This window comes from Acomys minous, assembly GCF_964271855.1.
Source record: "Acomys minous genome assembly, chromosome: 12".
Lineage (NCBI taxonomy): Eukaryota > Metazoa > Chordata > Mammalia > Rodentia > Muridae > Acomys > Acomys minous.
In genome coordinates this window covers 65,019,322-65,072,114 of record NC_140493.1, presented here as the reverse complement: position 1 = coordinate 65,072,114, position 52,793 = coordinate 65,019,322, and the positions used below count along the sequence as shown (strand labels likewise).

The window sequence follows — 52,793 nt, the reverse complement described above, 5'->3', positions numbered from 1 at the left end:
GCGGACGTGGGAGGAGGGAGGAGGCGGTGGTGCCTCATCCAGCCTCGGTGCGCGCCCAGCCCCGCTTCCCGCCCCTGCCCGAGCGACCCAGCCCTTAGAGCCAATCCTTATCCCGAAGTTCCGGATCCGGCTTGCCGACTTCCCTTACTTACATTGTTCCAACATGCCAGAGGCTGTTCACCTTGGAGACCTGCTGCGGATATGGGTACGGCCCGGCGCGAGATTTACACCCTCTCCCCCGGATTTTCAAGGGTCAGCGAGAGCTCACCAGAGGCCACCAGAACCGCGACGCTTTCCAAGGCGCGGGCCCCTCTCTCGGGGCAAACCCATTCCAGGGTGCCCTGCCCTTCACAAAGAAAAGAGAACTCTCCCCGGGGCTCCCACCAGCTTCTCCGGGATCGGTCACGTTACCGTACTGGATGCCTCGCGGCGCCCATCTCCGCCACTCCAGATTTGGGGATCTGAACCCGACTCCCTTTCGATCGGCCGAGGGCAACGGAGGCCATCGCCCGTCCCTTCAGAACGGCGCTAGCCCATCTCTCAGGACCGACTGACCCATGTTCAACTGCTGTTCACATGGAACCCTGTGGAGAGCCATAGATAGCATCGCCCCCTGCTGCTTCACTGGCGCAATGTGCCCCCTTCTGCGCATGCCCAGTGAGAAAATCCACTGCGCATGCGCAGTGAGAAAAGTCTTTGTGCATGGGCAGTGAGAAAATCCTTTGCGCATGCGCAGTGAGAAAATTCTGTGCGCATGCGCAGTGAGAAAATCCTTTGGGCACTATTCCTTTATTTAGTGTATTGTCCGTACTATACTAATACATAAATACATAGATGTTAGATACATACATACATACATACATACATACATACATACACACACACATAGATAGATAGATAGATAGATAGATAGATAGATAATAGACACACAGACAGACAAATGGACACCAATCCTCATAGTTCCCTCATTTGATCACAGCAGAGTCAGGCAGCCTGGTCTAGGTAGTGCCAGCTACCTTCTAATGTATATTAGTCATCAGTCAGTACTGAATCTATTTATTAGCAATGCAGCAGTGACTCTATAGCCAGCCCAGAAAATCAATGTGATTCTATACCCAGCACAAAGGGGGGGGGGGAGAGGGAGAGGGAGAGGGAGAGAGAGAGAGAGAGAGAGAGAGGAGAGAGAGAGAGAGAGATCTTGACTAAAAGAAATAACTGGCCGGGCGTGGTTGCGCACGCCTTTAATCCTAGCACTCATGAGGCAGAGGCAGGCGGATCGCTGTGAGTTCGAGGCCAGCCTGGTCTACAAAGTGAGTCCAGGATGGCCAAGACTACACAGAGAGACCCTGTCTCAAAAAACCAAAAAAATAAATAAATAAAAAATAACTGAAAGCCAGGCTGTGGCGGCACATGGTTTTCTTTAATCCCAGCACTCGAGAGGCAGAGGCAGGCATATCACTGTGAGTTGGAGGCCAGCCTGGTCTACAAAGTGAGTCCAGGACAGCCAACTCTACACATAAACCCTGTCTAAAAAAACACTAACAAAAGAAAACAAAAAAAGAAATAATTGAAGAGATGAATACAAAATAAATGAATGAATGAATGAATGAATGAACGAACAAACAAACAAATAAATAAATAAATAAATGCATGAGCATAACTCATGTGTGATAAAACAGGGGCTACACAAGCACGAAAGAAAGAAAGAAAGAAAGAAAGAAAGAAAGAAAGAAAGAATTAAGTATCTCAGCAACAGATATCAATAGGGCTTTATAGATGTCAGATGGGAGACAGAGAGAGAGGCAGATATGCTGTGAATAGTGAACTCTGGGGCTGGAGAGATGGCTCAGAGGTTAAGGACACTGACTGCTCCTCCTGAGTTCAATGCCCAGCAACAATATGAATGGTGGCTCACAACCATTTCTAATATCTATAATGTGATCTGATGCCTTCTTCTGGCCTGCCGGTGTATGTACATGCAGGCAGAGCACTGTATACATAATAGTCAAGAAATCTTCAAAAAGAAAAAAATAACCAAAAAACAAAACAGACACAATACAGGCTATATAAAGAGAATAACACCATCTGTTAGAATAAAACACAGCAAAACCCAGCTGGACATGGTGGTGGCAGACACCTTTAATTCCAGCACTCACTGCTGGGGCAGGGGCAGGCAGATCACTGTGAGTTTGAGGCCAAACTGATCAACAAAGTGATTCCAGTACTACTACTACTCAGAGAAATCCTGTCTGAGGAGGGGAAGGGGGAGGGGGAACCAAAATCCAAATGAGCATTTCCCTGTGACACCTGAAAACGGCTGACTTTCCACACCAGCCACGGAGGCCTCTTCACCTCCAAGGAGAAACTAAGGTTTCACTGGAAAGTAGTTAAGAGATAAGGAGTTCAGTCAAAGGCTGAGGGAGGGGTGATGACCTTGATCTAACTTCAGGTTCTTTTTCACTCAACCCAGCCAGACAGCAAGATAAAACATTGAATTCAAGCAACCTGTCTGTGGCGGCCCATGGCTCTCATCTCAGCAGTTGGGGGCCAGAGGCTGGTGGGTCGCTCCGAATCGGAGGCGAGCCTGGCATACACAGAGAGGGTTCTGAGAAAGCCACGGCATATTAGGTATGGCCCTGCCTGCACCAAATCTGACTCTAAATGTGAAGCCCTTCACTTCACAGAAAAGACAAACCAAAGCAAAATGGCAGACTGGTCTGCAGAGCAAGCTGCACGACAGCCAGGGCTGTTGCATCGAAACGTTACCACTGAAAACAAGCAAACACCTAAACACAAACACAAAATTGCAGCCCTTGGGAGGTGAGGGCAAGTGAACCTCTGAGTCTGTGTCCAGTTTGGTCTCCCGAGTGACTTCCAGGACAGCCACGACTACACAGAGGGACCCTTGACTTTACAGAAAACAGAAAACAAAACAGAAATCCAACACTTAGCCGGGCTTGGTGGCGCCCGCCTGCCATTCATCCCAGTGCTCGGGAGGCAGAGGTGGGCAGATCAGTGTGAGTTCGAGGCTAGCCTGGCCTACAAAGTAAGTCCAGGACAGCCAAGGCTACACAGAGAAACCCTGTCTTAACTTCCGTTGGAAGAAGAAGAGGAGGAGGAGGAGGAGGAGGAGAAGAAGAAGAAGAAGAAGAAGAAGAAGAAGAAGAAGCATCTTGTTGGGGAGCTTGGTTGTTACCAGCCAGCTGAAAAACCTCCTTGAAAAAATTCCAAGAGGAGATATAAATGTGAGCCAAAATCAGGAGGGTAGTGTGTGCAGGGGCATCTTTGGAGACGTGGGGTCCTTTGGCTGTTCATTGCTCCTCTTGGAAACGTTCCTACAGAGAACCGCTCAAGGGCTCCAGGTGCCAGCAGAAGAAATCCTGCTGACAGCACTGGGATAATCGTTCCTGGGAACTAATAAACAGAAGGTTTCATTCATTCATTCAATCTCTGTTTCATCTCGTCTGGGTTAGTCTGGTGGTTCATAATAAAAATATAATTGTTAATAAAATTTAGCTCAGCCAGGCATGGTGGCTCACACCGGTTTCAAAAAACCAAAAAAGAAAAAGAAAAAAGAAATAAAAATGAAAATTGAGCCTACTCTCTCTCTCTCTCTCTCTCTCTCTCTCTCTCTCTCTCTCTGTCTCTCTCTCTCTCTCTTTCTCTCTCCCCCCCTTCCCCCCACTCTGTACACACACACACACACACACACACACACACACACACACACACACACTTGGATGAAACATGAAAAGCTCCAATGAATGCAGTTACAAAGACAAAATGAATTGTTTTGTATTAATTATTTTTAAAGGAGTGTGTGTGTAATCCTAAAAGAATCATGCATTTAACCAACCATTTCTAGTTTAAATCCCCAAAGTGCCTATCTACTCATTAACAATTTTTATCAAATCATGTCAAGGAAGCTGAGGGAAAAAAATAGCAGTAAGAAATCAATCCCCAGCTGGGTGTGGTGGCGCACACCTTTCATCCCAGCGCTTGGGAGGCAGAGGCAGGCGGATCGCTGTGAGTTCGAGGACAGCCTAGTCTACAAAGTGAGTCCAGGGTGGCCAAGGCTACACAGAGAAACCCTGTCTCTAAAAAGCCAAAAAAAAAAAAAAAAAAGAAATCAATCCCCTAGAAGTCCAGCTTCCATGACGGAGTCATGTCAGCTAGTGGTAGTCAAGGCACTGTTTTTGCTTGTAAGCCTCAAAAAGTCTGTAGCTCGGCTGTTAAGAGTGTACCTCTTCCTAAACCTCAAACTTGCTAAGCCAAATTCTTTGTAAGGGCAGTCGTCATTGCTAACAATCTACATCTCTAAGTTCTTTTGTTTGTTTGGTTGGTTTGGTTTTTCGAGACAGGTTTTCTCTTTGTATCCTTGGCTGTCCCGGGCTTGCTTTGTAGGCGATCCGCCTGCCTCTGCCTCCAGAGTCCTGGGGTTAAAGGCATGTGCCACCATACCCGGCTACATCTCTGAGTTTTATCCTGTGTTTATTTGGTTGTTCCTTTTTTTTTTCTTTTTGGTTTTTTGGTTTTTTATCTTGGTTTTCCGACACAAGGTTTCTCTGTGTATCCTTTGCTCTCCTGGACCTGCTTTAGAGACAAGTGTGTGCCACCATGCCGGAATCTCTAAATTCTTTCCAAGGGTGGTGGTCAAATCATGAATGTGCTCTAGCAGCAACACCTGAAAAAGATCAAGCACTCACTATTTCTTGTTGTTCGTGCCAATGATACTGCCCCCTTCGAGTTTTCGTACAAGTCATAGATCAAGAGGGGGTGTGAAGACCACAAGGGCAACAAGCAGAGCAAGGAATGCTGCAAAACAGCAGAAATAAACTCCTCAGGACAGGCATCCCTCCAGGCTCTGCAGATCAGAGACACACCCTTTGTTGCTGTGCTAGCTAGTGGGGTGGGGCTGCAGGGGCCTCAACCAAGAGACAATTCTCCTCTCCTCCCCCTCCCCCTCCCCTGCCCCACACAGGGTTTCTCTGTGTAAAATCCTTGGCAGACCTCAAATTCACAGAGAGCCCACCCCCAACCCCTGCCAATAAAAATCTAATCACCCACCTGCCTCTGTGTCCCAGAGTCCTGGGATTATATGCACAGCTGTAAGGGACAATTTTTTTTGAGACAGGGTTTCTCTGTGTAGTCTTGGCTGATTTTTTTTTCTTTGTTTGTTTGTTTGTTTTTATCATAAGCCGAGTGATCTCACAGATAAGATGAAAGTTTTCCAAAGTAGGGAAATTTACGGCAGTATTGGCAGAGTCAAGCAGAACTGTGAGGCCAACCAGGTCTACAAAGTGGGGTTGGGGTGGGCGATTCAATTACAGTTTGAAAGGACGATATTGCAATAAAGAAATGGCCGGGCAGTGGTGGCGCACGTCTTTACTCCCAGCACTTGGGAGGCAGAGGCAGGCGGATCGTTGTGAGTTCATGGCCAGCCTGGTCTACAAAGCGAGTCCAGGGCAGCCAAGGCTAACATAGAGAAACCTTGTCTCGAAAAATATATATATATATTAGAATGAGGAGAAGGAAGAGGAGGAGGAGGAGGAAAGGAAGGAAGGAAGGAAGGAAAGAGCCAGGCCTGGTAGCAGCAATGCACTGATCATTTAAATTTTTCATTGCATTAGTCATAAGAAAAAAAAATAAAGCAGATATAATTAATTGTCCTGGCATGCACCACCAGGCCCTGCTTCCTTTAATTTCATTTGTTTATTTACTTATTTATATTGGTTTTTGGAGACAGGGTTTCTCTGGGTAGCCTTGGGTGTCCTGGAACTCAGTTTTTAGACCAGGCTGGTCTCAAACTCACAGAGATCCACCTACCTCTGCCTCCCAAGTGCTGGGATGAATGGCGTGTGCAACCATGCTGGTCCTTTCAGCTCTTTATCTCCAAGAAAGTTTCTAGGTAGTCCTGGGAGTTCCAACCTAAGTCGATCTACACATCAGTTTCAAAGACAGCCAGAGGGGAGAGAGACAGAGAGAGAGAGAGAGAGAGAGAGAGAGAGAGAGAGAGAGAGAGAGAGAGAGAGAGAGACTATCTCCAAAAACCTTAGATAAGTAAGTACATAAGTAGATAGATAGATGATACACAGACAGAAAGACAAATGGAGGCCAAGCATCATAGTTTCCTCATGTAATCACAGCAGAGAGAGGTGGACTTCTGTGTTTGGTTTTTCCAAGTACATATTTAAGTCTTTATTCAGCTATCTATCAAGGATAAACTGGTCCTTTATTTAGTGTAGTCTCCATACCCCATGTGTAACCATGGAAATCCCTAACTAGATGAGGCCTGCCTCCAGCTCACAGAGTTTCACCTGCCTCTGCCTTCAGAGCTATGGGATTCAAGGCCTACAGGACCACACAGAGCTGGCTTCTTTAAGTTCTGGTTTCAGAACTTAACCCCAATGTGCATGTACAGAATTATAGGGAAGCCTCTTCTGATCTACACAGTTCCCTCACTCCATGAAAAGACAAACCACATAAAGGCTTAACTCGCTCTCTGAAAACAAAAAACAAAAATTAAGAGCTGGATGGAGAGGTGGCTCAGAGGTTAAGAGCACTGACTGCCCCTCCAGAGGTCCTGAGATGCGTTCCCAGCGAGCACACGGCGGCTCACAGCCATCTATAATTTGATCTAATGTCCTCCTCTGGCGTGCAGGCATACACGCAGGCAGATGAAGCACTGTACACATAATAATGAATAAATATTTTTAATTGAAAATAAACTTTTAAATTAACTGTCCGGAGCCAGCCCAGGGTCATTCAAGGCTAAAAGAATCTACTGGCTGAGGCAAAATTCTGATGCCCCATTCCAAAGCTAAACTTCCTCATTTCAGCCTCTGCATAACTTCCTTATTTCAGCCTCTGCATAACTTCCTTATTTCAGCCTCTGCATAACTTCCTTATTTCAGCCTCTGCATAACTTCCTTATTTCAGCCTCTGCATAACCTCCTCCTTTCGACCTCTGGATAACCTCCTCCTTTCGACCTCTGCAGATGTTGTTTAGCCGGGTTGGCTCGGGACTTTCCAAGAGATAGTTAGCTAAAGTAAGATAGGAATTGTTTCAAGATGAACCACAGGATGTTCCCCTGCTGAGATCACCTGGAGGCATTCTCAGACCCCCTACTGCTTGGCTCCTGCTTCCACCCCATATAAGCTTTTGCTTTTGATTCAATAAACAGACCTTGATAGGAGTTCTACTTGGTCTCGTCTCCTTCTTTCTCGTCCCATCTTTTCAGGTATGGCTCCCCTCGCGACCCCGTAATTACTGGTCCTGCTGGACGGGACAAGTGGCGCCCAACGTGGCCACGAGGTACGAGCCCTCTACCACGACAGAGACCCTTCATGGGAAATAATTCAGAAACGCCGCGGTCAAGTCTCTCGCCGAGGTCAAAAGTACCTCCGATCGTCTCGGGTGCGGGCCTGCTGCTCACAGGACCTCTCCGCACTTAGGTAAGAGTTCATCTCTGTCAATAAGATGGGTTAAAGTCTCTCAAAGGAGGCGTAATTTATTCGCCACCTTAAAATTTTTCTCAGGGAAAGAGGAGTTAGAGTTAAAAAAGCCCTTGTAAGCATTAGCTTTTCTTACAGAGATTCAAACAGTCCTTCAGGACACAGGGAACTCGGGTATTGCTTTATAATCGTCATGTCAAATTTTATGTCTATGTCTGTAAATTTGTTTAACTTTTTAAAATACTGTTTCATTTTTCTATGTCTTGAAAGAGGGCTAAGCTTTACTCGCTGGCCAATTTTCTAAAACAGTGCAGCACAACATGGCACACACAGCCTATGAGACAGTAAGAGTATTGCCTCTGAGGCAGGAGCAGGCCTGCCCTTTCCAGGGCCTGGACCCAGACACAGTGGCTGCCTGTGGGGCTTGCCTCTTACAGAACAGGCATGGCTGCAAACATGTGACAAGTTGAAAAAGCACGGTCTAAGAAATAGAGTTTATTGCCTAAAACTTAGAATTTTCTTGCTTAATTTTTTTGCTTGTAAGTGACTAACAGTTTTTCAAATTGGTCTAGCAAATAGAGTTAATTCCAAATTCCTTAGCTACAAGGTGTTTATAATTTTCTTGTTTATTTGCTTAATGTTTACTTGAAATATTTCTAAAAAATTTTAGGTGCTCAAATAAGAGATATAAACTAGTTTTGTCCTTGGAAACAAACATTTACAGCTGAGAGTTTCCAGCTTAGATCCAACTAACTAAACAAGTCCAGGGCTAATATTTCCTTGGGCCAGATAATTTTACAGAAACTGCTCCTAGTTATCTGTGGGCTTGACTCCTACAGAACAGAGATGGCTACAGACACGTGGCTAGTTGGAGAGGCGGAACTAGGAGGCTGATAGATTTCTAAACTAGGCTAGGGAATGTAGTTAACTACCTAGGACTTAGAATTTTCTTGTTTTCCTGATTAATTTTTGTTTGAGATGTTTAAAATTTTTTTTACTAAAATTAGAATAAAACAATTAAACAAGTCACGGTGGCACATGCCTTTAATCCCAGCACTCGGGAGACAGAGACAAGCAGATCTCTGTGACAGGGCATGGTGGTGCATACCTTTAATCCTAACACTTGGAGATTAACAGAGACAGAACTCTTAAATTTCAACCTGATCTCCACAGAGCGTGATCTGCTGATAAGCTAATTTTCTTACAAAGATGTAGCCTCCATACTACACTAATACATAAATACAAAGATGATAGATAGATAGATAGATAGATAGATAGATAGATAGATAGATAGGGGAGGCACAGACAGACAAATGGAGACCAATGTTTATTAGTCATCAGTACTGATTCTATTTATTAGTAATGCAGCAGTGACTCTAACCAGTCCACAAAAGCAGTATGATTCTACTATACTCAGCACTATGGGCATACAGTGGGGTGGGAGTGCGGGGAGTAGAGAGAGAGAGAGGGGGGCGTGGGGGAGAGGGAGAGGGAGAGGGAAAGGGAGAGGGAGAGACCTTGACTCAAAGAAATAACTGAAAGCCAGGGGGTGGCGGCGCAGGGCTTTCTTTTATCCCAGGAGAGTCAGGCAGATTGCTGTGAGTTTAAGGCCAGCCTAGTCTACAAAGTGAGTCCAGGACAGCCAAGCCTACACAGAATCCCTGTCTCAAAAAACAGAAACAACAACAACAAAAAATAAATAAATAAATAACCGTAGAGATGAGTACAAAATAAATGAAAGAATGAATGAATGAATAAAAGTATGAACAGAATTCATGTGTGATAAAACAGGGGCCACACAAGATGAAAGAAAGAAGGAAAGAAAGAATTAAGTATCTCAGCAAGAGCTATCAGTAGGACTTTATGGATGTCAGATGGGAGACAGGGAGAGGCAGATATGCTGTGAATAGTGAACGCTGGGGCTGGAGAGATGGCTCAGAGGTTAAGGACACTGTTCTGCCTAGCAACAACATGCATGGTGGCTCACAACCATCTATAATGTGATCTGATGCCTTCTTCTGGCCTGCTGGTGTATGTACATGCAGGCAGAGCACTGTATACGTAATAGTCAAGAAATCTTCAAAAAGGAAAAAACAAAACAAAACAAAAAACCCAGTGAATTCTGAGACAATAAAGGCTACATAAAGAGACTGGCACCATCTCTTAAAACGAAACGAAACAAAACAAAAACCATCTGGGCGTGGTGGTGGCACACACCTTTAATCCCAGCACTCACTGCTGAGGCAGGGAGGGGGAGGCAGATCACTGTGAGTTTGAGGCCAGACTGGTCTACAACGTGGTTCCAGGACAGCCAAGGCTACTACTCAGAGAAACCCTGTCGGGGAAGGGGAAAGGGAAGGGGGAGGGGGGACCAAAAACCAAATGAGCGTTTCCCTGTGACACTTGAAAACGGAAGACTTTCCACATCGGCCACGGAGGCCTCTCCACCTCCAAGGAGAAACTAAGGTGTCACTGGAAGGTAATGAAGAGATAAGAAGTTCAGTCACCCACCCTTTCTGGCATAAGGTCAAAGGCTGAGGGAGGAGTGATGATGACCTTGAACTGACTTCAGATCCTTTTTCACTCAACCCAAGCAGATATTGATAGAATTCCACAGCTCTTGGGGGCCAGAGGCTGGTGGGTCACTCCGAATCGGAGGCAAGCCTGGCAATACAGAGAGGGTTCTGAGAAAGCCACGGCATATTAGGTATGCCTCTGCGTGCCTGCACCAAATCTGACTCTAAACATGAAGCCCTTCACTGCACAGAAAAGACAAACCAAAGCAAAATGGCAGACTGGTCTGCAGAGCAAGCTGCGCGACAGCCAGGGCTGTTGCATCGAAACGCTACCCCTGAAAACAAGCAAACACCTACACACAAAATTGCAGCCCTTTGGAGGGGAGGGCAAGTGAACCTCTGAGTCTGTGTCCAGTTTGGTCTACCGAGTGACTTCCAGGACAGCCACGACTACACAGAGGGACCCTTGACTTCACAGAAAACAGAAAACAAAACAGAAATCCAACACGTAGCCGGGCTTGGTGGCGCCCACCCGTGCCTGCCCTCCATTCATCCCAGCGCTCGGGAGGCAGAGGCGGGCAGGCAGGCTGGCCAAGTGCTGTGACTTCCAGGCAGGCCAGCCTGGTCTACAGAGCGAGTCTGGGGCAGCCAAGGCCACACAGAGAGACCCTGTCTCGAACCCCTCCCACCCAAAAAGCAAAACAATTCCAACATTTGGCAGGCAGAAGACAGTGAATCGCTCGCTCAGTGTGAGTTCGGCCTGCTCTACAGAGGGAGTTCCAAGATGGCCAGGACTACTAGACAGAGAAACCCTTGACTGCTGCACAGAAACAAAACAAAACAAAACGAAATTCCAACACTGCAAATCCAGATACAGGACAATCTCTGTTTCCAGCCCATACTGGTCTACAGAGAAAGTTGCATGACAGTCATGGCTATTACAAGCAAACCCTGACTGAAAAACAAAATTAACTAACTAGCTAACTAACTAGCTAGCTAGGTAGATAAATGAAGAAATAACAACCTATGTGGAACCAAAACCCAAAGCTTGTTTGCTTTGCTTTCTGTGAGACAGGGTTTCTCTGTGTAGCCATATATATATATATGTATATATATATATATATATATATAATTTTTTTTTTGGTTTCTCCAGACAGGGTTTCTCTGTGTAGCCTTGGCCATCCTGGACTCACTTTGTAGACCAGGCTGGCCTCAAACTCACAGCGATCTGCCTGCCTCTGCCTCCCAAGTGCTGGGATTAAAGGCATGCGCCACCACGCCCGGCTCATTTATTTATCTTATAAGGTAAATATTTAATTCTTTTGAACAAGTATTTAACTCTTTACTCAACTACTTAGAAATGATAAACTATTCTCCATACCCTATGTAACCTTGGAAATCCCTAACTAGATGAGGCCTGCCTCCAGCTCACAGAGTTTCACCTGCCTCTACCTTCAGAGCTATGGGATTAAAGACATACAGGACCACACAGCTGGCTTCTTTAAGTTCTGCTTTCAGAACTTTAACCCAATTTGCATGTGCCAAATGATAGGGTAGCCTCTGCTGATCTGCACAGTCCACCTTGCTCCATGAACAGACAAACCACATAAAGGTTGTAACTCACCGTCTTAAAACAAAACAAACAACAGCAACAACATAAATAAATAAATAAATAAATAAATAAATAAATAAGAGCTGGAGAGGTGGCTCAGAGGTTAAGAGCACTGACTGCTCCTCCAGACGTCCTGAGTTGCATTCCCAGAGAGCACACAGTGGCTCACAACCATCTATAATGTGATCTAATATCCTCCTCTGACAGGCAGGCGTACAAGCAGGTAGAGAGAGCACTGTATACGAAATAATAAATAAAGACATATTTTTTTAAACTGAAAATAAACTTTTAGAATAATTATAATGACAGGAAAAAAAAAACCTAGTTCAAACTAGTTCAGAATCTTTCAGTAGCCAGGCTTTGGTGGCACATACTTTTCTTTAATCCCAGCAACCGGGAGGCAGTGACAGATGTATCTTTGTGAGTTTGAGGCCAGCTTGGTCTACACAGTGAGTCCAGGACAGCCAAGGCTACATAGAGAAACCCTGTCTCCAAAAACCAAAACCAAACAAAATTAGACTAAGGAACAACAGCAGACCTCTGAGATGGTTCCTTTTGTTTGAATTCTAAGGCCCAGCCACACAGAAAAGAAATTCTTCAAAAGTGATCTCTGTGTTTACCATCCCTCTAGATGGCAGGGACATAAATCCAATTCACCTGTGTGTGTGTGTATGTGTGTGTGTGTGTGTTGTGTGTGTGTATGTGTGTGTGTGTGTGTGTGTGTGTTGTGTGTGTGTGTGTGAGATAGAGAGAGAGAGTGAGACAGAGAGAGAGAGAGAGAGAGAGAGAGAGACAGAGAAAGAGAGAGAGAGAGACAGAGAGACAGAGAGAGAGAGAGGATTGTGTGAGGAGGCTCTCTCTCCTGATCTAGAAAGTATACCCTTTCAATAAAAAGGAGAAGAAAAAAATAAAATAAATAACCAACCAAGCAATAAACAAACGAATAAATAACAACAACTATAAAAACAAAAACAAAAGCAAAAACCACTACAAGCAGTCATTTGTTTTGGAACATAATTTACAGGGGAAAGAAATGTGTGGGTTCACATACAGGCTAAAACATGAACAGGAAAACAACTAGACCAAAAGACAGAGCAGCCAAGGCCTGTTCTTATCGTTCAGGGTACTATTTATGTCAAATGGTTTGGGGTCCTTCCTAGTCCCCTCTAGCATGACCTAGAAGTGACTGACTTAAGGTGACATCAGGAAGCAGTCCATTTCTGGAAGAGGAAAGAAATGGGTGCTGGGAGTGAGATAGGTAGGAAGGAAAGAAGGAAGAATGGGATCAAAAACCAATCTCAGCACGTCAGTGGCGGTGATCATAGCTAGAGATTGTGACTGATCACTCAGCTGAGGATTCTTTTTTTTGGTTTTTTGAGACAGGGATTCTCTGTGTAGCTTGGCTGTCCTGCACTCACTTTGTAGACCAGGCTGGCCTCGAATTCACAGCGATCTACCTACCTCTGCCTCCCAGGTGCTGGGATTAAAGGCGTGTGCCACCACCGCCCGCTGAGGATTAATTTTTAACACCCGTGGGCAAGCACTTTCACGGGCACAAACACACACACACACACACACACACACAAACACACACACACTCGATGAAACAAGAAAATCTCCAATGAGTGCAGTTACAAAGACAGAATCAGTTGTTTTGTTATTTATGTTTTAAGATGTGTGTGTGTTCGCATGCACGCTGGGGTATATATAAGTCTTAGAAGAATCACATATGTACACTTTAACAAACCATTTCTAGTTTAGATCCTTGAGGTCCCCATCTACCCATGGAACACGCCAGATTTTTATTGAGCCCTATCTCGCTCTCTTAAAAATGAGACCACAGGAGCCACACCAGACCTCCCTCTCAGCTGGGGCCTTTCATTTTGTTTTTCTCTCTTTCTGTTGCAGATTGATTTCTGGATTAAGTGTGGAATGTTCTCCTTGCCTCTCAGGACCTTTGGAAGAGCAGCCAGTGCTTTTAACCCCTCCTGAGGCATTTGTTACTTTTATTTCGTTTTATTTTATTTCTTTTTGTGGTTTTTCGAGACAGGGTTTCTCTGTGTAACAGCTCTGACTGCCCTGGAGCTCACGCCTGCCTCTGCCTCCCAAGTTCTGAGACAACAGGCATGCATGCTCCAACACTGCCCGGCTCCATTTCATTTTGCGTAATGCTCTCTTTGGTTTAAATGCTGAGGCGCTGTCACACAGAAAAGAGTGTAATTTATGAGAACAACACACCATCATCCGGCGCTGTGGTGCTTGCTGGATGATACCATCACAAGGGCAATATTGGCCCCACCCCTCCAGTACTGGCACCTGCCATGGAGGAGTTGGGCGGTGCTCTCCCTCTCCACCTGGCGGGTGTGACAGCCAAGTTTTGGTGTTTTGTTTTGTTTTGTTTCTGTCTCCCACTACCACCTCCCCCACACCCTTCACATCGAGACAGGGTTTCTCGGTGTAGCGTTGGCTGTCCAGTCCTGGGCTCCCTGTGTAGACCAGGCTGGCTTTAAACTCACAGCGATCTGCCTGCCTCTGCCTCCCGAGGGCTGGGATTAAAGACGTGCACCACTATGCCATGCCTGGCTTTGTTTTTGGTTTTGTTTTCCTTTGCCTTTAATCCCAGCACTTGGGAGACAGAGGCGAGAGAATCACTTGCACTTGCAAGTCCAGGACAGGCAAGGCTACATGAGAAACCTTGTCTGGAAACAAACAAACAAACAAGCAAGCAAGCAAGCAAACAAACAAAAAAACTACAATTTCTTTAACCCAAGAAAAGTTCTAGTTCCAAACTAGGTCAGTATACACAGCGATTTTCAAGACAGACAGGAATACATAGAGAGACTCTATCTCCAAAATAATTTAAACACTGTGTAAGTACATAAGTAAGTAAGTAAATACATCGACGATAGATAGATAGATAGATAGATAGATAGATAGATAGATAGATAGGATTAAAGGCGTGTGCCACCATGCCTGGCTAAATATTTAATTCTTTACTCAACTATTTAAAAAGGATAAACTAGTCCTTTATTTAGTGTATTCTCTGTACTATACTAATACATAAATACATAGATGTTAGATACATACATACATACACACATAGATAGATAGATAGATAGATAGATAGATAGATAGAGGACACACAGACAGACAAATGGATACCAATCCTCATAGTTCCCTCATTTGATCACAGCAGAGTCAGGCAGCCTGGTCTAGGTAGTGCCAGCTACCTTCTAATGTATATTAGTCATCAGTCAGTACTGAATCTATTTATTAGCAATGCAGCAGTGACTCTATAACCAGCCCAGAAAATCAATGTGATTCTATACCCAGAACGAGACGGGGGAGGAGAGAGAGAGAGAGAGAGAGAGAGAGAGAGAAAGAGAGAATTGTGTGAGGAGGCTCTCTCTCCTGATATCGAAAGTATACCCACCCTTTCAATAAAAAAAGAAGAAAAAAATAAAGTAAATAACTAAGCAACCAAGAAACAAATAACAACAACAACAACAACAACAAAATACCACTACAAGCAGTCATTTGTTTTGGAATATAATTTACAGGGGAAAGAAATGTGTGGGTTCACATACAGGCTCAATCATAAACAGGAGAGCAACGAGACCGAAAGACAGAGCAGCTGATGCCTGGTCTTATCGCTCAGGGTACTATTTATGTGAAATGGTTTGGGGTCCTTCCTAGTCCCCTCTTGCATGACCTAGAAGTGACTGACTTAAGGTGACATCAGGAAGCAGTCCATTTCTAGAAGAGGAAAGAAATGGGTGCGGGGAGTGAGATAGGTAGGAAGGAAAGAAGGAAGAATGGGGTCTAAAACCAATCTCAGCACATCAGAGGCGGTGGTCATAGCTAGAGACTGTGACTGATCACTCAAATGAGGATCAGTTTTTTAATTTTTAACAACCGTGCACACGGGCACGCATGCTTGCATACATACACACACACACACACACACACACACACACAAACACACACACATACACACACACGATAAAACAAGAAAAGCTCCAATGAGTGCAGTTACAAAGACAGAATCGGTTGTTTTGTTATTTATCTTTAACGATGTGTGTGTATTCGCATGCACGCTAGGGTGTATATAAGTCTTAGAAGAATCACATATGTACACTTTAACAAACCATTTCTAGTTTAGATCCTTGAGGTCCCCATCTACCCATGGAACACGCCAGATTTCCATTGAGCCCTATCTCGCTCTCTTAAAAATGAGACCACAGGAGCCACACCAGACCTCCCTCTCAGCTGGGGCCTTTCATTTTGTTTTTCTCTTTCTGTTGCAGATTGATTTCTGGATTAAGAGTGGAGTGTTCTGCCTGCCTCTCAGGACCTTTGGAAGAGCAGCCAGTGCTTTTAACCCCTCCTGAGGCATTTTTTACTTTTATTTCGTTTCTTTTTATTTCTTTTTGTGGTTTTTTTGAGACAGGGTTTCTCTGTGTAACAGCTCTGACTGCCCTGGAGCTCACGCCTGCCTCTGCCTCCCAGGTTCTCAGACAACAGGCATGCATGCGCCACCACCACCCGGCTCCATTTCATTTTGTGTAATGCTCTCTTTGGTTTAAATGCTGAGGCTCTGTCACTCAGAAAAGAGTGTAATTTATGAGAACAACACACCATCATCTGGGCGCTGTGGTGCTCGCTCGATGATACCATCACAAGGGCAATATTGGCCCCGCCCCTCCAGTACTGGCACCTGCCATGGAGGAGGTGGGCAATGCTCTCCCTCTCCACCTGGCGTGTGTGACAGCCAAGTTTTGGTGTTTTGTTTTCTTTTGTGTCTGTCTCCCACTACCACCACCCCCACACCCTCCGCCCCGAGACAGGGTTTCTCGATGGAGCGTTGGCTGTCCAGTCCTGGGCTCCCTTTGTAGACCAGGCTGGCCTTAAACTCACAGCGATCTGCCTGCCTCTGCCTCCCGAGGGCTGGGATTAAAGACGTGCACCACTATGCCATGCCTGGCTTTGTTTTTGGTTTTGTTTTCCTTTGCCTTTAATCCCAGCACTTGGGAGACAGAGGCGAGAGAATCACTTGCACTTGCAAGTCCAGGACAGGCAAGGCTACATGAGAAACCTTGTCTGGAAACAAACAAACAAACAAGCAAGCAAGGAAGCAAACAAACAAACAAAAACTACAATTTCTTTAACCCAAGAAAAGTTCTAGTTCCAAACTAGGTCAGTATACACAGCGATTTTCAAGACAGACAGGAATACATAGAGAGACTCTGTCTCCAAAATAATTTAAACACTGTGCAAGTACATAAGTAAGTAAATATATCGATGATAGATAGATAGATAGATAGATAAATAGGATTAAAGGCGTGTGCCACCATGCCTGGCTAAATATTTAATTCTTTACTCAACTATTCAAAAAGGATAAACTAGTCCTTTATTTAGTGTATTCTCTGTACTATACTAATACATAAATACATAGATGTTAGATACATACATACATACACACATCGATAGATAGATAGATAGATAGATAATAGACACACAGACAGACAAATGGAGGCCAATCTTCATAGTTACCTCATTTGATCACAGAAGAGTCAGGCAGCCTGGTCTAGGTAGTGCCAGCTACCTTCTAAAGTTTATTAGTCATCAGTCAGTACTGAATCTATTTATTAGCAATGCAGCAGTGACACTATTACCAGCCCAGAAAATCAATGTGATTCTATACCCAGCAAGAGGGGGGGGAGAGGGAGAGAGAGAGAGATAGAGATAGAGAGAGAGAGAGATAGAGATAGAGAGAGAGAGAGAGAGAGAGAGAGAGAGAGAGAATTGTGTGAGGAGGCTCTCTCTCCTGATCTAGAAAGTATACCAACCCTTTCAATAAAAAAGAGAAGAAGAAAAAAATAAAATAAATAACCAACCAAACAACAAACAAATAATAACAACCACAAAAAAAGACAACTACAAGCAGTCATTTGTTTTGGAATATAATTTACAGGGGAAAGAAATGTGTGGGTTCACATACAGGCTCAAACATGAACAGGAGACCAACGAGACCAAAAGACAGAGCAGCCGATGCCTGTTCTTATCGTTCAGGGTACTATTTATGTCAAATGGTTTGGGGTCCTTCTTAGTCCCCTCTAGCATGACCTAGAAGTGACTGACTTAAGATGACATCAGGAAGCAGTCCATTTCTAGAAGAGGAAAGAAAGGGTGCTGGGAGTGAGATAGGTAGGAAGGAAAGAAGGAAGAATGGAGTCAAAAACCAATCTCAGCACATCAGAGGCGGTGGTCATAGCTAGAGACTGTGACTGATCACTCAGCTGAGGATTAATTTTTAACACCTGTGCACGCGGGCGTGCACGCTTGCGCGCACACATATACACACAAACAAACACACATACACACACTCGATGAAACAAGAAAAGCTCCAATGAGTGCAGTTACAAAGACAGAATCTGTTGTTTTGTTATTTATCTTTAAAGATGTGTGTGTGTTCGCATGCACGCTGGGGTGTATATAAGTCTTAGAAGAATCACATATGTAGAATTGAACAAACCATTTCTAGTTTAGATCCTCAAGGTCCCCATCTACCCATAGAACACGCCAGATTTCCATTGAGCCCTATCTCGCTCTCTTAAAAATGAGACCACAGGAGCAACACCAGACCTCCCTCTCAGCTGGGGCCTTTCATTTTGTTTTTCTCTCTTTCTGTTTCAGATTGATTTCTGGATTAAGTGTGGAGTGTTCTGCTTGCCTCTCAGGACCTTTGGAAGAGCAGCCAGTGCTTTTAACCCCTCCTGAGGCATTTGTTACTTTTATTTCGTTTTATTTTATTTCTTTTTGTGATTTTTCGAGACAGGGTTTCTCTGTGTAACAGCTCTGACTGCCCTGGGGCTCTCGCCTGCCTCTGCCTCCCATGTTCTCAGACAACAGGCATGCATGCTCCAACACTGCCCGGCTCCATTTCATTTTGCGTAATGCTCTCTTTGGTTTAAATGCTGAGGCTCTGTCACACAGAAAAGAGTGTAATTTATGAGAACAACACACCATCATCCGGCGCTGTGGTGCTTGCTGGATGATACCATCACAAGGGCAATATTGGCCCCGCCCCTCCAGTACTGGCACCGGCCATGGAGGAGTTGGGCGGTGCTCTCCCTCTTTACCTGGCGGGTGTGACAGCCAAGTTTTGGTGTGTTGTTTTGTTTTGTTTCTGTCTCCCACTACCACCACCCCCACACCCTCCACCCCGAGACAGCGTTTCTCGGTGTAGCATTGGCTGTCCAGTTCTGGGCTCCCTTTGTAGACCAGGCTGGCCTTAAACTCACAGTGATCTGCCTGCCTCTGCCTCCCGAGTGCTGGGATTAAAGGTGTAGGCAGGCGGTGACGGCACATGCCTTTTTTTTTATCCCAGCACTCGGGAGGCAGAGAAAGATGGATTGTTGTGAGTTTGAGGCCAGCCTCATCTACACAGCGGGTCCAGGACAGCCAAGGTTCCATAAAGAAACGCTGTCTTCAGGAACCAAAACCAAAACCAAACCAAAAGAAACAAAAAAATTTAGACCGAGGAGTTATACCAGACCTCTGAGACGGTTCCTTTCATTTTATTTACCTTCATTTCATTTCATTATTATTTTTTTTTATTTCTTTTTTTTGTGGGGGCAAGGAATTCATTTTTCACGTTAGGGTTTCTTTGTGTAGCCTTGACTGTCCTGGACTTACTTGCTTTTGTAGACCAGGCTGTCCTAAAATTTACGGCAATCCGATTGCCTCTGCCTCCTGAGTGCTGGAATTATTGGCATGTGCCACTACCGCCCGGCCTTATTTTAATTTTTTTCTGTGCATCAGTCGGTATGAATGTGTCAGATCCCTTCTAGTGGCGTTACAGACAGTTGCGAGCTACCGTGTGGGTGTTGGGAATCCAACCCAGGTCCTTTGGAAGAGCCGACAGTGCTCCTCACCACCGATCCATCTCTCTAGTCCCATTTGCTTTGTCTTCATGCTCTCTTTCATTTGAATTCTGAGGCACTGCCACACAGGGGGGAAAAATCTTCCGAAGTGATCTTCTCTGTTCTCTGTGTTTACCATCCTTATAGATGGCAGGGACTTAAATCCAATTCACACGGGGTGGAGGGCCGGGGGGCGGGGCGGAGGGCCAGGGGCGAGGTGGGCCGGGGGCGGGCTGTGTGGGGTGTGCTTGCAGGCACTCGGGGAGCTGGGGGGGGATTGTCAGGAGCCTCTCACCCCTGACCTAGAAAGTACCCTTTAAATTAAAAGTTTAAAAAAAACAGTACTACAAACACAGATTTGTTTTGGAATATAATTTATGGTAGAAAGAAATGCGTGGGTTCGCATACAAGCCCAAACATACACAAGAGACTGGAGAGACCAAAAGGCAGAGCAGCCGATGCCTGTTCTTTTTGTTCAGGGTAGTATTTACGTGAAATGGGTGGAGTCCTTCCTAGTCCCCTCTACCATGACCTATAAGTGTGACTGTCTTAAGCTGAAATCAGGAAGCAGTCCATTTCTGGAAGAGGAAAGAAAGGGTTGCTATGAGTTCAAGGGCCAGCCTGGTCTACAAAGTGAGTCCAGGATGGCCAAGGCTACACAGAGAAACCCTTTCTTTCTTCCATAAAAAAGAACATAAAATACAAAAAAACCTCTTCTGGTGATAAAAAGGAACATAAAATGAACATTTTCATTTCCTGTAGCTATAAAATAAGCACACCAACTTTGTAGGCACACAGCCAACACTTCAAAAGTCATACTTGTGAGATGAACTGCCCCAACCTAGGGAACCACAAAGGCCTTTGAGTGAAATGCTGGGGTCCCAGTGAGAGCAGACACCTCCAAATTCCCACCACCACCACACACGGAAGCAACCAGCTCAGGGCACAGGCGTCCTTACTAACCTGTTAGCTCCCCTAACATTCAGAGAGGCAGCAACGGGGCATTTGTTCAGGTACATCATCATGTTCTACAAAATCGCCACCCCAGTCTCCAACCGGGCAGAACCACAAATATAGACAAGGTTAAAAAAGAGAACATAAACAGTTTATCAACTGACCAAGAGCTTAAGCTGCTTTCAGCCATGGAGAATGCACTCCTGCAGACTACACAGCTGAAACTACAGGTGGTCTGCATGCCAACGCCACATAGCCGGGTTCTGTGAGCGCGTCCATCTCCCACAGCCCGAGGGAGTGGGGCTGGCTGGGCTGGACCACCTGGGCTTGCAGAGGAGGAGTAATGACAAGAACTGTGCTAGGAGCCAGTTCTCCTTCTGCACAATCCTGTCCCATCTGGACTATGACATGGCTCTGCTGAGGCCTCAGGGAGAATGCACCCAGCAAGTACCCACGACAACAGGCACAGACACACCCCAACAGGGATACAGATCACCCCAACAAGAGCACTCAAATGGTCTAACATGGGCAGCCACGGCTTCTTGACTTCAGCAGCAGGACACACAGGGGCTACATGGAGACAGTGTTGTGAAAACCACCCCACTAGCATGGTCAATAAGATGGCCAGTATTTAAATGCCTGACTGTAGGACCCTTATGATGCTACTACAGTGATAACATAGCTAAAGCATGTCTAGCAAGTTGTCAGGACCCAGAATATACAAAGTGTGAAATCGCCCAGTACAGAACTGGACATTCTCAAAAGACACAGCCAATGGCACTGAAAAAATATCCACAGCTCCCAATTATCTGGGAAATGAAACCAAGCCCTGAGAAACACCCGAGCTCCAGTAAGAATGGCCACCATCAGGAAGATGAGGAAGGGGAAGCCAGCACAAAGCTGGGTGGGTGAGCACTGGCTCCTCAAATAACTAAAGGAGGACTTCCAGATGCCAACACCCACCATAGGCCTGTGTCAGTGCCTGCAGCACTATTCACAGCAGCCATATGTGACAAAGTGCCAATGCACAGAGAGCTACACTGTGGAAATTCACGCAAACAGAAACATTTGAGACTGTTACACAATCTGCCATACAACTTTTCAGGCAGAACAAGGAGTGAACTAAGTAAAGGTGACAGGCTCCACCTAGCCCCAGCCAGGCGTGCTGTTAGTGTCAGCCCTCAGAGAACAAGAAGGGCAGCGGTCAGCCAGCAAAACCATGAGGAAACTCTAGTCATATTCCTAGCCACCAGCCACACTGCCCCTGCCACACCCCTGGCCATCAGCCACGCTGCCCCTGCCATGTTCCTGCTGAGTTCCTGGCCACTACCACATTGCCCTGTTATACCCCTGGCTAACAGCGACACTGCCCCTGGCTAACAGCCATGCTACCACTGCTTTGCTCCTGTCCACCAGCCATGCTGCCCCTGCCATGCTACTGACTATAAGCCATGCTGCCCCTGCCATGCTCCTGGCCACCAGCCGTGCTACAGAACCTCTGTGATCCTCTCAGTAAACTTCTATAGATACCCTTGGCAGCAATTCCTGAATAAGAATCTAGCTTGGACCAAAAGCATGGGCCACCAAAATCTGCAGGAGGCCAAGACTTTGGAGGTATTCCCACACTGACTTTTAAATCCACACTCCCCTCAAGATTCAGCAGCCAGGAGGGAAAGGTGGCTGCTTCAAGTGGTGTGCAGCTCCATCAGTGTTCCAGCCTTACGTAGGCAGGCAGCGACAGCAATGGGTCCCCACATTCCATACCTGTCACACTAGAACCGTGGACGCCTGGTCTGATCACAGCTCCAAGGCCCTTCCTATGCCTCGGAGGTGGCAGTGGTTGGCACAGCGCAGGCCCAAGCTTCCCACTTGCAAGTCTCTTTCCTCTGGCCTTGATGAACCCCGCCTGCCATTCCCTCATCAGTCCTCAGGCCTCGTGTTCTCAGTGGACCCTGACTGACAGCATCAGCAGTTACCAAGGACACTTTCTGCAAGAAGAGCCCAACAGTGACTTCAGGCTCTGGCACGGAGGAGAACAGCACTTCAGGCCTGCAGTGACGATGAACATACCTGACCTACAAGTCCAAATGAGCGGTCCACACTCCTCTGGTCGACATATTTTCTGATTTTATTATGTAACCATCCCAGCTCAGCAAGCCGGAATGCCATGTCCCTCAAAGATTTATTTAAGTTTGCCTAAAAAGTAAACACAGCAAAAGTAAAACTCAAAGACACCAGTAGAATTCACCATCAGCTCTAGCCACCTGTTCTAATATTCTAGCATTAAACAGCAGCCCAAGGAAGATGGAAGTAGCTACCACACCACCAAGAGGAAGAAAGCATGTCAGCAGGGAGGACAGAGTGGGAGGACACCAGGCTCCTTCTGTGTCACTCTGTGGAATAGCATTCTGGGGCCTGCCCACCAGGGACCTTGACAATCCCCAGACACAGGGGAGTGATGACCTTGTCCTGTGGAGAGGAGCAGGGTGTACATCCACAGGAGCAGGGATGTGGGAAGACTGCATCAGGAATGCTGTGTCCAGGACAGCACACCACACTGGCCTCTGTTTCTTGGGTCCTCTACCCTCACTGCAGCAGCCCCAGCAGTGGACTCATGGGGAAAAGCAAGCCTCACCACAGGGGGCCTGTGACAGATCACAGGAGCCACAGATGGTCAGGGCAAGAAGCAAATCCAGCTGTGCCACTCATTCGGTCCCAGATCTGCCAATCCCTGGGGATGCCAGTCAGTAGGATGCTCGTTCTGACTCTAGTGACTTTTCTTATCCCTGAGCGCTGCAGGCGGCACTCGGCTACCGTACCTTCCCTTCCACTTTGTAGCAGTTGTCCGTGCTGCTCATTTTGATGTACTTGCCATCGATGCCCTGGAATACATAGAGAAGGTCCCTCACAAGAACCGCTTCGGTGACCTCCAACGAGACAGTAAGGAACACTCTCTGTGTGACACGCCTTGCACGACTGACTCACTGTGTGCCATACATTTGCTCCCAGGCCACATATGCCAACTCGGTGAGCTCAAGAGGCAGGACAGATGCCAGGGCCTTCTGAGGGGGAGGGCTCCTGCAGTGTCCTCCATGGAGGCCTCAGAAGACAAGGCCACCAGGCAGGTCACCTCCTGCAACCACCAGGCAGATAGGGAGAGGAGAGCACAGCAAGGGGCTGTGTGACACCAGCTTACTCCATGCTTGGCCCTGAGGACCCACACTTACACAAGGGAGGCTAATGTGGTTGAGAAGGTACATGTGTGAGTGCTCCACAGCACAGCTGCTTGGGCAAAGGCTTTCATGTGCCTGAGTTACAAATTACACTGCCCCCATGGCAGTAGCAGCCACAGCCTCAGGACCAGCAGACCATGAACCACCAGCAGAGCCTGCTCCTCAGTACTGGTGACTCTACCTGCCAAGCACTGCTCCACGGTGTATACTCAAGAAAAGCACTCACAAACCCCTTGACTGCCTAATGGGACTTTAAAACCTTCAAACCACCATGGAAACGGCCAGTGAGTTTCCTTCACACTTGTGCCACGCCTAGCTCCAGCACCCTGATCAAGACAGACACCATCCTCCACAGAGCGGGGACTTAACCCCAGAAGTCACTTTCCTGAAGGACTGAGTGGCTACCCAGGAGGAAGAGAATGAGGTGGGAGGACAGGGTCTGGTACAAGGAGGTACAGAGTCCAACATCGAGGGAACCGGCCAGTCAGACAACCGCTGAGAGTGGGCGGCAGCAGAACTATCAGTGGGCAGCGTGGAGCGAGCTCATGAGGCTTCTGGCCACGGCAGGGTCTGGCACCTCATTCTATAAAAACTAGTATCAGGTCCTGGCTAGTGTTGAGAGTGAAATGGCTTCTCGATGCCAAGACACATCTTACCACTCGAATCCCCTTCTCTCCTTGACCTTGTCATGTTTCGAGAAAGAGCACTGGGGAGACCCGTGGAGGTAGCGGTTTGTGAAGAAGGCTGATTTGCAGTCAGAGTCCATGCAAGACGAGGCCCCAACTGCGGTCGAAGGCCATCCCCAACTCCTGGAGCTTGATGAGGCTGTCTAGAGAAATAAAGATAAAAGCATTTATGACTTCAAACAACCTGACTCCACAAGAGACAGAAATGTTCCTAGGAATTTTCTTTACTTTATTAACTAGCTACATTAATTTATAAAGCTGATACCAGGGCTCTCCTATACCACACATGTCCATAACAATCAGCTCCAGGTCCCTGGCACTGTCCTGGTACCGACCCAGTGTTCAGACCCGCTCCCAACTGGATAGTTCACATGTCTGCCCCCACTACTCTTCCCTATTTGAGTTTTCTACCAACACACAGCAGACATCATGCCTACACATAATCAGTTAGAAACTGTAAATTAGTTTTAACTTCAAGATCATGACCTTCATTCATTTAACACTTCCTGAGTTGATAGGTTTCAATACCTGGGCCCTGTCCCATCCACTGGTCACCAGCCCCACCCCACCTTGTGTGCAACCTATGCAAACAGACCCTGCAGCTTTAATTCATTTGGAGAATGTGCAAATACATGAAATGCAAGGCAAAAGTCTCCTGGAAAACATCACAGGCACTCTGTGGAAACCTAAGATCCTGATGCTTATTTCTAGTGACAACTGTAATAAAACTACTGCTTCCTAGAACACTAAAACAGCCTCGGGCTCAAAACTGCACCTGCTGCCCTAGAGTCTATACAGTGCTCTGGGGAAGCCATTCTCCTCCTGCAGTACCCTCGGTATGGGGAGCACCATCACTCCTACCCTGCAGTACCCTCGGTATGGGGAGCACCACCACTCCTACCCTGCAGTACCCTCGGTATGGGGAGCACCATCACTCCTATCCTGCAGTATCCTCGGTATGGGTAGCATCAACACTCCTATCCTACAGTACCCTTGGTATGGGGAGCACCACCACTCCTATCCTACAGTACCCTTGGTATGGGGAGCACCACCACTCCTACCCTACAGTACCCTTGGTATGGAGAGCATCACTCTACCTACCTTGCAGTACCCTCAGTATGGGGAGCACTACTAGTCCTCCCTTGAACTACTGTTGGTGGACACAGACTTACTAAAAGCATTCAGTAATACTGTGCATTTGAAAAGAACTGTAAACGTAAAATAAAAGCCTAATTCAGGTCAAAATTATCTATGTAATTTTTTTCATGACAGCACTAAGCACTCTAAGTTCTAAGGTCACAATTGAGACCCTTTCAGCCAAATGCGGGCTTTGGGTCAGCTGTTGGTAAATGGTACAGCTCATCACAGGGCAATGTGTGGTGCACGCAGCCCATGCTCAGTACCTGCTGTACAATATAAGTCAAAGAGACTTGAGATCCCACCGTGCTTGCACGGGAAACAGCATGCTTTTGACGCTGATTCTCTGACCTCAACCCTGTTCCACCATGACAACCAGCAATGACAATGGCAGGACGCTAACACTGCCTGTCTTAGGCGCATATCCTTGGCTTCCATCCTCTTTGCTCCGAGCACTAACCATAAGTCTGAAAATCACAACCTAAGACAATGCACCCTGCTACTTCTTCAAGTTTTGAGTCCAACAGAAACAGCCTAGCTAAAGGCTTAGGGTTTACAGACCTACAGCCCAACACCCGGGAAGCCTGGGCAGGAAACACACAGCACCTAGATGCTTCTGGTTCTATCATGTTGCATGTGCACAGGCCTGTGTGTGTGTGTGTGTGTGTGTGTGTGTGTGTGTGTGTGTACGTGCGTGCGTGCGTGTGTGTGTGAGCATGTGTGGGTGTGTATGTGTGTGTGTGTGCGGGTGTGTGTGTGTGTATGCGGGTGTGTGTGTGTGTGCGCGCGTGTGGGTGTGCATGTGTGTGTGTGTGTGCGCGCGCGCGTGTGTGTGTGTGTGCATGTGTGTGTGTGTGTGTGTGTGTGTGTGTGTGTGTGTATGAGAGAGAGAAAGAGAGAGAGAGAGAGAGCACTCAAATTACCCAGGGAGGAAAGGCTGCACAGGTGTGCGGCCACTGAGGCTACACATGCCGATGCTGCTGATTCCGCTGCTGCCCAAGCTGCCAGCACTCTTCGCCTGCGTGCTGTGGTCCTGGTGGCTCAGTGGGAGGCTCTCAGGCCTGGCATGGTAGTAAGGCATTGAGTGAGCATCTCTTGGTAATGGTTGTGCAAATAATGAAGCGTAGCTAGTTACCTGAAATGAAACGCACTGTAAATACACAGGCAAGAAACTATAGGGCACTGTGCCCAGCCTGCAGGGACGCTGTGCCCTGTCCCCATGCTAGGGACACTGTGCCCCTGTCCCCGTGCTAGGGACTCTGTGCCCCTGTCCCTGTGCTAGGGACGCTGTGCCCCTGTTCCTGTGCTAGTTCTGCGACTGTTTCAGCAAGTCAGCAAAGGTACTGCTGAGCTGACAGGGCCAGCCCTCTGAACTCCTGCGGTTACACAAGGAGGAACAGGCCCTCCACCCACACTCCTCAGTTCCTTGCCAGCCAAAAGTCTGCGGAGGGTCTCTCATACTAGGTGCTGCAGCAGGGAAGAGCCAGAGGCTCCAGGAAATGCGCACGGGAAGGCTTACAGCAGGAAGCCTGCTGCTGTGACAGTGACAAGTGCTCACAACAACACCAACCCTTCCAGGCTGTTGGTCCTAATTTGAGGGTCCACTCTTTAGCAGCTGCTACATCAGAATAACATAGTTTTGAAACACATCTTCTGGAAACTTCCGTTCAAAAAGAAAAAATGACTTGACCACCTGGCCTGTAGGCCTTTAGCTTTTCTATTATTTTCTTTCCTATGAAAACATGGTGTGACCAGCCTACAAGACACAGCTAGGGCCCGCTCACCCACCTTGCTGGCTTGCTTGCGAGGATCCTCACTAAGGTTTAGGAAGAGGTAGAGGATTGACCATGTATTTTTCAAAACTCCCTATTTAGAGTAAAAATAAAATATTACAAGAGCTATTGTCTCAACTTTGTTTTCCCTCCTATACTTATTTCCCAAATAGGCATACACTTTAAAATTCACCTGGTGACATTCACTCTGAGCTCATTTCATCAGTCATAAATGGCACTATACTCACGAAGACTGGAAGTGACTCTGTGACCAACACCCAGGTCCTTAACTCCCTGGAAACAAATCCCAAATTTACCCTGCTTTGAATTAGTAAAACTTAACCAACAACAGTGATGTTTTTTTTTAAAAAAGAAAAAACTATTACCAAAAACATGTGGATAAAGCTGGGTATGGTGGCACACACCTTTAATCCCAGCACTCAGCAGGCAGAGACAAGCAGATAGCTGTGAGTTTGAGGCCAGCCTCATGGACACAATGAGTTTCAGGTCAGTCTGGACTCTATAATGTGACTTTGGTTGGGGAAGTGAACTGGTTTTCTAGATTAGTGTCCCATTTGCAGCACAAAAGAGGTCTGTAGAAAAGATAAGCTAAGGATGGAAAGTATTCCACCCCTGTGAGCACCCTGACGTTTCTAATGGAAACAGACATGCAGGCAAATGACACAACTGGAGAGGGTCCCCGGGGAATCTCTAGAAATGTGGCCATGACGAGCAGGAACCAAAAACAGATCCATGGGCTAGAACTGCAAATACAATGAAAATGTCTGCAGGTGTGGACAAGGCCTGGGGGCCTTTGCTGCAGTCCCCAGACACTGCACTGTACTGCGCTGCACAGGGGAGCAGCTGGGAGAAGACTGCAGCAGCCTGGAACAGAGGCAGGCCTCACAGGGCCAGTGACTGCCAGGCCCTGTCTGCACCACATGACACACTTTCTCTGACTCTGTCTCTGTCTCTGTGTCTGGATTTCATTTCTCAGTCAATAACAGCAGCTGCCATTCGCAAATAACCACAGCACCAAGCACTCTAAGTGCACCACTTCCTGTCATCACCACGATGCCAGAGACCCACTCTTCACCCACAAAGGAAACAAGAGCATGTAGGAAACCCCAGGATTCAAACCTGGCTGCTAGGTGTCACTGGCAGGCAGACATAAGACTGCTGAGAGGAGTCAACATGACAGTGGACAACAAAGCAGGAAAAGCAGGCTGCCTAAAGACATGGATACCCAGAGGCACCAGCAAGAAACAAAAGGAAGGCTCCCTAAACCACAGAAGACACCAGGCTGCATGTCTCTGAGGGGGCATGTCCCTAAAGAATGTGCCAGTGGAAAAATACCGTTAAGACCCCTGCCTCTGTAATTAAAGTGAAGGCCAGAATCCCAGCTTTCACTTCAGAAAGGGTGTGAATGGGAAGAAATTGGGGGGGGGGGAGAGTCCCCCAAGTGAACTGGTGCATATAAAATCTGATAATGACATGTTGGAAAGCAAGCCATATATATTTTTAACTACAGAACATGCGCAGCTGAGCTGACCTTCCCACATCAGCCTCCCCAGTTCTGAGACACAGGAGTGTGTTGCCACACTGGGCTTAAGAGCGGCCTCTTTTAACATAGGGAATAGGTAGTGACAGACAGATAGATAGATAGATGACAGATGATAGATAGATAGATATAGTTGATAGATACAGGTAGTTGATAAATGATGGATGGATAGATAGATACAGAGGTGGATAGATAGACAGATAGATAGACAGATAGATAGATAGATAGATTAGATGGATGGATGTAGACAAGCAAGCATAGGAATAAAGAGTTTCAAACAAACTTTTAGAAAACAACCTTCTTAAATTTCAGTCTCACAAGTGCATCTCCATCCGGTGGCCACAGCATCACACAACAGGTTTTGCTGCATCAAACTATCTCCATGATCCTAGCGAGGGCAAGCAGCTCCCTAACTACAGCACATAAACTCCCCTGTCACCTCTGCAGTGTAGAAGTCAGTCACAGATGGAGAAAGACTGAAAACAAGAAAAAGCGCTGCCGCTGCTGGGAACCACCTTGGAAGAGATGGACTGCACACGAGGCTCTCAACTCTTCCTCCTAGGCTCCTCTGGGTCCTTAGTCCTCTCTACCGGAGGAAGAAAGCTAAGTAAACTCAATTCCTTGCAACCAGAAATCACAAAATCTCAACTGTGGTGCAAGTATGTTTGTGAAACTGACAAATCTTTATCAAAATATTAGATTAGGAAACTATTCAAGTATCAGTACCCAATCACAAAAGGGTCAGAATTGTTTTCCCTTCTGTTTTTCACTCTAGCAACAAAATGTGTTGCTCATATAAAACTGCATTAGGCACGGAACTTCTGCTGTGGGGCCAGGTCTGACATCCACCAGTGCACCCACTCTTGGCAATGTCATCAAGGCAACTTCAATGCAAGCTGGAGAGTCCATTTCCTATGCAACAGACAATCGCCAGCCGTCCAACAGGAAGTCCAACTAATACTTCTAACCCTGAACCTTTCAGCTGCAGCGGAAAGCCATTACTGATTGCATAAAGGACAGCATGCAAGGCCACCACACACTCCCAAGCCACTCTCATTCATGGACTTCCAGAACATACCTGCGAATGAAGTTTTCTGTGGAGCTCTGAAAATAATGCGGCATCTACTCCTCTCCTTTGTCGGATGACTGAAAATTTTAAAAGGGGATTAAGCCTATTAGTCACACACACCCTGATTCAGTGTTACGAAAGCATTGCATCTGTGCTAATAGACTGAGACCGCTGAAAAGAATACTGAACTCAGAACCCAAAGAACAGGTCAAGGAGACTTAGCAATCATTTGGTCAGCTCACCTTGCCTGTCTGACATGGGTAAAACATGGAGACTCTCAGGCTGGGTTGTCTACAAATACTGATCCAGAGTGAGGCAAACTGTTCTCAACTACTAACTGAGAAGAGCTACCAGCAGAGAGGGATGGGGCATTGTCCAGGAAAGCATGAATTCACAGGACCACCAGACATGCAGTTCATCTGACTTAAGCCACACCCTAGCCAGGTGGTGCATGCTTTTAACCCTAGCTCTCAGAAGGCAGAGGCAGGCAGGTCTTAAGTCCAAGGCCAGCCTCAATGACCAGCCAAAGTTACATAGGGGTGATACCTTGTCTCAAAAATGGTCACACTCTAACATTTCTGCTAAGCTGTACACCAGTATTCCATATTGCTTCATTATGAAATAATGACTGTTTCAAAAGAAACATCAATGCATTTATTATGAATCTTATTTTCTTTTCTTTTAAATTATTTATTTATTATGTATACAGTGTTTTACCTGCATATACAATTGCACTCCAGAAGAGGGCACCAGATCTCATTGTAGATGGTTGTGAGCCACTGTGTGGTTGCTGGGAATTGAACTCAGGACCTTTGGAAGAGCAGCCAGTACTCTTAACCTCTGAGCCATCTCTCCAGCCCTTTTTTCCCCTCCTTTTTCAAGACAGGGTTTCTCTGTGTTAGCCTTGGCTGTCTTAGACTCACTTTGTAGACCAGGCTGGCCTCAAACTCACAGCGATCTGCCTGCCTCTGCTTCCCGAGTGCTGGAATTAAAGGTGTGCGCCACCACGCCCAGCTTATTAATCTTATTTTCAATGTTTTTATTGTTCAGTTATTACTATTACTATGTGACTTCCTTGAACATCTATACTAATGACATAACTAAGGCACTGGCAAGGAGCTCACCAGGAGGCTAGGAAATCAAATTCACAAAGGAAATTACACTTCTAGGACCCAGCAGTAGGGGTCTTGGTGGAACTTAAAATGTAAGCAGTTTGGAGCTCAGAGTTCACATTTATAGGGGAGCTTGAGTTTCAATATTTGGTAACAGGCTGGAAACCCCAGTTATGCCTCTGCTTATGTAACTATTGAGACCAGGAGCCTTGTGGGTGTCTGAAACCTCCACCAGTATTAAAGCCCGTATCTTTCACGCAGGAAGCACTTTGATGTTCTTTAACATATCTGATTTACAGGGCTCAGTGTCCTTGTGCTTTGGGGCCACTAAGGAAAATAAGGTGGCCCACCATGGTGGCTCACGCCTATCACCCTAGCTTTTCGGGGTGGGATAGCCAGGTCTGAAGCTGGTCTGGGCTGTGAGAAGCACAGAATAATGATAACACAGCCCTTCCTCTGGGGGCTGAGAAGGCGGCGCCGTGACCAGTGTGACAAGGTGGGCAGCAGCAGCGCACGGGCATGCTGAACTAGGATGACTCCTAGACCGCGCAGGAAGGAGTGGGGTGCTACGAGACGTCAACACATTCCCTAAGGCGGTAAGTCATTTACAATCTATACATCGTTTGTTTCTGGGGTGTACTTTCTCGCCACTGTTTTTCAACCATAGTTGACCACGGGTAACTTAAAACCAAGAAAGTAAAGCAGCTGACAAAGAGGGCCACTGTAAGCTCACGCTGAGCTGAGCCAAGGCTGCCTTTCTAGTTTCCTTAGAACCACACTGCTCAAGTCCTCAACAGGAAAGGCACTAGATCTAACCGTGCTGGGGCCACAGCCTCGGCTGTCCACAGCCAGCACTCCTGGACTGTGTTACCGCTCTGCCAGACAACACCCACATAGATCACTGTGCCGTACAGCTCCTAACACAGCACAGTAGGACCCTGTGTTTTGCACACTGACTTCCTAGGAGTGCCATTACCAGCCTGGCAAACAGTTACAAACAAAATCAAAGGCCACTTCATTTGGACAGTTTAAGAGGAGGCCCCAGTAGGAAGCAGCTACTAAGATCCACGGTAGGTTTTTAAGGCCCTCTGAAAGGCCCTGACTGTAGCATGCTCGCACGCCCTTGAAATGTGCTCTCCAAATCAGGACCAGTCAGCTCTCCTACAGAAGGCTGATGACTGCCTGCCACTCAGCGAGCCTAGATGCCACTCCAGAGGCTGAGAGGGGGTGGCAGAGCCGACCTCACCAAACCCAACTGCTATTACCAAACCACATGTCAAGAATAGAGAACCTTCTTCTCCAGGGGCCACCACTCAAAAGAGCCTGAAGTGCCATCTCAGAAGAGAAATGCTCGCACAGCCCTGAATCACAGCAAGACTGATGCTGACAATGAAGGAAGTGGCGATGCCTCACAGAGAGGGCTTAACTGTTAACGCTACACATTGGAAACCAGAAAACAAGGGGTGAAGTCAGTCCCCTTATCTTTTGTATAGTAAAAGTAGATTGCAGTGTTATGACGCATTTAAAACAAACTTCCCCTATGTTTTAATAATGTTAATGCCAAGAAAAAAAAATGAACTGTCCCTATTTTTAATAGTACCTATAATTAAAACAAGCTTGAGGCCAGCATAGATTCACATACACGTGTATATATGGGCATAGATGCAAACATGCATATAAGGATATACACATGCATACATGCAAACACGCATATCCAGACATACACATGCACACATGTATGGATATATAAATAAACACAGACAGGCACATATACACACACATATATACTCACATATAGATGACCATACACACATGTGCACATGTATACATGCACAAATACATGTAGATATATAATATGTATATGCACATATACATGTCACATAGAGTCTTTAGGTTTCACAAGTTTCACAATCTAACACATAATAGTTAAGAAAAATACATACGTTCTTTCTTGAGTTTTTCAGCTACTAGAAATTCATCTCTTTCAACGGTGGGGGCGAAGTTGCTGCCAATGACTCTCATGGCAAATTGGAACTGCTGGGCAACATCAGCTGGAAGGTGAGCAGAGGTTACGAGTTATAACTGGACAGTTTTCATCACCAGGGCACACAACTCAAGACAGCAAACCACTGTCCCCAGTCTTAACTAAGAGGGCAGAAAAGCCATATGAAATCAGTGACTTGAATGAAGAGTTCTATAAAATTTGGGAAAAGACAGCAGAGACACAGAAAAGTCCTAAAGGAAAACTAAACTGGACTGGTAGCCATTTCAAAGGGAGTGACTGAAGTCACAGAATGGGCGAGGGGCTTGGAAATACGCTGGTCAAAGGCCTCTGTGCAGCTTCCAGCTCCCAGGAAGACAGAGGCTGAATCTGTGCACATGAGTTACAATGTAGGTGTGTCTCTGCTTCCTTTAAAGATACATAAAAACGAGAAGGATGCAGCTTAGCTAAGATAAATGTGCTGAGGCGGAAGTGAAGCTGGAGGGATGCCGGAGAACAGACAGGTGTGCAGCACTAACTCAAGGATGAGGATGCCCGCCTGATGTCTGCAAGGCCAGACATGGGTCAGGAGGCAGAGCTGTCTTTCTTTTCTGTTGCTCTGATAAATTCTCAACCCAAAGCAACTCAAGGGAGAGTAGGTTTATCTGATTCACAATGTTAAGTTACAGTCCATCACTGCAAGGAAATCAATGGGCATGACATGAACCAACTGCGCACACTACATCCAGTGAATAAAGTAATGAATTTAAAATTGTAAGCAAGCCAGCCACAGTGGTGCATGTCTGTAATCCCAGCACTCAGAGAGGCAGAGACAGGTGGATCGCTGTGAGTTCGAGGCCAGTCTGGCCTACAAAGCAAGCCGAGGACAGGCAAGGCTACACAGAGAAACCCTGTCTGGGGGTGGGGGACACACAACAAAGCAAAACTAAAACTGTATGCAGGTGCTCAGTCCCCTTTCTCTACGCTCATACAGCCCAGGCTCCTGTCTAGGGAATGGTGACACCCACAGTAGGCAGGACTTGCCACAAATCAAGAAAATTCCTATGGACATTTCAGCAGGCCAACCTAGACAATCGCTCAGTAGAACAGCCTTTTCAGGTGATTCTAGATTAATCCACCTCTTGCCAACTTGGCACACAGACATATCACTTTAAGTGATACCCTTCTACTCTTTATCCCCAAAGTCTCTTGTTACTCTCTGAAGTGGTTTGAATAGAAATGGTCCCTTGGGGTCATATACTTGAATGCTTGGCCATTAGGAAGTGTTGCTAACTGTGAGGGATTAGGAGGGGTGGCCTTGTTGGAGAAGTGTGTCCCTGGGGGTGGGCCTTGAGGTTTCAGAAGCCCAAGCAGGAGGAGGCTCTCACACTTCCTGCTGCCTGAGGATCCAGACGTAGAGTTCTCAGACCCTTCTCCCACACCATGTGTACCTGCCCATCACCATGAGTCCCAACAGGATAACAAACTAAACCCCTAAAACTGTAAGCAAGCCCCAATTAAATGTTTTCCTTTTTAAGGGTTGCCATGGTCACAGTGTCTCTTCACAGCAACAGAACAGGGACTAAGACAGAAGTTGGTACTAGGAGCAGGGTATTGCTGTGACAGGCCAGGCCATGCTGATGGTTGGTGGAATGTGCACTTTGTGACTTCGGACTGGAAAGCAGTTATATGATTTAAGTGGCGCTTACCAGGCCATCCTAATTGGAACAGGGAAGACAGTGGTGCTTAAAACAAACCAGATTATAACTGCCTGGTTCAAGAGGTTTCCAAAAAGAATATTAGAAGGTGGCCTACAGACCATCCTTATAATAGTTTGTCACAAATAAATAAATAAATAAATAAATAAATAAATAAATAAATAGTGCCTTGTTTTGCCCTTGTCTGAAAAAAACCTGCCCGAGGGTAAATTGAACAGTTTCAGATTAATGGCATTGGCAGAGATTTCAAAACAGCCTAGTATTGATTGTTGCATGGTCATTAATGGCCAGTCAATCTTATGCAGATCTGTAATGAAAAGGAGCAAACTGAACAAGGGAAAATACCAATTGTACAGTTTGAGGAGAAAAGAGACACCAGGAAGTGTAATGGAGCTAAGGCCAGTGCTCAGTGAGATAAAAAGCTTAAAGGAAAGCCCGATGCTAAAGGGAAGAAGTGGGAGCGGTGACTTCGGGGCAAGACCCACCCAGTTAAAGAACTAAGGAAAGGCTGAAGCAGTGAAGAAAAAACAAAACAAAACAGAAATCCCAGAAAGCTGGTGAAAATGTATTTGAACAAGAAAGACAGTTCCAGCCCTGGCAGCTTCAGCCATGTAGTTTAGTATAAAGGGTAGAAGAAAGGAGTTATGGAATCTCCCTCCACAACTGAGGAAAGATGCAGAGGCCAGGCATGCCAGGTGTGTTTGCATGGAGACCCAGAGAGGCCATGCTGTGAAGCTGTGAGGTTGAAGCCAGAGTTAAATGTTTTCTTTATAAGAAATGACTTGGGGGCTGGAGAGATGGCTCAGAGGTTAATAGCACTGACTGCTCTTCCAGAGGTCCTGAGTTCAATTCCCAGCAACCACATGGTGGCTCACAACCATTTATAATGTGACTTGATGCTCTCTTCTAGCCTGCAGGTTTACATCTAGGCAGAGCACGGTATACATAATAAATAAAGATCTTTAAAAATAAAAAGAAAGAAATGACACAGACATGGTGTCTCTTTACAACAGAACACTGACTAAGAAGCCCTCATAATGTAAATGTAAAATATAGTCCAATTTTAAGTCTACAAAGTCTTGAGATTTTTCAATATTTTGAAAGTTCAAATTTTTTCTATAAAATCAAAAACAATGTATATATTTCTAACATATAATGGCATAGAACAAATGTCCAATTTTCAAAATGGAATAACCAAGGGCATAGCAAGGAATAATCAAAGCAAAACTCCAAATCCAATATGGCCAAAACCAAACCCCGTAGCTCCATGTCTAACACCTGGGGCTCGTAATGAAGCTGGCTGGGCTCCGCAGGCTTCAGGCAGCCCATTCCTTCAGCCCTTCAACTTGTGGCACGCACAGCTTCTCTTTCCAACGTAGTCCAGTTCCACTTCCTGCCTGTAGCTCTTCCTGGCACATGTCCCATGATTCTGGCATCCCCAGCACTAGCCTCTGAGGGCTTGCTTCTCTCTGGGGACCTCAACCCTGCCAGCAGCTCTCCCTCACTCCTTCCTTCTTGTGTCTTTCATACTTTCAAAACCAACAGCAAAAGGGAGCCATCATCTGGAGGTGTAGCCTACACCCACGGACCATAGATACATCAACTCCTGTGTGCTGCCCTTGAGGAAACACTTTCCTGATGTCCAGTGCAACCACCAGGTGCTGAGCTCTGTATCAGCCAGAGCTGCTTTTCTGTCTGTTCTTCCTTGTTATAAACTTGAAGCTTGAGCACACATCTAACAAACAATTCATTGTTTTTAAATTCAACTTCACTCAAAATCTCACAGAACTGGCAAATGAAGCGAGACCTTAACAAATCTTACAGGCTTGTCCCTGAGCCACCTTGTGACTCAGTCCTTCTCCCAGTGCTCATGACAAGGCTTCCACTGTCCTCATATTCTCTCACTCTCCGAGATCCAAAGAGAAAGCCCCGAAACTCTCCTCACGGCACCTGATGGCTTTTCTAGCCCCAAATTCCATTGTTTCCATATTCTTCCCACAAACAGTTCCAAAGACACAAAGCCACACAGTCATGCCCCTGGCCCACCCTAACCTACATAGTCCCCACAGTCATGGCCACGGGCCACCCTAACCTAGAGAATGCCTCATTGACACTCCCTTCCCAGGTAATTCTCTATTGTGTCGAAATGACAGTTAAACCTAACTATCCACAGGGAAAAATGTCAAGAAAAAAAACAGTAAGCCGGGCATGATGGCACACGCCTTTAATCCCAGCACTCGGGAGGCAGAGGCAGGCAGATCACTGTGAGTTCAAGGCCAGCCTGGTCTACAAAGAGAGTCCAGGACAGAGAAACCTGTCTCACAAAACAAAACAAAAAAAAAAAACATTAAATACATTATACACTCTGCAGAAGCCTAGAGAGGTGCAGCAAGGAAAGGAGTGTCATTCTCTCAAGGTATAGGTCAGAAGGGAAGGAGCTGCATATGTGGAGGAAAAGCCAGTCCCCGCCTAGTATCCCAGACAACCACTGATCCCATCCAGGCAAACCTCAAAGGATAAGACATACAGCAAGTCAGCAAAGACTAGTGATCAAAGTCAGAGGCTGGCCTCAGAGGCGCAGGAAGCTGAGAGGAAAGACAGGGGCAGTTCCAGTTCCCAACAGGAGCCAGGTCCCTAACAACCCTTCTCCAGGACCGAGGAAGCTGATAGAAAAGACGAAGACGGGCGAAGCTCCCAGCAGCAGCAAGGTCTCCGGCAGTTCTTCCATGAAGAAGCCCAGCACCTGCCTTAAGTATCATCAAGGCATATGGAACAAACAGAGATGCATACAGAGGGGAGGGGCGGGGAAGGGGAAGAGGCGGCTTCTGGGCCCGCTAGCCTGCTCAACACAGGAAAACAAGAGGGCCTGTTCCAAATGGAAGGAGGGCAAGGACTGGAGCTAGGGGTTGTCCTCTGCTCTCCACACACGCATGTGCGCTCATTCTTACACATGAATGAACATGCCTGTGCGCATGCTCACACACACACACACACACACATACACACACACAGATTTTTATACGTAACTGCAATTAGCCATCATATTTTCTCTAACATTAACAGAATTAAACCAGAAATCAGTATCAAATCTGAAAAATCACCAACAGCCTTAGTTAAGGTGACTACTTCTGTGATGAAACACCGTGACCAAAAGCAACTTGGGGAGGAAAGGGTTTATTTGGCTTACATTCTATGTCACCTCTCATCATCAAAGCAAGTCAGGATGGGCAGAAATCTGGAGACAGGAGCTAAGGCAGAGGCCATGGAGGAGTGCTGTTTATTGGCTTGCTCCTCATGGCTTGCTCAGGCTGTTTTCTTGTAGAACCCAAGATCACCAGCCCAGGGATGGTCCCATCCACCACTAATCCCGCCATTTAATTCACTAATTAAGAAAATGCCCTACAGGCTTGCCTACAGCCCCATCTTAAGGAGCCATTTTCTCAATCAAGTCTCCCTCCTCTCATGACTACAACATGTATCAAGCTGACACTGGCCAGCCAGCACACCAAGTATTCAGAGCCAATCAATACATAATACATATGCAAAAATGAAAATAAATTTAATGAAAATGAAAATCAGATATACTACAAAGACTTGAAGTCAGTAATTTTAGTCTATACAAGAAAATCTACAAAACAGAGCAACTAAACTGAAAGTATGCATTAGGAAACAATAAAACTGTGAGGTGACAGGGGCCCTGATCTCACAGAAACTTGAAAGAAGGTCTAATATCAATACTATTCATGTAGAAACACCCACTCACAGCAGAAAAGTCAAATTCTTGGTCAGTGAGAAAACTGAGCGTCTAGAGCAGAGAAGCTCAAGCCAAGCAGTTACGGCCAACATTAGCAGCCACAGATCAGGCTATCCCTGCCATGCCTGCCACCATTTGGTGACAATGGCACTTCAGCTCTGTGGTCTTCATCTCCAAAACAGAATCCTATCTAATGGTGGGGAAAGCATCAGACAAGGGTACTAAAATAAACCTTAATCTTCAAAACTGCCCCCCCACACACCAAGAAAGATCCAAGTTCAGAGGAGCCCAAGGAGACCCAACTAAGAGGAACAAGTGGCCTCTCACTAGAATCCTGAGGATTAAGTAACACCTAAGGGAGCCTAAAAAGCAGGAGCTTGGTTAATACTGTGAACTGGAATTCCCAGAAAAGTCACATCCAGGTTAAAGATTCCACAAGGCAGTCAGGTGGGTGGTGCACACCTTTAATCCCAGCACTCAAGGAGGCAGAGGAAGTCGGATCTCTGTGAGTTCGAGGCCGGCCTGGTCTACAAAGCGAGTCCAGGACAGCCAGGGCTACATAGAGAAACCCAGTCTTGGGGTGGGTGGGGCGAAGATGCCACAAGGCTGATAGGCCTATTATCACTTCCGTGGCTACAGAAGCTGCAATGGAGCAGGTCTAGAGCTCACCCCTCGTAGGGCCCACTCACTGGCCACCTTGGCGTCTGGCCTGCCATCCACCTTGGTGACTATCAGGTGTTGTGGAATACAGACCCCAGCCCCCACCAACCCTCAGATGAGAGTGTCATCAAACAGGACCTGAGGTCAATAACAGCAACTCACTCCTTTGCTGTACCCAACCTACCTGACCTTCACCCGGATACATGTGAAAAGCGCCTTGACTCATGACTTTGTTTCACTCTGTTGCTACACTTTATAAAACTGTTACCATGTTACAAGGCATTAGGGGTTACCTGAATCTGTGTGCACAGACCACAGTCACTTATGTTTAGCTCAAAAATAAATTGTCTCTTCCTCCGTTTGAAGTGACAGTTGCGCTTCTGCATCAACAATTACAACGTACCATTTCAGACTGTGACACTGCACCTTGGTGAGCAACATGCTCCTGCTTCTTGCTTCACCACTAGAAGAGATGGTGTTGGTCAAGAGATCTGTGTGTGTACAATTTTCTTGTAAATCTAAACCATTCTAAAACACTAGGTGCTTTTAAAAAATATAACAGCAGGCCCTCTCTTCACAAACCCTGGCTCTAACTGTTCTGGAACAGCCCATGCTATCAACATTATTTAAGCATCCATTTCAGTAATTTCTGTCTTCAAGACAAGAATAAAACAAGTATAGTTTGGGGAAAGGTTGTTCCTTTTTTAAGCTCAAAAATTAATCTCAACTTGTACCATATAACAAAAAACTGACTCATTTCACACAAAATAATATAATATAACCTCTCCCAGGGAAAAAGATGAAAAAAAAGAAATCTTTATGACTTTGGATTTGATAACAGTTCTTCACACAACACCAAAATCATGATCATTTTAAAATACATTTTCTCTTATTTATTGGGTGGGGGGTCCTGAGGGAAAGGTGGCATGCTAGAACTCAAAGGACCAGCTGGATGTCCTGGTGCACACCTGTAATCTCAGCACTCAAGGAGGGAGAGGCAAGAGGATCGCTCTGAGTTCGAGGCCAGCCTTGTCCACAAAGCAAGGCCAGTACAGCCAAGGCTACACAGAGAGAACCTGTCTTGAAACAAAGAAACAAAAATAAAATTAAAAAAAAGAAATCACAGGAATACTTCCCAAGCCAGTCCCAGCCTGCACCCTCGTGCAGGAGGCTGTCTGTCTTGCTGCTTTAATCACTGAGCAGCAGACTGGAGACTAGCTGGTTCTTGAGCTTCCAGATGATTCTCCTGTCTCTGCCTCCCATACTGCCTTAGTACTGCTGTTATTACAGACACACACCACCAAGCAAGGCTTTGTACACAGGTTCTGGAGACTATAGGGCAAGCTCTTTCACTGGCTGAGCCATCTCCCTGCCCTTCCCCCTTTCCAATATGAAGAAGAGAATTCACCAAGATGTTGAGGCGAGGGAGATGGCTCAGCAGTTAAGAGCCCTGTTGCTCTTCCAAAAGACCAGAGTCCAATTCCCAGCCCATGGCAGCTCACAACCATTAGCAACTCAGGTTCCAGGGATCCTGCATCCTCTTGTGACCTCTGCAGTCAATGCACATGCATAGTGCACAGACAGACATGTGAGTAAAATACCTATACACATAAGTATTTCTAGAAAGCCTTTAAAAATACTAATAATTTTGCTCTGCATAAAAAACAACTGTTAAGAGTTAAAATACTGGGGCGGGGAGGAGGAGTTTTCAAAGCACAAAACAATAGACTCATACCTAGAAAAATAACATTCAAAGTTATAAAAGTGGAAGACGCAATCCAGCGAGAACACAAGCGAATGCTATAAAGGAAACAAAATGAGACGCAGCATTAGGAAGAGCTATGAGTGTCAAAACAAGATGTCAGGACAAGATGCTCAACAGCATCAGGCAAGGGAAATGAAACAGTAAACTACCGCCACACACCTGTCAGACCGCAACACAACACCAACACAGACTGCGACAACAGAGAATGCAGTGGACTCAGCAACCCCAACTCCATTCACAGCAAAGGCAGCAGCATCTTCAAGGAGCTTTATGGAATACTTCATCTGGCATCTCTCTGAAAGACCAGTGAGTCCCAAGGGACAATCATAAATGGGGGGAGGGGGGCCAGAGGACACAGAATTTTGCTAAAAAGCAGCGCTCAAATCACCTGTAGGCTGTGAAACTTTTATCAATCAAAAGGGACTTTAATGTAAAATTCAAATTTAAAAATCCATAATGAATAACTTCAAAATTCACTTTTAACTATGAGCTTCTTTCTGGAAGGTTAAAAATGTTGGACCCAATGCAATAAAGAAAAAGTGATTTTATGGTCATAACCAACAACCTTAGCTATCTGATTTCACCTATGACTGGGACAGTTGATCAAAAAGGTACACTGTCCTCCACTCACTCTCCCCAGATGCTGAAATGACCCTCACTCGCTCTTCCTGGATCGCTACAGTAGCCGCTTCAATTCCTAGAGGCTTACTTTCCTCCTAAGCTCCTTCTATCCACCTTCCCACATAGATTAGCGCTTTACCTCTTTCGCTGTTCATCAACACAGCAGTCACATCCCCTCCATTAGACAGTAGGAGCATCTCTTATGACGAGGGGGATTCAGAGATCTTTTACATGAATGAATTCCACAATCAAACACCACAAGGTATAAAGCAATAACTGCATTAAGTTAATGCTTCAATAGTGACACACAGCAATTCATTTACGGCTTTGACAAGTTGTTACAAATTATGAAAGATCAAAAGGCTCCGTCAATTTTTAAAACACAATTTTTCTAAAGCCTGTCTTGAAAACGTGGCTATTTAGCCCTTAACGGTCTGAGGCATAAGGAGCAACTAACCCAGTCATGTCAATAACTAAAATGTTCCCTCATGATGCGACCCCACTCATCTCCAAAATGAGCTTCAAGAGACGAGATCCTTGACCTTTCCCCCCCTACGGAAAGGGAAAATTTTTTATTAGCATTAAAGCAACCAGAAGAGCAGAGCTCTCTAACTCATAAGTGCAGGTCGACAGGTATGCTAGCCCAAGGTCCCAGATCACAACTCACAAAGAATGCGGAGATGGGAGACAAAAGCCTACTGAGTGTTCCAGGGTCTGGCTGGCCATAAAAGATAGTTAGAATACACAAGGACAAATTCCTGAGAGAAACAGGTACAGGACATTGTCGAGTGAGTAATGAGACAAGACCCCTCATCCGATATTATGGTGTCTGCTTAATCCCCCCCTTGAGGCCCGCACACAATGTTCCAGGTTTGAGTTTAACCAGATGTGTTGTTAGCTCAGATAAACATCTACCCTCAGTTTTCAAGAAAGACAGGAACCAAGGACTGCACCCATGTGATTAAGTCTGAGCTTACCCCAGATCTGCCTATGCAATTTGCTGATGTTCAAATGTTTGAAACAAACAATCATTTGTGGCCGCACCAAAACTTCCCACTCCCCCCAACCCTTGCCCATATAAACCCTTAACACGTGGGCTTCTTGGTCGACCCCTCTGTCTCCTGCGTGAGATACGTGTCGACCTGGAGCTCCGCCAATAAACTGCCTCATGTGTTTACAGCAAGACGGTTGTTTGTGTGTCTTTGGGTGCACGCCATCCCGAGGCTTGAGAGAGGGTCTCCCTTCTGGGGTCTTTCACTACCACAGCAAAGTGGGCAGAAACGCTTTGAGGTCTGGCTTCTTAGAAGCACTATTCGCTACTTGAACTCTCCAGGGAAAAAACATAGCATCGTTTAACCCTGGACTCATCACCAGAGGCAGAAATGACAGCAGAGTGCGAAGCATGCAGAAGCAGAGCTGCAGTGTGCGTTGCAGTCTGGACAAGGAAGCAAAAGCAAAGCCCTGCTACAGCAGCTCAGGCCGGGGGCCCCGGGCAGGGACATCCCGCGTGCGTGCCCCACCCCTTTCCTTCCGCGGGGGCCAGGGATAAAAACTACCCCGGCGGCCAGGGTCATGGCGCTCAGCATCCACAGCTCACAGCCCTGCCGCACATACGTTCGCTCCGACCCAGGATCCGGCAGCACAGATTCTGCAGCAGAACTTTGGGCAACTTCTGATCTGGGGTCGCCATTACCGTGCCTGGTCTGCGCGCCACAGCCTCCCCTTGCCCCAGGATACCGCGCCTGGAGTACGGCGCCACCATATTCGCGGAAGCGGCAAAAGCGCGTGCCTCCCATTATGCACTGCTTCCCGCGCGAGGTGCGCATGCGCCCCCCTTTGGCGCCAGTCTTCACAGCTTCTCGTCGCCAGAAGAGTTGTGGCGGCGGCTGTAGGGTTAGTGTTAGGGTTATGTTAGGGTTACATTCGTGGTTAAGATTAGGTTACGGTTAGGCTTAGGGTTAGGGTTAGCGTTAGGATTGGGCTAGGGTTAAGGTTAGGGTTAGGGTTAGGGTTAGTTTAGTGTTTGAGTTAGTGTTATGGTAAGTGTTAGGGTTAGGGTTAGGGTTAGGGTTAGGTTTAGCGTTAGGGTTAGGTTTAAGGTTAGGGTTGGGGTTGGGGTTAGGTTTAGGTTTACGGTTAGGGTGAGTTTGGGGTTAGGGTTGGTGTTAGGGTGGGGTTAGCGTTAGGGTTAGGGGTAATGTTAGGGTTAGGGTCAGGTTTAGGGTTAGGGTTAGGGTAAGGTTAGGGTTAGTGTTAGGGTTAGGTTAGGGTTATTATTAGGGTTCGGTTTAGATTTAGCATTAGGGATAGGGTTAGGGTTAAGGTTAAGGTTAGGTTAGGCTTAAAGTTAGGGTTAGGGTTTGGGTTAGGGTTAGGGTTAGGTTTAGATTTGAGTTTGGGCTTATGGTAGGGTTAGTGTTAGGGTTGGGTTAGGATTAGTGTTCTGGTTAAGGTTAGGGTTTAGTTTAGGGTTAGTGATAGGTTTAGGCTTAGGTTGGGTTTAGGCATAGGGTTAGGGTTAGGATTAGTTTTAGGTTTACGGTTAGGGTTAGGGTTATGCTTAGGGTTAGGTTAGGTTTAGGGTTAGGGTTAGGGTTAGGGTTAGGGTTAGGGTTAGGGTTAGGATTAGGGTCAGGTTTACGTTTTAGGGGTAGGTTTAGGATTAGGGTTTGGTTAGGCTAGGGTTAAGGTTTGGTTTGGGTTAGGGTTAAGGTTAGGGTTAGGGGTAGGGATAGGTTTAGGGTTAGGGATAGGTTAGGGTTAGTGTTAAGGTTAATGTTAGTGTTAGGGTTAGGGATTGGTTTAGGGTTAGGGTTGTGTTTGCGGTTGGGGTTAGGGTTAGGGTTCCTGTTAGGGTTAGAATTAGGGTTAAGGTTACGTTTAGGTTTAGGGTTAGGTTAGTGTTAGGATTAGGATTAGGGCTAGGTTTAGGGTTACGGTTAAGTTTAGTGTTAGGATTAGGTTAAGGATACATTTAGGTTAGGGTTAGGGTAAGGGTTAGGGTCGGCCTTCTGGGCCGACCAGAAGGGACGTCGATCCAAAAAGCTGAACTTATTGCTTTGACCCAAGCACTAAGACTGGCGGAGGGAAAGGCTATCAATATCTACACTGATAGCCGGTATGCTTTCGCAACAGCTCATGTCCACGGAGCAATTTATAGACAACGTGGGCTGCTGACTTCAGCTGACAAAGACATTTTAAAAAATTCTTAGTTGTTAGAGGCTGTCCATTTGCACTGCTAGGTGGCGATCATCCATTGCCAAGGACATCAAAAAGAGACTGGCCCCATAGAAAGGGGGAACCAAATGGCTGACCAGATGGCCAAAGAGGCGGCACAAGGACCGATGATTCTAATAGCTAAGGTTATGCCCCAACATGCTGAGGGGATTCCCGAGAAAAGGATCCTCACAGAAGAAGAGGGGCTAGAATACCTGGCTAGTATACACCGCCTAACCCACCCAGGGCCGAAGAAGATGACGGAACTGGTCAATAAGTCTCCTTATCACATCCCCAGACTACAAAAGACAGCAGAGGGTCTGGTAAAAAAAAACTGCAAGGCTTGCACTCTTACTAATGCCGGGTCCAGCAGACACTGTGCAGGAAACCGCTTGTGAAGGGATCGACCTAGAACTTATTGGGAGGTTGATTTCACTGAAGTCAAACCGGCCCGATATGGTAATAAATACCTTCTAGTTTTCATAAACACTTTCTTGGGGTGGATTAAGGCATTCCCCACGAAAAAGGAAATGGCAAATGTAGTGGCCAAGAAGATACTTGAAGAAATCCTTCCCCGGTTCGGGATACCTAAGGTAATTGGGTCGGACAATGGGCCTGCCTTCGTTGCCCAGGTAAGTCAGGGACTGGCCAGACAATTGGGGATAAATTGAAAATTACATTGTGCTTATAGACCCCAGAGCTCAGGACAGGTAGAAAGGACAAATAAAACTATAAAGAAGACCTTAACAAAATAGACCTTAGAGACTGGCGGGGTGATTGGACAGCCCTTCTCTCCCTTGCCTTGTTCTGGGTATGGAACACGACTGGACCGTTGGGACTGACACCCTTTGAGATACTGTTTGGTGCACCACCACCTCTGTTTAAAATCCTAGAGAGTGTGGCCTGTCCTGATGACAGTTTTGTACCTTCCACCCATCTTTTAGCCCATTTAAAGGCTCTCGAGACAATCAGGTGAGAGATTTGGGAACAGCTGAAAGATGCCTACACTGCTAGAGACCCTACTGTTCCTCATCAGTTCGAGATTGGAGACGCTGTCTTGGTATGGAGACACGGAGCTGAGAATCTCAAGCCATGGTGAAAAGGACCCTACCTGGTACTGTTAACTGCCGTTAAGGTAGAGGGAATCCCCACCTGGGTCCATGCTTCTCATGTGAAAAGGGCTCCTCTTGAGACTAATCAAGATAAATGGATCCTAAAAAAGACTAATAATCCTCTTAAGCTGCGTCTGCATCACAGACGCACCCTAAGACAGGACAACAACCCTCATGCCCTGATACAACAGACTTGGGAGGTGATCAATAAAAAGGGGAACAAAAACAGGCTAGATAAAAGACAGAGGGACAGAAAAGCTCAACAAGGCTGGTTTGAGTCCTGGTTCACCTGGTCCCCCTGGATGACTATCCTATTTTCTGCTTTAGTTGGGCCAGTGTTGGTGATTTCCTTGATTTTAATTTTTGGCCCGTGTATGGTAAATAGGTTACTTACTCTTATTAGAGATAAAATTAGTGCTGTTCAACTGATGGTACTAAGATAACAGTACCGATCAATAAGAGACCCCGACAGGGCAGAGTATAAATCTTTTAGTCTAAAATAAAATAATACTCAAAAATTAGAACAGATATTCTAAGATTAGAATTATCAAGTAAAAGAAGAAGGGAATGAAAGGGAAAACTTTTAATTAGCATTAAAGCAACCAGAACAGCAGAGCTCTCTAACTCATAAGTGCAGGTCGACATGTATGCTAGCCCAAGGTCCCAGATGATAAGTCACAAAGAATGCGGAGATAGGAGACAAAGGCCTACTGAGTGTTTCAGGGACTGGCTGGCCATAAAAGATATGGAGAATACACAAGGACAAATTCCTGAGAGAAACAGGTACCGGATATGGTCGAGGGAGTAATGAGCCAAGACCCCTCATCCGATCTTATGGTGTCTGCTTAATCCCCCCCTTGAGGCCCCCATACAATGTTCCAGGTTTGAGTTTAACCAGATGTGTCGTTAGCTCAGATAAACATCTACCCTCGGGTTCCAAGAAAGACAGGAACCAAGGACTGTACCCATGTGATTAAGTCTGAGCTTACACCAGATCTGCCTATGCAATTTGCTGATGTTCAAATGTTTGAAACAAACAATCATTTGTGGCCGCACCAAAACTTCCCACTCCCCCTGACGCTTGCCCATATAAACCCCTAACCCCTGCGCTTCTGGGTCGACCCCTCTGTCTCCTGCGTGAGATACGTGTCGACCCGGAGCTCCACCAATAAACTGCCTCATGTGTTTACAGCAAGACGGTTGTTTGTGTTTCTTTGGGTGCACGCCATCCCGAGGCTTGAGTGAGGGTCTCCCTTCTGTGGTCTTTCGCTACCACAGCAAAGTGGACAGAAACGCTTTGAGGTCTGGCTTCTTAAAAGAACTATTCACTATTTGAACTCTCCAGGGAAAAAAACCTAGCATCGTTTAACCCTGGACTCATCACCAGAGGCAGAAATGACAGCAGAGTGCGAAGCATGCAGAAGTAGAGCTGCAATGCGCGGTGCGGTCTGGACAAGGACGCAAAAGCAAAGCCCTGCTACAGCAGCTCAGGCCGGGGCCCCCGGGCAGGGACATCCTGCGTGCACGACGCACCCCTTTCCTTCCAAGGGGGCCAGGGATAACAACTACCCCGCCAGCTAGGGTCATGGCGCTCAGTGTCTGCAGCTCGCAGCCCTGCCACATGTACCTTCGCTCTGACCCAGAATCCGGCAGCACAGATTCTGCAGCAGAACTTTGGGTGACTTCTGATCCGGGGTCACCATTACCGCGCCCGGACTGCGTGCCACAGCCTCCCCTTGCCCCAGGATACCGCGCCTGGAGTACGGCGCCGCCATATTTGTGGAAGCGGCAAAAGCGTGTGCCTCCCATTTTATACTGCTTCTGGCTTGAGGCGCGCATGCGCCCCCCCCGCACCCCCCCTCCCGGCGCCGGTCTTCACAGCTTCTCGGCGCCAGAAGAGTTGCAAACGTGTCACTTGACTCTGTATCTTGATGTTGCCACTGTCAACGGTGAGACATGAGTTTTCTAGAGAACTGGATGCTACTTATACTGTTAGGTTTTAAGAGAAAACAAAGAGTTTTCTTTAATGTTTTCATTTTAACCATATAACAAAAACAGGATATGGTTTTTATCCCATTTTGTTTTGCTCTTACCTTTATTGAGCTAGGAATATGTCAAGTCAGAAAAAGAAGAAACTAAAGAATAAAGGTGGCATTTGTCCCTACCTCAAGATGTAACCCTGTTATGCAATAATGCCTTCCATCCCTTCTCAGCACTCCCACTGTGCCCAGAGCACAAGTGAGTAGCTTTGACACTAGAATGTAAGATATCAGAGGATAAATATAGGAAAAGGAGCATACACATCCTGTTCAGATAGCAAAGTTTAAACACCCTGTGTACAAGATGAGTCCCCATCAGTTCACCACCAGAATTATTGTGACAGCATTTTAGTACTCGTTTGAGTTTAAACCTTTCTTCTGCCTGCAGTAGGGAAAAAAAAGATTTGTACTTCAGCTCTTCTTCAAAGTCTATCTATCTTTATAGTATGTTCAATTCATTCTTCTATTTAAAACAGATCTAATGATACCTTTGCAAAAACATACTACTATTATCAGTTTGAAAGTCCAAGAACAAAAATTGAAACAGTGAAAAGAAATAACAGATAAAGAATGATTATTTAATAAACTCAAATAAAAATGTATTTTTTCTGCAAATTCCAAACTTTGTGACCATTTAGCTGGTGATCCACACCTGTAACTCCAGCACTTGGAAGGAAGAGGCAGGGGGTTAGTATTTAAGGCCATTCTCACCTACAGAATAGGTTGGAGGTGGTGCTGAGCTTCACAAAACATTATCTCAAAAATTAAAAAATAATATTTGAAAACTCATTTTAGATATAAACTTAGAGATGAAGTAATTTTCTCATTCCCCTCCATATATAAAAATTCAATTGATGGAATCAGTAAGGTGATTCAAAAGGTTAAGAACACTTGCTGCCAGTCCTGATGACCTGAGTTCAATTCCTGGGACCCATCAGGTCAAAGGAGGAAAACAAAAGGTGCCCTCTGATTATCACATGCATGTCACACAAATAAGATAATATGAATAAGACTTTCAAATTAAGAAGATATGTAACTAATTCACTTGTTATATAGGAATTAAATAAGAAAAATTATGCTTATAGCTTATCAAGAAAACACCCTAGGATAGATTCTTTTGTTAAGCTAAACTATTCAATTTTATTTACATTTCTAATAATATGATAAAATTTAAATTTTCAATTCAATTTTAGTTTAGTTGTTAAAGTAAGTTAATGCTTATGAGAAATTCTATCTTAATTTTTTTTTGTTTGTTTAATTCTGGTTTTTGTTTTAAGTTTTTGATTTGTTTTTTGCCACACACTTATGGTGACTGAATACAATAGTTTTGTTAAAAATTAAATGTTTGATATATATCAAATTTACTTCCTTTTTGTTTTTGTTGTTTTGTTTTTTTAGTTTTTTTCTCAAGACAGGGTTTCTTTGTATCACCTTGGCAATCCTGGAGCTCACTTTGTAGACCAGGCTGGCCTTGAACTCAGAGACCCACTCACCTCTACCTCCCAAGTGCTGGGATTAAAGGCATATACCACTATGCCTGACCCAAATTTACTTTCTTAATTTAAAAGTTTAACATACTTCTTTTAGAAAAATTAGATTTTTTTGAATTTTTTAGAGCCATAATGCAATAAATGATGTCAAAACAAATTACATTTTTTTCAGAAAATTAGGAAAAATGATCTTAAAATTCAAATGGAAACACAAAAGATCCAAGTGGCCAGAACAGTTCTAAGTAGAAAGAACTGTGTTAGAAGTATCACATTATTTGTCCTCAAATTATGTCACAGGGCCATAATGATAGAAGAAACTGTGCAGTAGTGGCCCCAAAACAGACATGTAGAACAATGGAGCTGAACATCGGAAGAACACCACACAGCTGCAGCCATGAATATTTTGCATGGTGTAGGAAATGCACACGGAAAAAGAGACAATTTCTTCGATGTTGGCAAGAATATAGAGAAATACAATGCCTTATATATGCCTCAGAAAGATTCAAATGATTATAACCTCTATGGGAGTCAGTGTGGGGGCTCCTTAAAAGTAAAAAATTACAACTAAAATATGACCCTGTGATACCATTCTGGGGCACAGAAAATAACAGGCACAAGAGAAGATGAGCTCTTTGGCTTTAGCTGGTCATTAGTGTGGCCAGGACAACCAATCAGAGAAGAAAGAAAGACCTAAGAGAGTCTCACTCAGGATTTTCCATCAACCGGCCTTGGCAGGGATGCTCTCAGTCAGATGGGGGTGTTGCACACCTATCCTTGGCCTTGCTTATACTCTTCTATAACATGGCCTTACCACTGCAAGACCTCACCACCACTGAACCGTGGAGGGGATGAAGGACATTAGTGAGAAAGGCTCAGCTGTGAATTCACACTTCCACTTTGGGTGCCAGCAACTTCTAGGCTATTGTGAAATTTTCATTTCCTAACTTTTACTTCCATGAATGTTGTTAATATTGTCAATATTTTTTCTAGCCAAAAGAGGTTACAAGCTTTGGGATAGGCATCTATAATAATGATGGGACTCGGGACAAGGCATTCCCAAGATGCCATCTGAGAAACCAAAGCCTGAAGGGCACTCTTGCCTCCCTTTTGCTTCTACCCCTCTGTAGTATGCCCCATAACCCACCTGCCCTTCCCCTGATGCAAACTGTAGGACACTCACTCATTCCAGAAGTACCTTTCTGTACCTGAATGAAAGGATCAGCCTTATTCCTAAAGACACAGGGCAGAGGGTGGAGTCTGAGCCACAGGCCTTGCTAAGTTCATCCTGCCCTTACTACGATAAAGTCAGTCTCCCTGGATCCAGTCGTACATCTCCACAACCGTCCCCTTTGTCGATGCAAGCACAAAAGCATGTAGGTGGCCTCGCTTCTTGCCTCTTCATTTCTGAAGATCCCTGTGTCGAGTTAAATTTACATATTGATAAATTCACTCCTCAAGTCGTGTACTGAGGGATGAAGGATGCTGCTTCATTTATAGGGACCAGGCACAGAGTAAAACTGGCTGTTTGAGCAGCTTTTACACATTACTGGCATTTGGATTTATAAATGACTCTCCTTTCATCCACAGTAACAACACCATTTACATTTTTTTCCCATGTAAGGTTCACCAGTTCAAAGACCCATGGCAGACCCCAAAATCTGTCAGACTCCACTGGGGGTGCCTTCTTTGGAACTGATCAAATATACAAAAAAAGGAAGAAGGCTGGATAAGGCACTTCAAATGGATAGATACCTGCTCCTTTCCGAGTGTCTTCTCCCAGAAGTAAGTGCAGTGCAGGACAGACAAGACGAATTATCACAAGCAGACACACTGTGAGGAACAGCATCTCAGAGAGGCAATTTCTCCTTATGTTATTTATTGTCTTTTTTTAAGGTATTATGTGAATTTTTTAAAACAAATACTTGTCTTAACACTTACTGTCTAGAAGCCAAGCTCTTCAAAACCATGAACTATTATCACCTCCCATAGAAAGCCCATTTGCTGCGATGTAAGCCAGAAGAGCTGCTTTTATAGCTATTACTTTCTTGGATAGACCTGATTGTTTTTTTTCTCTGCTCCACACTCAAGTCCTAAGAACTCCATTCAGTCCTGCTGCCTACAGCAGTTACAGAAAGACTCCCATATGACTTCGATGTTTAATTCCAGCTGGACTGAGATTGACTCCAGAGCTCAGCTCAGCTTCCATGTCGGATAAATGAGGGAACTGAGAGACAGGCTCAGCAGACACCAGCTCTACATCCTAAGGGGATTAAGACATCAAACAAACAATGTATTTACAATTTTAACTGCACCAAGCCGGCACAAGACATATGGCTGTTTAGCCGAAAAGAACATATTCATTCGTGCCCCATTTTTAAATAAGCATATAAAAATAAGGCCCCATTCAGTCCTAGCAGAGAAAGGGTAGGGACATGTAAGTTCTATTGCTATCTTAGATAAAAATCAACTTACAAAACCCAGTTTCCTATACTGCACATAATATAAAGGTGAGAAGTCTGGATAGGAAGCATTCAGTTCTCCCCCTATATGTTGCTTACACACTAACAACAAATAGGATTTCTTCTGTATAGGCCAGACATTTGATGCAGCGTAGGCTAAACACTTGCTAAAAGCTACAAGATCAAGAACTACCATTACCATCCCTTATCCTCGGTTTGGACTCCTACGCAACGAGAAAATATTGAAGTCTGATGATCAGGTCAGAATTACAAGTGAGTGTTCAGACCCTGGGGGATACAGTGATGGCCTACCAGTTAAGAGTTCCGGCTGTTCTTTTAAAAGGCCCAGGTTCAATTCCCAGCACCGACATGGCAGCTACCAGCCTACTGTAGTTTAATGTCCTCTTATGGCCTGCAAGGGGATCAGGCATACATGTGGGGGACATGCAAGTAAAACATTCATACAATTAAAATAAATAAGAATATTAAAAAAGAGTTCAAGTCCCATGTGTGTTAATTCTGTGTAATGCTTACCCTTGCAAGGATCATATAAGAAACTAAACACATGAAAAAAATCCTTTTTTTTTCCCAAATGCATGGAATAAATATTTAAAAAATCTTAAAAACATATAAAATTAGTTATAATAGTGTTTTGATTTGTGAAAGCCTGTACATAGAAATTTTCGTTGGAAGGCTTGCCAACCCTTGGAAATAACCAAGGAAGAGAACGAGAAAAAATAAATACAGTACCTATGCATGTTTGTACATATACAGGTACATTCTAGAGTTCTATATGGACTTAGGAGTTGCCTTTTAAGTTTTCCTCTTTAACAAACAACTTAAGGAACAGGAAAGAAGGCTTAGTGGTTAAGAATGCTTGCTACTTCTAAAGAGCACCTATGCACTGTTCCTAGTATTTAAGTCAAGCGATTCACAACCACCTGGA

The 52,793-nt window shown here is 45.6% G+C and overlaps 1 protein-coding gene across 1 annotated transcript; it reads right to left on the bottom strand.

Moving 5' to 3' along the window:
- Nucleotides 1–24,208: 24,208 nt before the first annotated feature.
- LOC311580086 (gamma-tubulin complex component 3-like) lies at nucleotides 24,209–47,631 on the bottom strand. The gene is made up of 6 exons (XM_084751335.1): nucleotides 47,487–47,631; nucleotides 32,976–33,083; nucleotides 29,930–29,997; nucleotides 27,307–27,384; nucleotides 26,442–26,653; nucleotides 24,209–24,524 (listed from the first exon to the last, which is right to left on the bottom strand). Exons 1-6 carry the CDS (start codon nucleotides 47,560–47,562, stop codon nucleotides 24,305–24,307), a joined length of 762 nt encoding a protein of 253 aa, XP_084607461.1. The 5' UTR covers nucleotides 47,563–47,631; the 3' UTR covers nucleotides 24,209–24,304.
- Between the last annotated feature and the right edge of the window lie 5,162 nt (nucleotides 47,632–52,793).

Excerpts from the sequence above, each read along its gene's own strand:
- LOC311580086 (XM_084751335.1), bottom strand. The coding sequence starts at position 47,562 with ATGGTGACCCCGGATCAGAAGTCACCCAAAGTTCTGCTGCAGAATCTG. Across the intron at positions 29,998-32,975 it reads TGAAAAACTCAAGAAAGAAC|TCATCCGACAAAGGAGAGGA; the intron begins GTATGTATTTTT and ends TAAAATTTTCAG. Across the intron at positions 27,385-29,929 it reads ACAGAAAACTTCATTCGCAG|GGAGTTTTGAAAAATACATG; the intron begins GTATGTTCTGGA and ends TACTCTAAATAG.